General features: G+C 38.1%; 1 protein-coding gene and 1 long non-coding RNA gene across 4 annotated transcripts; both read left to right on the forward strand.

The window, feature by feature from the left end:
• The first annotated feature begins 1,889 nt into the window (after positions 1-1,889).
• On the forward strand, positions 1,890-6,968 carry LOC138434407 (uncharacterized). The gene is made up of 2 exons (XR_011254770.1): positions 1,890-2,469; positions 6,782-6,968. It is a non-coding gene; the product is annotated as an uncharacterized lncRNA (long non-coding RNA).
• A 3,584-nt stretch (positions 6,969-10,552) lies between these two features.
• HNRNPR (heterogeneous nuclear ribonucleoprotein R) lies at positions 10,553-44,163 on the forward strand. Of its 3 annotated transcripts, none has more exons than XM_069579064.1 (11): positions 10,553-10,992; positions 14,111-14,279; positions 16,520-16,638; positions 17,182-17,289; positions 18,962-19,075; positions 32,979-33,155; positions 34,708-34,843; positions 36,271-36,476; positions 40,312-40,461; positions 42,654-42,775; positions 42,886-44,163. In XM_069579064.1, the coding sequence occupies exons 2-11, from the start codon at positions 14,123-14,125 to the stop codon at positions 43,496-43,498; spliced, it is 1,902 nt and encodes a 633-aa protein (XP_069435165.1). In that variant the 5' UTR covers positions 10,553-10,992; positions 14,111-14,122; the 3' UTR covers positions 43,499-44,163. The 3 variants fall into 3 exon arrangements, with proteins under 3 accessions (XP_069435165.1, XP_069435164.1, XP_069435166.1); XM_069579063.1 differs by having other exon boundaries at positions 10,624-10,992; positions 14,114-14,279; XM_069579065.1 differs by lacking the exon at positions 14,111-14,279 and having other exon boundaries at positions 10,777-10,992.
• The last annotated feature ends 14,967 nt before the right edge of the window (positions 44,164-59,130 follow it).

The following is a 59,130-nucleotide window of genomic DNA, read 5'->3' on the forward strand; positions in this document are numbered from 1 at the left end:
ATGAGTCAACTCTTCGCATGAGGTGGCCAAAGTACTGGAGTTTCAGCTTCAGCATCATTCCTTCCAAAGAAATCCCAGGGTTGATCTTCAAAATGGACTGGTTGGATCTCCTTGCAGTCCAAGGGACTCTCAAGAGTCTTCTCCAACACCACAGTTCAAAAGCATCAATTCTTTGGCGCTCAGCCTTCTTCATAGTCCAACTCTCACATCCATACATGACCACAGGAAAAACCATAGCCTTGACTAGACGGACCTTAGTCGGCAGAGTAATGTCTCTGCTTTTGAATATGCTATCTAAGTTGGTCATAACTTTTCTTCCAAAGAGTAAGCGTCTTTTAATTTCATGGCTGCAATCACCATCTGCAGTGATTTTGGAGCCCCCAAAAATAAAGTCTGACACTGTTTCTACTGTTTCCCCATCTATTTCCCATGAAGTAATGGGACCGGATGCCATGATCTTAGTTTTCTGAATGTTGAGCTTTAAGCCAACTTTTTCACTCTCCTCTTTCACTTTCATCAAGAGGCTTTTTAGCGCCTCTTCACTTTCTGCCATAAGAGTGGTGACATCTGCATATCTGAGGTTATTGATATTTCTCCTGGCAATCTTGATTCCAGCTTGTGTTTCTTCCAGTCCAGCATTTCTCATGATGTACTCTGCATAAAAGTTAAATAAGCAGTGTGACAATATACAGCCTTGACGTACTCCTTTTCCTATTTGGAACCAGTCTGTTCCAGAAAAACGTCTATTTCTGCTTTATTGACTATGCCAAAGCCTTTGACTGTGTGGATCACAATAAACTGTGGAAAATTCTGAAAGAGATGGGAATACCAGACCACCTAACCTGCCTCTTGAGAAACCTGTATGCAGGTCAGGAAGCAACAGTTAGAACTGGACATGGAACAACAGACTGGTTCCAAATAGGAAAAGGAGTACATCAAGGCTGTATATTGTCACCCTGCTTATTCACTACGCAAGCCACTCATAAAAGAAAGTCTGTAGAAACGGGAGGTATTCTGTCATTGCATGTCTGGTGGGGCCTCATGCAAGAGGAAAAAAGGCTCCCAGAGGCTATGTGGTCCTCCCAAGATAAAATGAGGATAAAATCACCTACTCTTGAAGCGTCAGTATTTGATGAATCATTGTCATCTTTGGAGGGTTATCTAGGATTAGACATTATGGCAACTTTGGTAAAATGTTGCAAGGCAAGCTCTCAATACAGGGAGCTTGGGCAGGATTCTAAACTCCCAACTGTAGATTTGGCTATTGGTCAACCTCTGAATTCTCCAAGCTGATAATTCTCCAAATTGAGCATTATAAACCAATAGTTGTTGATATTTTGAGAAGGATCCAGATTCCTTTAAGAATCTAATGAAAGTTTGACTCTTTTTTTTTTTTTTTTTGAGTTCTTTATATATTTTGGATACAGGACTTCCCTGGTGGCTCAGGCAGTAAAGCGTCTGTCTACAATACGGGAGACCTGGGTTTGATCCCTGGGTCGGGAAGATCCCCTGGAGAAGGAAATGGCAATCCACTCCAGTACTATTACCTGCAAAATTCCATGGACAGAGGAGCTTGGTAGGCTACAGTCCATGGGGTCGCAAAGAGTCGGACACGACTGAGCGACTTCACTTTCCTTTATCAAATACATGATTTGCAAATATTTCTCCTAGTCTTTGACTTTTCATTACCTTAACAACGTCTTTCAAAGAACCAACGCTTCACATTTTGATGAAGTCCTGTGTTCTAATAGGATTTTTACCCACGATTTCCTTTTCTAAGTCTCTGTATTGATAGTTCTCAAGTTACAAGACTCAATCTTTGTTTTTTAGATGAGGGAGGAAAGATGCATGCTTTCTAGATTTCACCTTCATTTGGTTATATCCACTCTATTGGAATTTGGGTTTTAGCCCAGGAGAAGGCAATGGCAACCCACTCCAGTACTCTTGCCTGGAAAATCCCATGGACGGAGGAGCCTGGTAGGCTGCAGTCCATGGGGTTTCGAAGAGTAGGACATGACTGAGCGACTTCACTTTCACTTTTCACTTTCATGGAGAAGGAAATGGCAACCCACTCCAGTGTTCTTGCCTGGAGAATCCCAGGGATGGGGGAGCCTGGTCGGCTGCTGTCTATAGAGTCGCACAGAGTCAGACGACTGAGGTGATTTAGCAGCAGCAGCAATACTGCCATTATACCAGAGCAACAGGGCCATCTTTCTGAGCCCTGTATGTTAAGGGGTCCTCCAGTTGTACCTTTCCCCGTGGGAGCAGAGGAACATGCCATCTAGAGCTTATACTCCTGCCTCCCCTTCTAGATCACCAACTTCAGTTATCTAGGACCTGGACTCCTTTGCCCTGACAGCTCACTTCAAGCCTCTTCCCTAGTCCTAGTCCCAACCTCCAGGCACACAATGAATCGTTTTCACCAGTGACTTATTAGGAGTCAGAACCTATGATATCCAGATTTCTGAGGTGAGTAATTTGTTGGATGGATGAGTATGCTGTGAGTGGAACCCAGGCACACAAAGAGGAGAAATCTGATCAGGGTACAAAGGATAGAAGTTAATTCATTTAATAAAAACTTGTTGAGCACCAACAGTATACTTGGTATAGGACTGAATAAGATAAAGGCTCTGCCCTTATTGAATTTGTATTCTGTAGGGGAGACGGACAAAGGCATACATAACATCAGGTGAGAACAAATGCAGTAAATAAAAATAAGGGAAGTGGTGTGAAGAGGGACTGCTATTTTAGAGAAGATAGTCAAGACTCTCTAAAGTGGTGACATTAGAGCAGAGTTCCGAAGGTGTCAGGATATCTGGAGGAAAGTGTTCTAAGTTCTTAATTTACTAAAGAGCAAATGTGAGGGGCTGAGGCAGCGGTTGGCATGCTGGAGGAATAACACCAGGTTGGGGTGGGTGGAGCTCAATGAGGAAGGGGGCAAATGATGGGAGATAAAAGCCATTTTTAGAGACTAGTTGTGGAGTTAAAAGAACCTCGTAACATCCAAACACACTCACATGCCCAGCAGGTAGTTGAGAATATGAGTTCAGGGCTTAGGACCCAAAAGGGGCAGGCAGGTAAGTAGGAATAGTGATGGGGTTTCCCTGGTGGTCCAGTGGTCAAGAATCCACCTTGCAATGCAGGGGACGCTGGTTCAATCTCTGGTCTGGGAAGATCCCACATTCCGTGGGGCAACTGAACCTGTGTACCACAACTACTGAGCTCCTGCTCTAGAGCCCATACTCTGCAACAAGAGAAGCCACCGCAATTAGAAACCCATGTACCAAAACTAGAGAGTAGCCCAAGCTCGTCACAGCTAGAGAAAGTCTGAGCGCAGCAACGAAGACTCAGCACAGCCAAAAATAAATAAATTTTTTAAAATAAAAAAAAAATGAGAATAGTGAGTATGGAAATGAATAGCGAAAACCATGCACGTGACTGGGGTGGCCCTGATAAGAGTGTGAGAACAGCATCGAAGATGGAATCCTGGGAGCACCCAAATGTAATGATGGGCAGAGGAGGGGACTATTACAGAACCCACAGAGAATCAGGAGAGGAGCGACCCAGGGCAAAGGCCATACATTTCAAGATGTTCAAATGTAGTAGATATCTAGTGAGATACTCTATTTGAAACTCTTTGTAAATGGAAAAACTTTATGCAAACATACCATGTCATATTATTGTTAGTATTAATGATAATTTCAGAGCACTTTCCCCCTTATTGTAATGGATATTTTTTCCTATTTTTCTTTTTAAATTTTTTGGCCATGCCATGTGGCCTGTAGGATCTTAGTTCCCTCAGCAGGGACTGAACCCAAGCCCCCCTCCACTGGGAGCTTGGAGGCTTAACCACTGGACCTCCAGAGAAGTCCCTCTAATGGATATTTTAACTTAAGGGTAATGAAACTTGAGCCATACACATATTGTCTATTTATAATCAATTCTTACTATTTTATTACACTCTTAAAAGTTATACCTAGGGAGCAGGACTCACAATCCCTGTTGAATTTGATTTGTGTAACAGTGTATTTAACTTGCATATTGGAATATGGGTAATAATACTTGGGATTCTACTGGATTTCAGTTAAAAGCTTATAGTAACACTTCCTAGAAGATTTGCCACATATAACTCTTCTGTCTGCTCATAGGGAAGCCTTAAAATAATCAGAAATCAATGGACCAAATGTTACGTTCAACAGTCTCCTAGAATTTGATTTCTTGAATTTAGGTGGAAGCTGCTACCACCGCCGGTGCCAGTCTCTTTACCAGTTGCAGAGTTCAGAGTCAGCGCAAAGATGCACCAAGGTCCTGGTGGTGACTCTCCAGGGAATTCTGCTGTGGCCAAGCAGAACAAATACGTTAAGTTCCTCCAAAGACTAAGTGTTCATCACTCTTAAATTGGACCCAGCAATCCTAATTGGCCTTGAAATTTGATTCTTGCTATCTTGAGTTTGATTGAGGGAATGTAAGGCTGGAAAGGAGAGCTCATTTTGCTATTTTTCCTTTTCACTTTTTCTATGTTCCCTCAACAAAACTCCAGGAAAGCAGATAAATCATGAGGAAAAAAAAGTACAAAAAAGAATTTAAAAATCAGAGACTACCAGGAATTCCCAGGTGGTCCAATAGTATGGATTCCATGCTTTCACTGCCTCCGTGTTCAATCCTTGGTCTGGGAACTAAGATCCCACAAGCCATGAAATATCACCAAAAGAAAAAAAAAAAATCACAGACTACCAACAACAAGTTTGGAAATATGAAGTCTTAGAAAGGTGAAGGTTTAACTTTATTGGTTGTGATTCAATGAATCAGACCAATTATGCTGTAGCTGTGTAGCATGATTACAAGACTGTAATTTGGACTTACATCATAGTTTGAGCCTCAGCTCTCACCTGGGAATTAGTTTCTTCATTTGCAAAAGGGAAATGATACCTTTTGCTATTTGCCTCATATATTGTTGTGAGCGTTAACTAGTGTTGTGAAGTCTATATAGGTATAACCTCTATGGGAAATTTTCTAACAAAGCTACTCAAACGACTGTTGCTCTTCAATGTTGACATTTTGTGAGGCCACAATTTTGTTCTTTAATACTGTTGCTTCTCAGAACGTGTTCATATTGCATTGAGAAGCCAATCTGCAAAGGACATAGGAAAATGTTCTCATTATCTTATATCTTTTGGCTCTAAATAGTATTTTCTAACTTATTCATCATATTGGAGCTTCCCTGATGACTCCCAGTGGTAAAGAATCTATCTACAATGCAAGAGATGTGGGTTCGACCCCTGGGTTGGGAAGATCACTTAGAGAAGGAAATGGCAACCTAACATTCTTGCCTGAGAAGTCCTATGGACAGAGGATCCTGTCAGGCTACAGTCCATGGGGTCACAAAAGAGTCGGATATGACTTAGCTGCTAAATAACAACAACAAATTCATCATGTTGACAATGATGGTTCTTTTGTTTTGGTTGTGTGAGTGAGAACCAGGAGTGGGCTTTCTCTGGTTGCAGCGAGCAGGGGTTGCTTAGTTGCAGTGCTCAGGCTTCACATTGCAGTGGCTTCTCCTGTTGCAGAGCACAGGCTCTAGAGCATGGGCTAAGTAGTTGTGGTACATGGGCGTTAGCCACTCTGTGGCATGTGGAATCTTCCCAGGCCAGGTATTGAACCTGTGTCCCTTGCAGTGACAGGTGGATTCTTAACTGCTGAACCACCAAGGAAGCCAAATGTGTGTATGTTTGACTGGTAAAATATCCATCTCTACAAATGACGAGTCTGCCAACACTAGGACTTCAACCAAAAAGGAGCTTGATGAAGTAGCTCACACCTGGGTTTGAGTCTTAGTTCACCTGTGTGGCTTTGAGCAAATGTTTTAACCTCTCTGAGCTTTGTTTCCTCAATAAAATGGAATGTTACCAGTCTTTAAGTTTTCATGTGAGGATCAGCCACAGCATATATAAAGCACTCAACACACAGTAGTCATTCAGTCGTGTCTGACTCTTCAATCCCATGGGCTGTAGCCTGCCAGGCTTCTCTGTCCATGGAGTTCTCCAGGCAACCATACTGGAGTGGGTAGCCATTTCCTTCTCCAGGGGACCTTCCTGACTCAGGGATTGAACAAGTTCTCCTGCGTTGCAGGCAGATTCTTTACTGTCTGAGCCACCGGGGAAGCCCCAATACATAGTAAGAGCTCCATAAATGGTAGTGATTGCTGTTTAAAACACTGTTGCCACTAAGATGGAGAAACACTCTTCCTGTTTTAAAACAGTTGGATGAATTTGAGAATTGAAGGGAAGTAGATGGACCAGCTAGGATAATCTTCAAGAGAACAATGTTGCAAAAATGATACAGCAGGCATGCAGTAAGATCTTGGAGTAAGTTGATTATAAGCTATTGAATGTCAGCCAGATGGCACTTTATTTTTTAAAAGAAGGGTAATTCTAGGAGGTATAAATGAGACACAGTCTTTAGCTCTGGTCAGTCTTGATTGGAGCACTACCATTTTGGAAAGTGGCTTAAAATGATAATTATTGAAGTCTGATGGAGGAAATAAACAGTTCTATTTGACAGTGGGAGAATTCCAAGTAGAACTGAAGTTTTCTAACTAGTATTTTCTAACTTATTCATCATATTGGGGCTTCCCTGAGTAGACACCTCTTGGCACCTAAATGTTAACAAGGGTTGGTTGTTGATATCCTTTCCACTAACATGCTATACATGGTATTTCTTCATTTTCCATTTTTCTCTCCTCATTCTTCTTTCTATATTATTTCTTTTTTCTTTCCCCTAGGTGTGACCTTGAACTGTGGCTGAGTTGGCTTCTCATTAGTAGCAAGTGAAGGCATTTTTGAAGAGGCTGAACTGATGTAATCTTGTTTGGAGTCTGAGGAATAGACTGTTTCCTTTAGAATCATGAAAGGGACAAGCAAGACAAAGATTAATCTAAGGATCCAATAAAAAGGTTTGATAATTTTAAACATTCTTTGTTACTTCAGGTTGTAAGTAGTAAAAGTCAAAGCTTCAATTTGAGTATTCTGGTGCTCTGTAATTGTTTAAAGAAGCAAAAGCATGTTGTTCATTGACATACCAGTTAGACCACAGATTTGTTCTGTGACAGGGAAGAGCTGTGGACTGGTCTAGCTGTGCTGTGTTACCCATCTTAAAAAGGTTAGATATATAGCTGGAGCGCTCCCTAGCAATTCATTTTATTATATTTATTTGTATACTTGTCTTGCCTTGTAAACTGGAATGTAAGCACTTAGAGGACAGCGATTATGGTTATATTTTGTACTTTTACACAGTGATTTATATGTAGAGGGCATATAACAAATATTTGTGTAATATCACATTCATGAATACACACACACATACAATTTTCTTTTGAAATGCAAAGCTCAGGTGCCCATATTTTCCAAATTTAAAAAAACCAGATACATGGTCTGAAAAGGTGGAGTGTACTTAGGACCATACAGGTGAGTATTTGACCTCAGAAAATATTGGATGATAGAATCACTTTACTTACAGTATCCAGTCCAGGAGTTTTCATTCTATATTAAATGGAGAAGGGTCTCTGACTGGAATTCACTGGTCCTTCAACTTGAAAGAAAAAAAAAATAACTATTTTTGTTAATATACTGCTGAAATTAAGCATTTCCCCCCACTGTGAATACAGGAAACAAACCACAGTTAGCGGTAATTTTCATTCTGTCACCAATAGGAATAACAGATATTTTAATATCGCATTTCAGCTGTGGGATTTCTTGAAATACCTTTTTGCTTTAAAATTTCAGTAGTTTATCTTGCTGCAAGATCTTGATGTTTAAAGAAAAAGATTCAGTTCAGTTCAGTTGCTCAGTCATGTCTGACTCTTTGCGACCCTATGCATTGCAGCACACCAGGCCTCCCTGTCCATCACCAACTCCCAGAGTTTACCCAAACTCATGTCCATCGAGTCAGTGATACCATCCAGCCATCTCATCCTCTGTCGTCCCCTTCTCCTCCTGACCCCAATCCCTCCCAGCATCAGGGTGTCTTCCAATGAGTCAACTCTTCGCATCAGGTGACCAAAGTATTGGAGTTTCAGCTTCAGCATCAGTCCTTCCAATGAACACTCAGGACTGATCTCCTTTAGGATGGACTGGTTGGATCTCCTTGCAGTCCAAGGGACTCTCAAGAGTCTTCTCCAACACCACAGTTCAAAAGCATCAATTCTTCAGCGCTCAGCTTTCTTCACAGTCCAACTCTCACATCCATACATGACCACTGGAAAAACCATAGCCTTGACTAGACGGACTTTGTTGGCAAAGTAATGTCTCTGCTTTTTAATATGGTATCTAGGTTGGTCATAACATTCCTTCCGAGGAGTAAGCTTCTTTTAATTTCATGGCTGCAATCACCATCTACAGTGATTTTGGAGCCCCCCAAAATAAAGTCTGACACTGTTTCCACTGTTTCCCCATCTATTTGCCATGAAGAGATGGGACCAGATGCCATTGTCTTAGTTTTCTGAATGTTGAGCTTTAAGCCAACTTTTTCACTCTCCTCTTTCACTTTCATCAAGAGGCTTTTTACTATATCATAAATGTCTTAAATATGTATTTCCTGATTGTATTTCAACATAAAATTTCTTTTATAATGCAATCTATTTTACTTTGCTCTTTTAAAAACACAAAAGATCCATAGTTTTACCAGACTCTCATATGTCACAAAATAGGTTAAGAACCCTCGAGCTAGATGCAGATTTATGTGAAGCTAATAAAGTTTAAACTTCAAAGTCCCTTTACCATGCCCTTCTAGACTCTGTTCCTAAATTTGTATTCATCATTTTATATTATTTTTCTTAAGGATCCTAGCATATACATTTTAATTTGCATTATAAAATTATTTATAATTTATATATATAATCATAAAATTACATGATTATATTAATCATTTCAAATTATAAAATTAGCATTTTAATTTACATTATAATTTGCATGAAATGGGCTTGCTTCCCTGGTAGCTTAGCTGGTTAAAGAGTCTGCCTGCAATGCAGGAGACCCTGGTTCGATTCCTGGGTTGGGAAGATCCCCTGGAGGAGGGCATGGCAATCCACTCCAGTATTCTTGCCTGGAGAATCCCCATGGACTGCAGCCTGCCAGGCTCCTCTGTCCATGGGGTTGCAAAGAGTCGGACACAACTGAGCAACTAAGCACAAAAGATGCTTGCTCTTTAGAAGCAAAGCTATGACAAACCTAGACAGTGTATTATAAAGCCGAGACATCACTTTGCTGACAAAGATGTCTACAGTCAAAGCTATGGTTTTTCCAGTAGTCAGGTAGGGATGTGAGAGTTGAGCCATAAAGAAGGCTGAGCACTGAAGAACTCACACTTTTGAAACGTGGTGCTGGAGAAGACTCTTGAGAGTCCCTTGGACAGCAAGAGCAAACCAGTCAATCCTAAAGGAAATCAACCCTGAATATTCATCAGAAGGAATGATGCTGAAGCTCCAACACTTTGGCCACCTGATGCAAAGAACCCATTCTTTGGAAAAGACCCTGATGTTGAGTAACAGTGAAGGCAGGAGAAGGGAGCAACAGAGGATCAGATGGTTGGATGGCCCCACGGACTCAATGTATACGAGTCTGAGCAAACTCGGGGAGATGGTGGAGAGGGAAGCCTGGCTGTGTTGTAGTCCACGGGGTACACAAACAGTTGGACATGGCTTAGCTACTAAACAGTAAAATCATTTGCATAAATTTCACACCCCACGCTGCAGAAGTTGGGTTGTCCATGACGTTCAGCCCAGTACCGAATGCATAGGTTTTCAACAGCTAATTTTTGGCTGATAGTTTCCGGGAAATTTAAATTATCCTTGAAGTGTATCTGGAAATCTTTCAGGCCACTGCTTGGCTTCCTTCTCGCCTGGAGAGGGACAGGGCATTGGAGATGGGGAAAGAAGGGCCGTGGGATGAGTGAGGTTCGGACTAAAGCGAGGAACAGGGGACAAACCAGTAGGGGTGGAGGGTGAGAAATGTTTAAGAAAAAAGGGATTTAGCCTCCTTTGGGAATTAGCTCTTTTCCTTGCACGGTTCCTTTGGCTTCGTAGATGCATACACCTGCCCAATGTTCTTTTGTGAATATGAATTAGCTCCAAACCCCACGCAGAAAGGTCTCAGCTCTGTCATTTGTAGCTAACATGACTCTTAAGTAAATGCCCACTTGAGCGATTTCCCTCACATCCTGAGCTGCTCCCAACCATGTGTGGAAGGGAGCCAAGGAGGGAGTTTTCTGAGTGCTCCAAGGGATGATTTTTCTCCGCGAAGAAATTCTCCAGCAAAACAGACGAGCCAAACCCCTACAGCGTGCTCTAACTGGAGCCCAGAAAACGACCTAGAAGAGGCCCGGCCGCGTGGCGGTGGGCGTGTCCGGGGTGAACGCGGCGGCGGCGGCTGCCCCTGGGAGGCGGATTACCGGCGTTAACACGCCGGTGAAGGGGCGGGAAGGCCCGAGGGCCCGCGGCCGATGGAGCCGATGCGAGCCGTAGGGGGCGGGGTTCCGGGGGCGGCCTCGCGCGGGCGGCAGACGAGAAGAGACGGGAGAGGGGGCGGGCCTCGGCCACTCTGGGCCTGCGGCCCCACAGCCTCGCCTACCACTCGCGGCTTCGCCACAGACCCCTTTGTGTTCCTGCCCCCGCCCCGGAGGCGCCCCAGCCGGCGGCGCTGAGTTCCCTCATTGGCTCAGCCGACGGCTTCCGCGATTGGCTTCTGAGCCGTCCGGCGTGGGGCGCCTCTTCTCTCTGCTATTGGTTGTCTGGGCTGTTCGTCAGGCCGCCGCGCGAGGTGATTGCCCGGCAGCTCAGAGTCCCTGGAAGCAGTTCCGGGAAACCCCGCGTGCTGCCGGGATCGCGTCTCGGTCCGTGACGGGGGGGGGAGGGGGTGGTGCGCGCGCCATTTCTAGTCGTTTTCAAAGCGCCTCGCGCTGGTTCTCACGGGCCCGGCCACCGGCCCCAGCTCTGCCCTGGTGAGTCTCGCGCCGGCCCGCGGGGGGAGGGGCCGGGAGCCCCGATCCGACCCTACCGGGCCAGGCCGGGGCTCGGCGCCTGCTCCCCAGTTTCGTCTTCGCTCCGAGGCCCCCAGGGTGGGGGTGGGGATGGGCTGGGGGCGGCTTCGGCCTCGTCCGGCGGCTCAGCGGAGGGCCTAGCCGCCGCCGAGGCGCTTCCTCGCCCTCGCTCATCCTCCCCGCTCTCCCCGCCACCCGCCGCCTCCCCTCCAAGCCCAGGCCCGCGGTCCGGCCCGCCGGGCGCCCTCCGCGCGGCCTGCCGGGTCCGCCGCGCTTTTCCCGCCTCCGCCCGCCGCTCCACGCGGCCGAGTCGGCCGCTTTCAGTCCCCGCTTTAGATAGACCCCGTCGCCTCTCCCTGCCGGAGCCCCGCCTTGCTCCCCGTCTCAGCCGGCCTAGCCGGCCTAGCCGCCCGTGGGGTTTGTTGATGGTCAGGACCGGCATGGGCCGGGGTGGGCCGAGGGCGGGATGCCAACCCGGGTGAGCCGAGCCGGGAGAAAACTTTTGTGTGAAGCAGAGGCCGAGAGGCCAGTGTGTGTAGGAAAAGGCCTCCGTTTCCCCTCCCCAGCCGCCCCCCTCCCCCAGTTCTGCATGCTGCAAGTCGAGATTTGAAGGAAAAAATGACTACTAGAGGCCATGAAACTTAGGCTTCGAGCGGCGCCTGAGATACCGAAGTCTAAATGCCATAGGCGCACTCTTGGAAAGGCGATTCTCTTTTCCTTCTGCGATAGAAACCGTATTGCCAAAATTTTAAGACTCGAAGAAGCCACGGGGATCGTGAAGGGTTCAGCCCCTTCCACACTACCTGTTTCAGATTTTTTGCTGTCCTCCGGAGTCTAAGTTTATGTCTCATGAGTCAGTCGTAGGATAAGGGCTTGACACTCCTAAGCCATGAGAGAACCGTTAGTTTTCATTTCATTGGATCCTTAAAAGCCGGTCTCTTAAAATGAGAATTATTTTCACGAGATGTTCAGAAAAAAAAAAAAAGGAAGGGGCTAGTGCCAGATTTCCCAAATTTCCCAGCGACCCTGATTTTAATTTCTCCTTTTTGCAAAAAAAAGTTTAGATCAAATAACATCAATCATATTAATATATTTGCTGCATCCAGAAATATGGTTTGGCTGTGTGGCATTGAATTGACACAAGAGTTTTAAATGGTCATATGACATGAAAGTCTTTTTTTAATATGAGCACATTATATTTGGTTTGAAGAGAGCTTTTTCCTTGATCTGGAAGGTGTTATTTTCTGGACTCTCTTAATAGTTGTACTTTTTTGTTAAAGTTTACAGACATTTTTTGAAAATTTCAACCAATTTAAAAATCAACTTGTAGAGAGCCTTTGCAGTGAATGATAGTCATAAATATTTGTCTTGTGCTTAATACACAACTTGTCTTTTTGCTTTACACATAACTTTAAAAATACCACCTTAACAGATTTTCATTGAACTTTTCTGTTAAAAATTTGCTTTCTTTCCGTGATTGATAGTATTCCCAGGTGCAATACCGCAAGGGTCTTGTGATACTGAGAACTTTTGAGTTCTAATGATCTATCTTATGGTCGTATTTGAGGGTGGGTGAGCATGGAAAACAGCTATACGTTCCCAAAAATATTTTGGACTTGAAGGCTTCTTTATAGAAGTAGGTTGTACTAATCAGTAAACTATTCATCTTACACTATAAGTAGTTTCTTTATCAAAAGTGTCAGTTTTGAATGTTTTTGTTTTTGCCAGTTCATCAGAATTTGAGTTTTGCCTTGAGAAACATTTATCCACCCAGAGATTAACCACGGAGTCTGCCTCTATATAGACATTAGTGGGTTACTAAGTCTTAATGTTTTGTAATCATAAGAAGTTATAATACTGTTTATCTCATTTTCAGAGTAACAGTTTGTGCATTTTCCTCTCTTCCTGCTTTCTGTTACCTCCTCAGTCTTCCTTTTTCATTAACTTCAACGAAATATCAGTGGACTTTGAAGTTGTTTTAAGTCAGAAAAACTGCACCTGGTGCATTTGCACAGGGTTTTGATAAGCAGTCTGGAAGTGTGGTTATCTTATGTATGGATTTTAGTGCTTTTTAGGAAACTTGTATTTTCTTTATAGCTGTCTAGGTATCTTCAGTTTCATCAGGAAAAGTAGGCTTTTCCTTGAAATCCACCTTCATGTCTTTTATTTCAGTATTTGTTGCAATGTCTTTATTCTGCTGCTTATTATCTTCATCACATTATAATTTCACCACAGACAAATGCACTTTAATTCCCTATCTTTTGCGGAGCTAGTATAGAGACTGGCCTTGTATGGTTTTATTATTTAATCTCTCTTCAGGGAGTTGATCCATTTCAGCATTACATAAAAGTTGAACACCCAAAATGATTTGGGTAGGTAAATCTGAGACATCTGACCTAAGTTTAAAAAGAAGCAACCTTAACTACAGCTCACTTTTTATTTTATGTGGACTTAAAACAATCATTTAGCTTTTAAACCTGGTCATTTTTTCTTTTAAATCTGTGAATGGGAATAGCAAATTAATTTTAGAACAAAAATTAATGTCAAGCTGTGTTTTTTAAGTTAGGTGGAGAAAACCCAAACCAGCAGCATGTTGAACTAGAGACAACAGGGCATTTATTTCACACCTATGTTGTTTTGAAGCAGAGCTAGTAAAGTTTGAAAGTCCTTGAACCTTAAGTTGTCTGTGGGTGTTCATTCTGTTTTTAAACCAGACTTTTTAAAACTGTTTAAGAATTGAGAGCTGAGGGGCTTTTTAGGATTTTGTGATGATCTGTTGATAAGCTCATCAGGACACAACTGCTGCTTTTGTTAATTAGTGATTCTACCTTAAATAAATTCAAGCTTTTCTCTAACCTGGTGTACATGAAGTTCCTTAAAAATTCAACACTTCCATGTACATTTCCCATGGTTTTACAGAATTATCGCAAATTTAGGTCAGATACATCAGAAAAGCCATCAGAAATAATATTTCGATAGAGGTTATTAGCAGCATGTATACAAATTAGATAAATCATGCATTGTCCTACAAACTAGTTATTTCTGGCTTAATGTAATATAGCTCCTGAATTTTTTCCAGCAGCATAATAAAATGGCTAATCAGGTGAATGGTAATGCGGTACAGTTAAAAGAAGAGGAAGAACCAATGGATACTTCCAGTGTAAATCACACAGAACACTACAAGACACTGATAGAGGCAGGCCTCCCTCAGAAGGTGGCAGAAAGACTTGATGAAATATTTCAGACAGGTATAATATACATTTCTTGTTTCTGACTGGTTATGAAAGTGAGGGCAAACCACTTTGAATTTTATAGATTTTTAAAGGTTAAATATTACTTATTGTTTCTGATCTATGTAGAGCTGAATGTTACTTTCCCTTCATTGAGGGCATATTGGGTTTGACTTTGATATTCTTATTTCATTATTTTGAAGCCTTAGTGTTGAATATGCAGTCTGAGTTGTTTCAGAACAGTACATCAATTTGTCTTAGATTTACCATCAATAAAAATGTGTTTCAGCATATCAAATTTACATTTTTTTCTTAATCTAAATCAGTTGTCATTTTGCTTTTACTTTTCTACCTTTAGCTTCTTAAAGTGATTGTTAAAATAGCTTAGGTCTTATTTAGGTGGCATAATAAGAGGACTAGTTAGATGGTATTGTCTGAAATGATAATAAAATGTCAGACTCCTTGAGAGTTGGTGGCCTGTCCAGTTTGTGACAGACAGAAATCTACAACTCTCAGTAATTTGGACGTGTTTGGTTTGTAACAGCTGTGTTTTTTTTAAAATCTAGAATCCCATGGTTAAGTGCTTAAGCAAATTTGAACATTTTAATATGGTGGTTGTAAGTGGTTTGAAGTTCTAAAGAGGGAGAGAAATATATATACCATTAGAGAGCATTGTTCATAAATAAATATGTCCTCCCCCTTTGGGGCCATTAGATGGAAGCGTTCTTCCTCTGTGTTTTGTGTGCCTGTCCAGATTCTGGGAGAGAAAATGGAATTGTCTCACAGACTGTGTCTTAAGTACTGTAGTAACAAATAACTGTTTTTTTTTGTCCTTATTTATTTATTTATTTTTAAATCCGAGAAGCTCAAGCTAAAGCTCATTGAGACACTAAAATGACTTCTCAGACTGACTCCTGGGTGATGGTCCCTTTGAAAATCAGTGCTCAGAAGCTTTCTTTGATGTTCTGCCATAGAGAATTGGCAGTGATCTGCTTTGAGATGCTCTCTTGTAGAGTGTTTTGTTATTGATAAGAGGTTGATGGCTTGGGTGTAGGGTTGGATTGACAGAATGTGATTGATGGGTATCCTGAGTTGTGACTTTGGGTGGTGATATGGAATAGTCAAGTAAGGAAATGCCAGTTATTTTGGCATGCTCATTTTGAGCTCTTACATCATGGCATCTTTTTTTTTTTTTAAGTAACTTTGCAAGTGATATTATGGAATAAAGTTCTTTTTGGCTTTACCAAAATGGAGTCACTTTTGATGTTAGTTCATATGGACTTGGGGCTTTTAATCTGCCAAATATTTCCATTTTACTTTGGATCAATTCTGAAATATATTCAGAAATATAAAATTTAACAGACTTAAATTATATTTAAACATAGTAGATGTTCTTTGTGCAGTTAAATATACTATATGTATATATAGAATGCAGTGCATATATTTTTTATATACTTTGCTTTAAGTCCATAGTAAAGTCCTTTTAATGCCATTTGAAAAAAAATTGTCATTGTTGACAGTGTTGCTAATGCTACAGCATCTTTTAAAATCTCAGTGTGACACTTGTGAAGAACAAAAAATGCCTTAAAATATGACTTTTCAGAATTGATTAATCAAGCTGCACTTGCATTTATAGGAAAAATTTAATGTAAAATATGCCTTTCCACATTCTGACTGCAGCAAAGTAGATGCTCAAAACAAATGAAACTTCATTTTATCTTTGGTGCTAAGGAGGGAAAGCCTTTGACACTTGTTGGAGAGTGGGAAGAATTATTTAGCAAAAATAATTCATTTTTTCCCGCACTTCTTGGGTGGTTAGCAACAACTCCAGCAGTCCATATAATCTGAAGGTTGATTCTTGGGAAATACAGTGTTTTGTTTTTTTTTTTAAACCACGCTAACGTAATCAGAACTTACTATTTTAATGCTTAATCTGTAGTACAGTGTGTATGTACATCAGATTTAACTTCCAAGATTTAAACATTTTGGAGAGTGGGAAATGGGGTTAGAGTTTTTTTTTTGTGGGATGTGGGGATTGAAATTTGTTTGTAGATATTAACATTGTGTCTTTTGTTTTCATATTTGTACTCTTGATCTTTCTATATAGTATTTGTATAGCTGACCTATATGCGTATAGTTGAATGAAAATGTAGTTAGTGATAGTATTGAATATAGCAATTCTCGATGAACATTGATAGCTCAGTTTAGACTATCCACTTTGTTGCAATAATGTTACCTGTTTTCAATTTAATTTTTAGGATTGGTAGCTTATGTCGATCTTGATGAAAGAGCAATTGATGCTCTCAGGGAATTTAATGAAGAAGGAGCTCTGTCTGTACTACAGCAGTTCAAGGAAAGTGACTTATCACATGTTCAGGTAAGGACATTATCCAGAAAAGTCTTTGAACAACTAATGATCTGAAATTATTTTACTATTACTCTTTTTTTGTGGATAAGTGGTATTTTTTATTTGTGACTACTTCTGCTTCTTTAAAAAAAATAGCTTAAAAAAATCTACATGGCAAAAATTTTTCAGAAACGCAAGTATAAAGTAAAAGTCTCCCACTTGTGACATTTTTGGATTATGTGAAACTGTTTTGTTTTCTTGGCGGGAAATAGTGTAGACAGGAGGAATAGTTTCAGGACATCTGGCAAAAATAGCCCAGATGCATGTAAATATCAGCAAATGGAAGACTATTTTGCCATCGCTGAGGGTAAGCTCCCCAGAGGCCTTATATGTCTTAGGTGCTGTCAGTTCCAGTCTGGCACATAGCAGCTACTCAGCAAGTATTTGTTGAGTTAAGAAATGAGTGAATATTTTGTTTAAATTTTGTTCTTCTGAAATTTAAATTTAATTGTATATTTGACTCTTCAACAATTCCTGGTAATTATTTTTCATTGAATTACTTGGCTGTTCTAGAACAAAAGTGCATTTTTATGTGGAGTTATGAAGACCTACAGGCAAAGGGAGAAACAGGGGAGCAAGGTGCAAGAGTCCACGAAGGGACCTGATGAAGCAAAGATCAAGGTAAAACTTGAGTTGGGTAGTTGTAATGAAATTTAATCATGATATCAAATGCTCTAGAAATATTTCTTTCTTTGGATGGGTCAGGTTTTGGTGGTGGCACGAGGGATCTTCCTTGCAGGATGTGGGGTCTTGTGTTGCAGTGCAAGGGCTTCTCTGCAGTTGCAGCGCCCTGACATAGAGTACATAATGCCTGGACTATGGGGAGATCAGTATAACTGTGAGCCATTATTGTTACTGTTGTCATTTAGATAAACTGAAAGGAAAATACAGGGCTTTTAGTAAGACTAGTGAACCTCATACTTTAGTTAAATGGATATTGGTGTTTTGCTGTAGTGATAGACTTTTCCATTTGAAATAGTTAATGTTGAAGTTTGTACAGTTCCATCATGTTTTAGACAAGAAATACAACTTACAGTTTTTACTTCTTTGTACCTTTTTTTCCTCATGTGGAAAATGGCACACTCCCATTCTTATATATTAAATAATAGGAGCGACCTTTATTTGCATTAATGGTTATTTTTTTAAACTTACTGCTGTTCATAGAATAGGTCTGTGTTATTTCCTTAAAACTGGCTATCTGCTCTTGAGAAGGTGCATATTGTATGTGTGATATGTGTATACTGCATAGTGTGCAAGTAATGGATAATATGCGTGTTTTGTGTCAATGGTAGAAGAATGGAGGGTCTGAGATAACTGCTCTCCCAGGGTTATCCAGAGATGGTTTTTTAAACTGTTGAATTTGATGTCTAAAATTTCTTGTTGCTCCAACATTCTTTGATTTTTAAAAACCTGAAGTGTAAAATCCTCCCATTCCTAGATAGATTGCCTTTCTTTTTTTCCATTGTGTCTTTGTTCTGTAGGCCTTTCATATGAACACAAACCCTTAAGGGCAAGGACAGTATCTTCTTTTCTATGATTCCTCTTAATACCTCATACAATGTTGTGAGGAAGGTTGGAAATCAGGAAACAGTTTATTTTTTGAAACCTGAGAGTATATTCATTTGGTAATTGCCAAGTATTTTGAGTCTGTGCTATATGAGAAATGGTCTGGTTCTTACGAAGCTTATGGTATAGGAGTACAAAACAACAGGGTCAAACAAAAAGTTTAAATTATTTGAGTACAATAGAAAGTCAGAATAGGATGATGTGAGAAGCAGTAAATGAGAGTAGCTGCCTAAAAGAGCTAGGACGTCTGATTTCTTTTTGTTTTTAAGGATAAAGAACATTTTATTTGAAAAGAGTCACTTGTGGATATAAGTATGGTATGTAAAGGGAACAAATAAGGAAAAAATCTGATGTAGAGGGGATATAAAAGGAGGCATACTATGGTATGTAAAGTATGAACAGATAGCTTGGGGTCAGCTTACGTCGAAGTGTTAGTAATCCTTTCCTCTTTTTTCTTTTCTCATTAAAAATAGATGATGTGTGCTCAGAGGCTTAATTTGCCCACAACTCTTTCCATTAAATGTCTGGAAAGGAGAAGTAAAAGTCTATGCATGTGAGAAGAACTAGTGTGAACTCTGATTTTTTTTTTCTTTTCTTTTTTTCTCGCTCGACTAAAATACCTAGAATGTTAGGGTACCTTTTGGAAAAGATTTATATTTTTATTTGTGTGTGTGTTTGTATGATATTTAACATTCAGGTATTAACAGTTATGTTTATTTATCTTTAGGCCTTGCTTGAAAGGACCGGTTATACCTTGGATGTAACCACAGGACAGAGGAAGTATGGTGGTCCTCCCCCAGACAGTGTGTACTCTGGTGTGCAGCCTGGAATTGGAACAGAAGTAAGTGTTCCTCAGCCATTTGCTGAAATCTTTCCAGTTTGTAAATACTTCTGTCTATTGTATGATGGGAAAAATAACTTTTTTCGAAGAGTAGCCATAACTTTTGTTTTGCTATCCATCTGTATTTTGCTGCCATTGTAAGTAGGGATAATCCTGTGAATGGTAGATACCTAAACACTTTGTAAAGACATGTATAGAGTTCTTGGAACTGGTAGCTAGGACTATGCAGCTAGCAACATACCATTTTAGGTCCTTGGGATGAGGTTATTAAGAAGAAGCAATTCCTTTATTCTGTTTTTTATGTCAAAATGGTTCTTGTCATCTCTCCTTGACCCTCTCCTCCATCACATAGAAGATACTCAGTGTTTACAGAGAGATTTATTGAAGGGAATGGGTTGCACAAGGGAAGGATGTAGAATCAAATAAAAGGTTGAGCATGTTGGTCTATACTTGAAAGAAGAGAGAGTCCTTTCTCCATCTGTGTGTTGATGAGGGTTTCTTCATATGCCTTTATGTTAGACTGTTCTGATCCTTTAAATGGAGAACACTGAACGCCGAAAGATAAGTCCTGTCGTTGCAGGTCCCTTTTCTGATTTGATGTCTCCATTGTCTTTTTAGTGCCTAGCATGATGCCGGGAGTATTGTAGGACAGATAATTGGTGGTTATGGTTTTTTTTTTTCTTTGAATACTGTAATCATGACTTCATAACTTAAAATTAGATTAAATGATAATCTTACAGGATTTTCTTTAAAACAAAGTGAAAGGGGTAGATCCTTAAGTGATGGTGTCAGTTAAAATATTTAGGTGGTATTATTATGTATCTCCTACTTATTAGAATTTTAAGAAATTCTAAAACTTTACTCAAACATTATCAATGACACCCTTCTGAGTGCTGAAATTTAACTTTTGAGGTAGCCCAAAGCACAAATTTCTAATTTGTGAGTATGTAAATAAAGACATCACCATTTAATGTTACTTTTTAGATCTATATCAGAGCTAATTTTAATTTTGTTCTCTGTATGTAAATGTACATTTATTGGTGGTTGTTCCCTGAGCTGCTTTTATGCATTATTATAGTTAATTATTATAGTTATTCTGTTTCTTAATATTTAACATTATTAAAAGGACTCTAGGCCTTTTTATTTTTTGATACCTAAATCAGGTACATATGCTTGTTTTTGAATTTCAAGAAAACTACTGTAAATTACTTACTGCTATATAATTATTGATGGAATGGGGATTGGGACTCTAAGCCGCCTGCATTCCTTACAGGAGAAAATGTCATTGAAACATAACATACTCACTGTTGTCCTCTCATTAATTCCCTGATACCATACTTTAATGTTCTACTTATGTTGTGAACCCTTTCAAATCTACATTTATATTTCATTTTTAAAGAATATGGAGGGACTTCCCTGGTACTCCAGTGTAAGTTAAGGCTGTGCTCCCATTGCAGGGGGCACGGGTTCAATCCCTGGTTGGGGAACTGAGATCTTCATGCCACATGGTGTGGCCAGAAGAATAATAAACATGGAGATATAACTCAGCTTTCTTATAGGGACTCCTGGACTATATGTATTTGTTTTCTAATGGTTTTAAATTTGCACCTAAGCCCTCATGTAAAGTGAATGAAAAATGGAATTGTTCCTTTGCCTTTTTCTTGTTCCTGAGACAAGTTGAAACACCTCCAAGAGGGGAATACATTTTGAAAAAGTTATCAATAGTATACCATTCATCGTATGCTATCCTTATCAATTACTATTACAGTTTCTTAGTTTTGTTTGTTTGACTAATTATAAAATCCCTAGAAATAAAAGTTACATCATTCAGTTTTATTCTTCACAGTGCCCAATATAGCCTGCTGTAAAATTGGTTGTATCTATTTTGTAATTAATTGAATTTTTTTTTTTTAGCCCGTTAGGTAGGTTCATTAATGAGCTCTTTAATGGAGACTTGTTTTATCTTTGCTCTATGTAGATAAGGGACTGGTGTGCTACAGTCCATGGGTTTGCAAAGAGTCAGACACTACTGAGTGACTGAACTGAACTGATGTAGATAGGGAGGGATTTGCTAGTACTTTAAGATTTCACTGGAAGTTCTTCATTTAATAAACTGTTTTGAGTACCCAGTTAAAAACAAATCCTATGTTAAATGCAAAATTTGTTTCAGTTCAATTCAGTTCAGTCACTCGGTCATATCCGACTCTTTGCAACCCCGTGGACTTGCCCGTCCATCACCAACTTCCAGGAGCTTGCTCAGTCTCATGTTCATTGAGTCAGTGACGCCATCCAGCCATCTCATCATTTTATTATTTTGACAGTGTGTAAACTGAGTATGATGTTTCTAAGCATCACTTCAACCAAAATGTATTTGGCATACCTATATTCTGCCAGACCCTGCCTCAGTGCTGGGTATTTATTGCTAGATAATCAACAAAACATGGTCCTGCCTTTGAAGAGGAATCAGACACACACACTCAGTCAGTCAGTTCAGTCACTCAGTCGTGTCCGACTCTTTGCAACCCCATGAACTGCAGCACACCAGGTCTCTCTGTCCATCACCAACTCCCGGAGTTTTCCTCAAACTCATGTCCATTGAGTTGGTGATGCCATCCAACCATCTTATCTTTGGTCCTCCCCTTCTCTTCCTGCCTTCAATCTTTCCCAGCATCAGGGTCTTTTCCAGTGAGTCAGTTCTTCACATCAGGTGGCCGAAGTATTAGAGTTTCAGCTTCAGCGTCCGTCCTTCCAGTGAATATTCAGGACTTATTTCCTTTAGGATTGACTGGTTTGATCTCCTTGCAGATTTTATATTGCACTCCCTCTGTAGGAGAAACATGTGTTTTTCTATATGTTAGTTATCATTATGTGCAGCAGATATGGTTGTAGCAAAAATCCCTATATGAGATCACCAGCCTAAAGCACTCCTGTCAAGCAATTTGTTGCAACAAAATTGCAGTGTAAAATTTTGGATTCCTCCCTTAGGTCCATATTTCATGAGATATGGCCCATACTTGTTGAAGATTAAAGTTTTGAAAATTAGGAGGCTTTTAATATATTGGGTTGATGATAGATTTAGTAAAGTATTTGGTTTTAATTGATATCACTTTTGATGCTCCAAGGTTTGGAGTTTTGTTCTTTTATGGCTCACTGCAGTTACTAAAAATTACTACTAGCTCTTGATTGAGGAAGTTGAAATTAGGGTCAGTGCCTGATACTGATAGTATTGAAAGTAAGTTACCAGAAGACAGTGAAGTTTTATCTTTGGATAAAATCTACTGTGAATTAACCCTATGGTGAATACTCATTAATGGACCTTGTTGCTAAGCCTTGACTTTGAGATGAGAAATAAACAAGAATGTTAATACCAGTTTTGAAATGTATTTTTTTCAGTGTGCCTTGGCTCTCAGACCTAGTATGGCTGTAGTATTTTTGTATCCTTTTTTTCCCTTTTTATTCCAGTTTTATTGAGAAATACTTGACATACAGCACTGTATAAGTTTAAGGTGTACAGCATAATGGTTTGACTTAAATACATCATGAAATGACGACCACACTAAGTTTAGTAGGCATCCATCACCTCATAAAATTAAAGAAATAGAAAAAAATAATGATTTTTCCTTGTGATGAGAACTCAGGATTTACTGTTAGCAACTTTCTTATATAACATACAGCAGTGTTAATTGTATTTATCATGTTGTACTTTATATCCCTAGTTATAACTGGAAGTTTGTACCCTTCTTTAACTACTTTCATCCAGATCCTCTCCTCCCAACCCCACCTCCGGTAACCACAAATTGATCTCTTTTTGTGTGAGTTTGTTTCTCTCTTTGTTTTTGTAGTTCAGTTGACCTTCAACACTGTGTTAGTTCCAGGTACACGGCATAGTGATTTAATACTTCTCTAGTTTCAAAGTGATCTCCATAAGTGTAGTTACTGTGTGTCACAGCACCTTTCTGTTCTTCAGCTGGTTTTGTAAAACTCTATTGACATAAATGTAATCTCCATGCAGATCATCTCTATATATTGATAATAAACTCTGTATGTTGGACTTAACTCTTTATTAGCTAGTTGAAGTGTTAAAAAGAAACAGGGTATTTAACAGACCTATAAGTATATGACTTTGTAACATCTGATTTGCATTAAATATAAAGGAAAGCTGCTTTGTTTGCAAAAATGGCAAATAGAAGCTGGATATTGGAATAGCCGTTGTAGAAAATCGGAAGACAGTGTTGATCTGCCTGGTTACTTCTGTCGATTCCTTCCAGAGTCTTTGGGGCTTCCTCTGTTACTGTTGAAGGAATCAGTGGGTAAACAGCAGCCAAAATCTTGTTCAAAACCTTAAAGTCTAATGAGTAAAGGAAGAACAGCTGTTAGGGTATTCACTGGATTCTGTTGGTTCTGGTGGGGAGGGTTAACCTGCTCATGACTGAGTGTTTACTCTGGACAGCTCATGTGGAGCCAGAGTGGCTCAGGGATCAACACGGTAGTGAACGAAAAACATTCATACTACGTTTCAGTTCATTAAAAACTGAGCTTAAAAACTTTAAAGGGGGATGCTTAGTTAGTTTTTGAATACTATCTATTTCAGCCTTTTAAAGTTCTTTTAAAGTCCTAAGTTAAACTGATCTTGAAATGAGACCATCTTCTGTTTCTCAAGCAAATCAGTGTTTTTGGCCTGTTTCTTCATGGACCCCAGTGAATACAACATTGGGCATAGGTTTGTTGATGTTTCTTTTATTTTTGTTTATGTTTATTTTTGGCCACGCCATGTGCGACATACGGGATCTTAGTTCCCTGATCAAGGAACAAACCCTTACCCCTTGCAGTGGAAGCTCAGAATGCTAACCACTGGACTGCCAGGAAATTTCTTGATATTAAATAGAACAGTATTCTTACGGAAAAGCTGTAATGTCAGGTGCACTTCTAACATTCATATGATCATGTAGAGTACAAGGAGCTTACTGTTAGGAATTCTTTCTAATCAATCAATTGCTTTTCCTGAAAATACAAGATCTTTTCAGGTATGCTTAATGAAGTAAATCTGAATGGTTCTGAAAATACATACACGTGTTAAGAAAGTAGTATAATAATCTGACACTTAGATTCTTCATTTATCTGTGTTCAACTGTATATTTTTAAAAATATTTGTTTGTTTATTTTTGTCTGCACCGAGTCTTAGTTGCAGCACACAGGATCTTCCTTGTATTGTGTAGGCTTTTCTCCAGTTGTGCACAGGCTCCCTCCAGAGAGCTGACTCAGTAGTTGCTGCATGTGATCTTGGGGAGCTTAGTTCCGACCAGGGATCAAACCCATGTCCCCTGCATTAGAAGGCGGATTCTCAGCCACCAGTGAAGACCCTCATGGGTGTTCCCACAGTGCCACTGTGTGTGCTGTCTTTGCTTTTGCATGCATTTGCAATGGGTAGGGAGAGAATACGGAAGCTGAATGGTGTAATTATGAATCATCACTGCATTATAATAGAAACAATATAAAGCAGAATTTACTTCCCAGGACAGTTTAAAAATATTCAAATAACAAATATTCTCAAATATAAAGATTTTCTAACCAGGCTAGACTTAGGTGTGGCCAGAGCCTAGCAACACTAAAAAATATATTTCAGAATTAATACCAATTACTCTCGTGTTCACAACAAACTGTTTAAAATTCTTAAAGAGGTGGGAATACCAGACCACCTGACCTGCCTCCTGAGAAATCTGTATGCATGTCAAGAAGCAACAGTTAGAACTGGACATCAAACAACAGACTGGTTCCAAATCGGGAAAGGAGTACGTCAAGGCTGTGTATTGTCACCCTGCTTATTTAACTTACATGCAGAGTACATCATGAGAAATGCTGGACTGGATGAAGCACAAGCTAGAATCAAGATTGCCAGGAGAAAATCAGTAACCTCAGATATGCGGATGACACCACCTTTATGGCAGAAAGAGAAGAAAAACTAAAGACCCTCTTGAGGAAAGTGAAAGAGGAGAGTGAAAAACTTGGCTTAAAACTCAACATTCAGAAAGCTAAGATCATGGCGTCTGGTCCCATCATTTCATGGCAAATAGATGGGGAAACAGTGGAAACAGTGGCTGACTTTATTTTGGGGGGCTCCAAAATCAGTGCAGATGGTGACTGCAGCCATGAAATTAAAAGACGCTTGCTCCTTGGAAGAAAAGCTCTGACCAACCTAGACAGCATGTTAAAAAGCAGAGACATTACTTTGCCAACAAAAGTCTGTCTAGTCAAAGCTTTGATTTTTCCAGTAGTCATGTGTGGATGTGAGAGTTGGACTATAAAGAAAGCTGAGGGTTGAAGAATTGATGCTTTTGAACTATGGTGTTGGAGAAGACTCTTGCGAGGAGATCCAACCAGTCCATCCTCAAGGAAATCAGTTCTGAATATTCATTGGAAGGACAGATGCTAAAGCTCCAATAGTTTGGCCACCTGATGTGAAAAACTGACTCCTTGGAAAAGACCCTGATGCTGGGAAAGATTGAAGGCAGGAAAAGAAGGGGACAACAGAGGATGAGATGGTTGTACAGTATCACCGACTCAATAGACATGAGTTTGAGTAAGCTCCAGGAGTTGGTGTTGGACAAGGAGGCCTGGCATGCTGCATTCCATGGGATCTCAAAGAGTTGAACACAGCTGAGCAACTGAACTAAACTACTCCTGTGTGTTTTTTGTTTCAGGATGCCTTTTATCAGTAGTTTATTTTTTTATTTTTTTAAGTGCTGTGCCCTGTTAATCAGTGCTAATATATAGAGTTGGGAATGCTATAGGGTGATACAACTGAAACTAATGAGAAGTGGTCAGATTTTGGATAATTTGAGTGTATATCTTAACAAGATTTATCGATGAGTTGGATACGGAGACATGAGAGAAAGGAGCAGAGGATGGCTTTAAGTCTTAGGACCTGAGCAGTTAGAAGGATGTAGTTGCCACTTACTAAAATGAGGAAGGCTGTAAAGAAGAGCAGATTAGCAGGATTGAAAGGTAGTCGTTCAGTTTTGGACATGTATGAGTTAGAGGTCTCTTAGTCATCCAAATGGAGCTGTTGAGTGAGCCGTTGCTTGTGTGAGCTTGGAGTTCATAAGAGAGTTTTGACTGGTGATCATAAATGTGGGAGGCATAAGTATCTAAGATGATGGTGTTTTAAAACCATGTTTGGATGTGGTCACCATGGAAGTGTATATAGCTAGAGAAAAATTTTAAGATCTGATTCCTTCAGCACCTCAACGTTTAGAGAGATGGGGAGATGAGAAGGAACTAGCAAAGGAAACTAAGAAGAAGGAGCCAATGAAGGGGCTTCCCTGATGCTCCAGTGGTTAAGATGCTTCCAGTGCAGGGGATTGGGTGTGATGCCTAGTCTCAGAACTAAGATCCACACATGCTGAGGAGGGCTACTGAGTCTGTGCACTCTGGAGCCTGCGTGCCGAAACAAAGACTCAATGCAGCCAAATAAATAAATTTTTAAAAGAGAGCCAATGAGATAAGAAAAAACAGGAGTGTGGTGTCCCAGAGGTCAAGTGAAGTATTCACAGAAGGAAGGTCAGTTATATCAAACTTCCCAAGTAAGATGAGGACTAAGAATTGACATTTGATTGTGATAGCATAAATGTTGTTAGTGACTTTGACTGGAGTGGTGACAAAAGCCAGATTGGAAAAGATTCAAGAGACTAAGGAGATGAGCAGATTTGAGGCATTAAGAATATTATAGCTCTTCTGAGCAATTTTGCTACAAAGGGTAGCAGAGAAATAGGACAATAGTTAGAAGGTTTATAGTCAAGATATATTTTTATTTTAATTGAAATTTTAAAGAAAAGGGACTTCTCAGATGGTCCAGTGCCTAAGACTCTGCATTCCCAATGCTGGGGGCTTGGGTTCAGTCCCTGGTCAGGGAACTGTTAAATCCCACATGCTGCAACTGAGAGTCTGCCTGCTGTAACTAAAACCCTGCATAGCCAAATAAATAAATACTTAAAAAAAACACAAAATTTAAGGGAGAGATTGTAATATATTTTGTGCTGATGGGAATGATCCATGTATAAAGAAGGAAATTGATGATAAAATTGTCAGACCAAGAGTCCTTGAGTAGGACAGAAGGGAGGGAATCTAGCGTAAAAGTCAAAGTATGAGATAGATGTTCATACATGTATTTACTCAAAGATGAGCAGCTGTTATGAGCCTGGCGCTGCGTTTAATACTGGGAATAAAATGAGGAACAAGATGTGGGCTCTCTGCTTACATGGAAGCTGAATGCTCTTGCTGATGTTACTCCCAGATGAGAATCTTGAGACTTGCTGATTTAGAAACTTGTTCACAGTAACTGGAATATAGATTTGAATCCAACATAGCCTAAAACTCACTGTTCCTCACATTCTCCCTGCCTTTAAGCTTTCACCCTACTACACCAAGCCACCGTCATCTCTTGCCCTGTTAACCTGACTGGTCAGCCTGTTTTTCCTTACGATCCACTTTCTACCCTGCTGCTTCTACCCTGCTGCCAGTCTTATTTCTTTTAGGACATAAGTAATACTTGGTTATTTGTCTGCTCAAGAGTCCTCTTGACGTCTTCCTAACATGTTTGGAATAAAACTCTTAAACTGTGGTTTAACTTAATCTGGTCCTCATTTTCTCTTTCTCACTGTCTCCTGTGTGGACCTTTTATTTAGTCACTGCCTGTTTGCTGTTCTTCAGGTATATCAGTTGTACTCGATATCTTTTGGTACTTGTTCTATCCCCGTGGAATGCCCTTTCCTCATACTTTTAGAATTTTCTCTCTCAGGTCTCAGTTCAAATTTGTCTTCCCAGGGAGGCCCTCCTACTTAAAATATAACCTCTTCTTCATTTATCCCTTTTCTTTGCTTTTATCTTATGATTTCCTCCTGAAATTGTATTGTCTTTTAAATTGTCTTGTCTGTCTTTAAATTGTCAGTAGAATGTAAGCTTCATGAACATCTAGACCTGTCTGTGGTGTTCACTCATCTCTAGAATGCAGAAAAAAATACATGGCATATGAGTCCACGCCTCATGAAAGGTTTGGACAAGTTCTATGAATAGGGAGGGAGCTAGTTACCTGCACTGGAGCAACTTCGAGCTGGCATTTTATTTCTTCATGGATTTATGGCTGTGCTGGGTCTTGGTTGCTGTGTGTGGACTTCCTCTAGTTGCAGAGAGCGGCAGCTGCTCTGGAGTTGCCGTGCTTGGGCCCCTCGTTGTCGGGGCTTCTTCCTAGGTACACTGGCTTCTACCGTTGGAGCTTGTAGGCTCTGGAGCGTTGGCTGCAGTAGTTGCTGTACATGGGCTTAAGTGCTCCGTGGCACGTGGGGTCCTCCTGGACCACGGATAGAACCCGTTACCCTGCACTGCAAAGCAGACTCATGACCACTGGGCCATCAAGGAAGCCCTCAAGCTGATATTTTAAAAATTAATTGGATATGGATGGGAATTGGAGGGATTAAAAATATCTGAAGTTTTTTGTTTATGAGAGTATTTTTCCTCAGTCATTTGCTGGGGGTGGGGCTGGGGTGGAGTAGGGTGGTGGTTAGCAGAAATTATGTTCTCCTAAGAGAAATGTGGGAAAAAATTAGAGGAACTGATTGACAAGGGTCAGTTTTAGTTATTTTGATTTTTGGACAAAGGAAACTTTTGTTACATATACATTGTACCTTTATTTTAAATAAGGAATATGAAATTAGAATTTTTTCATGTATCGATAACCACGTTTAACATTCTGATACATAGTCATTCTTATCTGTACATATATTTATACTCAAAAAAATGAAAATTGGCATTGCTAAAGTTACTGACGATTTGAGGTAAAATCAGGACTACCAAGAGGAAGTGTTTAATAGGTAGTTGGAGATACAGAATTAGGTCTTGAGATATATAGGAGGTATTGGGAAATGACTGTAGCATTGTATGTAAATATGGATGTTAATATCCTTACAAGGGAAGGAAGTACAGTGAAATGTGGGAAATAGGGCCATAACTTTGGGAAACATGCAGCTTATATTATTAAATGGATTGAAGAATCACCATGGAAAGGATAGAGGAGTAGTTAAAGGTAAGACTAGGTTAGTGGAGTATTCTGAGGTTTTTCCAGTAGTCATGTATAGATGTGAGAGTTGGACTGTAAAGAAAGCTGAGTGCTGAAGAATTGATGCTTTGAACTGTGGTGTTGGAGAAGACTCTTGAGAGTCCCTTGGACTGCAAGGAGATCCAACCAGTCCATCCTAAAGGAGATCAGTCCTGAGTGTTCATTGGAAGGACTGATGTTGAAGCTGAAATTCCAATACTTTGGCCACTTGATGCGAAGAACTGAGTCATTGGAAAAGACCCTGATGCTGGGAAAGATTGAAGGCAGGAGGAGAAGGGGTTGACAGAGGATGAGATGATTGGATGGCATCACTGACTCAATGGACATGAGTTTGGGTAAACTCCAGGAGTTGGTGATGAACAGGGAGGCCAGGCGTGCTGTGGTCCGTGGGGTCGCAGAGTCGGACACAACTGAGAGACTGAACTGAAGACTTATGGGAAGAGAAGTTTCAGAAGGTAGCATCACTAGTGTTAATGCTTGTTGAGAAGGCAAGGATGATGAGATTGAGGAAGGAAAGACTTAACTAAGGTCCTTAACTATTAAGGACCAAAATTTGGTCCTTAAAAGTCTATTAGTGACATTTAGGTGTACAGTTTAGTGTTGGAAGAAGTCAGTTTTTGGAGAAGGCAATGGCACTCCACTCCAGTACTCTTGCCTGGAAAATCCCATGGATGGAGGAGCCTGGTGGGCTGCAGTCCATGGCGTTGCTGAGAGTTGGACATGACTCAGTGACTTCACTTTCACTTTTCACTTTCATGCATTGGAGAAGGAAATGGCAGCCCACTCCAGTGTTCCTGCCTGGAGAATCCCAGGGACGGGGGAGCCTGGTGGGCTGCCGTCTATGGGGTCACACACAGTCGGACACGACTGAAGTGACTTAGCAGCAGCAGAAGCCAGTTTTTGGAGAGTTTAGAAGCATATGGGAGGGAAGCCTCAAGAGAGAGGGTGTGTATGTGCACTTACAGCTGATGCACATTGCTGCATAGCAGAGACCAACACAACGTTGTAAAGCATTTATCCTCCAATTGAAAAAAAGGAAAGAAAATGATACCAAAAAAATGTAAGAAATAGAAATGGAACTTGATGGTGAATACATGATAGAACAATTTAAAAAAGCATAGATGCAAGTGCTTTTCAGAGCGAGCTTTCGTTAGAAAGGTGGTTCTGTAGGGATGTCACTGAGATGATTGCCTATCTGTTTATGCTTTTCTTAGCTGCCCAGTATTAAGCATACAGTAGATGTGCTGAATAACTGCATGAGTGAAAGCAAACAGGTAAGGGCCATGTGTGTAAAGCATTTAAAAATGAAAGGAACAATAACAGGCTAAAGAAGGGGTTTTTGTATTTTGTTATGGGAGATCTGGCATGTTTGAAGATGGAAGAACTGTGGGGAGGAAAGAATGTACTGAACAAGATAGGACAGTTGAAGAAATAAAGGTTTAAAATTATTTCCAGAAGAAGGTAGTAAGAAATGGGCTTATTTATTAGGGTTAAGGAGCTGCTCCTTTTGGAAGAGAGGTACATTTTTTTCTCTGAGGTATAAAGGAAGGAAGTGAAAAGAGATGTTGAGAAAAGTTTTTAAGGCCAAGAGGAAAGAATGTTAGGAAAACTAGTGACTTTTCAGGTGACCCTCTTAGAATGAGATTTCATGAACGAGCATTGGAGATTTTAAGGAAGTAACAAAATTAGAAGAGCTGTTGTGTAAGAATCTTGCTAGAGATTCAGAAGACCACCTCAGATTTTACCAGATAGCAGTGAAAGTGAACCTGATTATTTTGAAAAGGATTAAGATACCACAGCTCCTATAGAACTTAACACCAGAAGCTTAATCTCCAACAATTTGGCATCTTTTGGATTGCTGGTATTACTTCATTAGTGTTAGTATTAGTCGCTCAGCCATATCCAGCTCTTTGTGATCCCGTGGTCTTTAGCCTGGCAGGCTCCTCTGTCCGTAGAATTCTCCAGGCAAGAATACTGGAGTGAGTAACCGTTCCCTTCTCCAGGGGATCTTCCCGACCCAGGGATAGAACCCAGGTCTCCTGCATTGCAGGCAGATTCTTTACTGTCTGAGTTTCAAGGGAAGCCCATTGCTTCATTCATTTCAGTTCATTTCATTTCAGTTCAGTCACTCAGTTGTGTCCGACTCTTTGCGACCCCATGGCCTGCAGCACACCAGGCTTCCCTGTCCATCACCAACTCCTGAAGCTTGCTCAAACTCATGTCCATTGAGTCGGTGATGCCATCCAACCATCTCATCCTCTGTTGTCCCCTTCTCCTGCTTTCAGTGTTTTCTAGCATCAGGGCCTTTTCCAGTGAGTCAGTTCTTCGCATCAGGTGGCCAAAGTATTGGAATTTCAGCTTCAGTATCAGTCCTTCCAATGAATATTCAGGACTGATCTCCTTTAGGATGGACTGGTTGGATCTCCTTGCAGTCCAAGGGACTCTCAAGAGTCTTCTCCAACACCACAGTTCAAGGCCGTCAGCTTTCTCATAGTCCCAACTCTCACATCCAAACATGCCTACCGGAAAAACCATAGCTTTGACTAGATGGACCGTTAAAAAGCAATGTCTCTGCTTTTTAATAAATGCTGTCTAGGTTGGTCATAGCTTTTCTTCCAAGGAGCAAGGATCTTTTAATTTCATGGCTGCAGTCACCATCTGCAGTGATTTTGGAGCCCCCAAAAATAGTCTGTCTGGAAAAAAAATGTTTCCGTTGTTCCCCATCTGTTTGCCATGAGGTGATGGGACCGGATGCCACAATCTTAGTTTTCTGATTGTTGAGTTTTTACTTCATTACTTCATCAGTCGGATCAATTATCAGGATATGAAATGTTGATGTAGATGAGTTTCACTAGAAAATTCATCTCATGCAAGCAGTAATTTACTCTTCAAGACTGTGTGTGTGGATTGCGAGTGTTTTAACATAAAAGGTTATTTTCTGTATTGCTGACTTGGTAGAAATTTGAATTGTCATCTGATATTAAATACTGAGAAGCTTTATGATTGTTTCATTCTAATTTAGCATTCCTGTATATTATGACTTAATCCTACTTACTATGTAATTTTAACTAAGAATACAAAATCTTCAAATTATGATGAATTTTTTTCATATCTTAAAATGTAATATTCTGATAGAGAAAGGAATTCTGATGAAGAAAGATTAAAGCAGGGGAGTTTTAAGTAGTAAAGATTTTAGAGTTGAGAAATTTGAAAGAGACCTCATCGATCTTTTATTCAGTTTTTTTTAATTTAACTTTTATTGTAACTTTATTGAATTGGCATGTTTATCCTATAGTGAAAGTGGAAGTGTTACTCGCTTAGTCATGTCTCACTCTTTGTGACCCCATAGGCTGTAGCCCACCAGACTTCTCTGTCCATGGAGTTCCCCAGGCAAGAATACTGGAGTGGGTTGCCATTCCCTTCTCCATATTCAAGTATGGTTTTTCTAAAAAATGCAGATGTATTTCAGTGAAGATTTATATAGGCCTTTTATTCTATTTTTTGTGAGAAAAGGACAAATTTAAAAAGTTTAAAATTTAAGAGTTATTACTACAAATTGTGAGCACTTACTATTAATCAGTTTCCATTTTTCAGTATAGAATATTATTGTTCTGTGTTGATGCCCTGAAAGTCATTATAATGAAAAACTAGGATTAACTTCGTAAGATTCAACTTGCCCCAATTTTTCCTTAACCATCTTTGTGTCCCCACCCCCTAAAAAAGGCACCTAGGTTTTGTGGCTCTAAAATCAAATGCTTGTTACATTGGGATTCTAACATACAGGTTTTATTTCAGGTCTTTGTAGGTAAAATACCAAGAGATTTATACGAGGATGAATTGGTGCCCCTTTTTGAAAAGGCTGGTCCCATTTGGGATCTGCGTCTTATGATGGATCCACTGTCTGGTCAGAACAGAGGGTATGCATTTATCACCTTCTGTGGAAAGGAAGCTGCACAGGAAGCTGTTAAACTGGTATGTGATAAACAAAACAAATACCCATTGTCTAGCAAGTCATTGGAGAGAAACACTTGAATTAAAAACATTTGCAGTTAACATTGTTTCATTTACTTTAGTTTTTGTTTTGAGAGTTTTTATATTGACTGAGTTAGTATGTGTCTGGTGGCTATTTTTTCATATTATGAAAGTAAAAAATAAATGAAAATACCACAGAAGTAAGGTGATAGTCTCCCATAATTCTAAGAAGTTATTACAGCAGTTACTATCTAAAGTTTCATTTGAATATTTGGCTTTTGCAGTTCTCCCTTTTGATCTTAGACAGAAATGTCAATTCTTGCTGTTAAACTTTAGAGTAAGATTCTTATGGGTTCTGGGGAATATAACTGGGCTCCTTGACTTTTAGGACACAATTTGGGAAATGGTTGTGAATCTCTCTTGTTTTTATCATAACCTAATCATACAATTTATTTTCTAAGTATATTCTCGTTCTTTTCTTTTTGTTTCCAAACTCTCCAGTTCTCTTTGTTTTTAATCTTTCTCTTTTACTATTACTTGATAACCAGTCTTCTAGGAATCTCCTTTCTGTAGGGCCTTTTATCCTTTGTACTTATTTCAGAGTAGTACACAAATTAAGTATGGCTTCACTCCTACTGTGTTAAGATACAATCATCTCAGTAACTCAAAATAGCAGTGTTGTTGGTTTTTGGGGATACTCTTGGCAGACAGCTGAAGGCCTCAGTCTAGTTTTAGTTCTTTTAGAATGGTAACCTTTCACCAAAGCTTTTCATTTCGTTAGTTGCTTCTAAATTTGTTCTACTTCTAACTTGACCCAGATTTTTGTTTTTATTATGGACCTTTTTCCTTCCAGTTTGTTTATTTAGTACTGAGAAGTTTTTAAAGTTTTATTTCCTTGCTTCTGGCAACATATGGATGATTTTTTTTTAATTACATATTTGTTTTGTAAACTAATAGGTAAGTAATGTTAAGGCATAAAAAGCGCAAGTTTACCTAGGAAATCATCACCATAACCATTTAAATAAAACACTTTATTCCTATGATTTAATACAATTTTGAAAGTATTATGTTTAATATGAAGTTTAAATTTTTTAAATTCTGTTTTATGTAAAAGGTGAAATTCTTCTCCGTTTCTTTGCATTGATTAAACATAGTTGTTATTCTTTACATTTTGTTGTTTTCCTGAGACTTGTCTCTATCTCATTTCATCTCCAAGGGCTCTGAATTACCAGTTTCAGGTAGTTTTCCTAAAATTCTCTGGGAAGAAATCTTGAGATTGATAATATTGAAATAAATCAGATCTTTTCAAAGATAGAGTGAATAACTTTGATTCATTTAATTTGATAGAGCAGTGAAGGTTAATGAAACCAAACTAAAACAGAGGCTGTAAAAGTTTAAAATACACATTTTATATTATGGCAAGCATGAGGGGACTTGATGAATTCATGAAGCAGGGAGTGTTTGACCTTGAATTGTCCAGTTTTTTAGACTGAAATCAGTTGTTCTGAGTTTGGGGTGGTTGTGGGGTGTCTGGTTCTTTTCTTCCTTTCAGTGTGACAGCTATGAAATTCGCCCTGGTAAACACCTTGGAGTGTGCATTTCTGTGGCAAACAACAGGCTTTTTGTTGGATCAATTCCGAAGAATAAGACTAAAGAAAACATTCTGGAAGAATTCAGTAAAGTCACAGGTAAAACAAAAATGTATTTAGAAATTAGTTTTGGGAAATCTGTGGTATACTATAAGTACAAAAAAAGGAGGTGTATCTTAATCTAAGAATTCACGTATCTACTGAGTGTCTAAATTTCCTCCTGTTTTTTAGTGGCTTGGACTAAATAACTTCTCTTCTAGCCTCAAGTTCTTGGAGTGTCCTCTTCGCTTCTTTTCCTTAATTGAACCATAACTTTTGACACAACCTTTGCCCTGTAGCTCTCAAGTGAAGGCTTTCCCTGCCATCTGGTATTCAGTATACTCTAAGGCCAAGGGGATGAGAGTGCTTCTCCTCCTGTTCCTTCTTCCTCTTACCTTGTCTGTTTCAGATTTTTCCGCATTTCCAATCCGTGGAATTGATTTGAGAAGAAAATTTTAGATCGCAGATATATATATACACACACACACACTTATATGTAACAAAATTTAGCAGAATCACATTTTCACTTAGCAAATATGATTTAATCATACATTTCCTATTCCATTTCATTTTTTAAAATGCTGAGGGAGATCCACTAATGGTAGCTGCATTGTAAAAGACAACTTTTAGACCATTGCTTCTTCATCCCGTATAAAAACCACTATTTCTTTACGTTTTTGTTGTCCAAACATACTACAGATAAACAAACCTTTCCCCTTCCTTCAAGCTGTTATCTGTTACTCTTCTGGTTTCAGTCTTGTGTTAATTGAAGATTGCTTCTGGCTCATAGTGTTTCTCTTCTGTCCTGAATTAACTTACTGTTAGTACTTTAAACATCTATGTGGATGAATCATTCAATACCGTAATCTCCTAGTTTTAATGACTGCCACATCTCTGGTCCTTTACTTCCGCTCTACCACATCCAAATCACATTCTGGATATTGCTGCTAGAAGTAAAATCTAACTACTTTTAAGGATTTGGATAATATGTGGAAAGGTGAGGGTACAGGACTAAGATCAGAGGTACATTTTAACCAGTTACTTATTTATTACTTGGTAAAAATAGTAACTTTTTAAAACTTAGGATTCAAGGATGATTTTTGGTTATGATTAGTTGTTGAGTGTTCTCTTGGATTTATATTTGGTTTTTAAGTTCTTTGGTAGTATTTTCATAAGTTTTAGTAAGGTCATGTTATGTCAAACACTCTTTAAGAACATTGTAAAATAGAATGTTATATGTCAGAATACAGTAGTTGGACTTACTATGATTGTACTTTCAGGGCCCCTAAAATCAAAAGGAACATAACATATTGTCCATAGCTCCATATCTGATAATTCTGATTTAGTTGTCTAGCTAGATAATCAACAGATCATTATGAGGCTTCTGCAGTTACTTTTTGCTCTTTGGCAAGTGGGTTTAGGTCTGCCTAATCGCTCAATGTGTGGTGGATGCTTTTGGCTTATATATCTGGCTGTTGGTTTAACAGAGGGTTTGGTGGACGTTATTCTCTATCATCAACCCGATGACAAAAAGAAGAATCGGGGGTTCTGCTTCCTTGAGTATGAGGATCACAAGTCAGCAGCACAAGCCAGACGCCGGCTGATGAGTGGAAAAGTAAAAGTATGGGGAAATGTAGTTACAGTTGAATGGGCTGACCCTGTGGAGGAACCGGATCCAGAAGTCATGGCTAAGGTAAATGCAGTATCTTGTGTTGGGGGTGCGGTTCTCATTTACTTTCTGTACTTAGAATATAAGCTTGAATATCTCAGATTTTACAGTAAATACAAATTGTAGCTCTTGATCTTAACGGTTTAAGCAAAAACCTGCTTTAGCACCAATTTAACAGCCTATTTTGGTATCCAGGAATTTCCATTAATCGTTTCTTTTTCTGCAGATAAATGTGTAAAAAGAACTGAAATTAAATCCCTTCAATTAGGTGTTTCTATGCCTACTGAGAGTTTGATTAGTGCTTGGCACTATCAAAGATACAAAGATAGAAATGTTAAGAAAAGAAAAAAAGGTCTTATGGGATAAAGAGAAGTAATGTTTTGGAGATTATGAATTATAATTTTCACTGACCATACTATGACTTTTATTACATGGCCATGAATTATATTTTATTTAGATTGAGTTAGTGTCTTTTTCCTTTTTTAATGGATCAAGTTTCCTTATAGTATTATCTCCATGAAGAAAGGTGAAGGGTTATCATGTTTGCTCTTAGTGGCAAAATATGCATGGCAAGGCCTGTAGTGGACTTTCACTTTCTTCCTAAGCCCTATACTTTCATTGCCAGGATCTTGGCCTGGTAAAGGATGGTTCTGTGAGTCCTGGTTATTAGGCTTTCTTCTGGGTGACTCCTGGGGTTGCAGGGACATATCTGAGTTGTATTTCTGTTCGCTTTTAGTCAATTTTTGATTATTTTGGTATATGTCTCTTGACCTCTTGGGGGCAGCAACTCTGTGGATGGCCATAAATGAATGGTTCGGTTATTCTGGACTAAAAAGTCTTTTCTGCAAGCTTCTTCAGAATCTGAGGTGACAGTCCTCACTGTTGATTAATTTGGAGGAGGGACCTGGTTTATACTAACATGATAAAAGCTTTTGTAAGCAAAAACATTTTTGGATTATGCAAAGATCCACTGAGAATGAACCATAGAGACTCAGATGTGTTGCACACTTTTTCTATGTTCCTGGAGTAGATAGGAGTCAAGGGAAGGGGCTGGAAATCTAAAGAGCCCTGATTATTTTTGTTTATTACTAGCTTGATTTTAATTCCACTTGTTTCTTCTAATACAGTTGTGACTTTGAGCAAACTACTGAATTTGGATGTTGTCTGTTTTATTGGAGTTGGATAAATCTCTTTACAAGATCTCTTACAGCTTTGAATCTATCTTGTAGAAACTGACTATAGCCTGTATTGCATTTCTAAGATATTTTAAAAATAGTATTATAGATTGAGGGGGCAGTTTTTATTTTATATTAGATTGTAGTTGAGTTACAATGTTGTGTTAGTTTCAGCTGTACATACAGTTGTCTTTCTTTTTCCTATTGAGTCCTTTAAACATTATTTCAACTAGTAATTTTTATATAGGATACTTTGGTTTCATCTCAGAAAAGAAAAAAGATCTATGTTGAGTTTCAAAAAAGAAGGTAAATAAAGTAATGGAGGCCTGTCTGATGTAGAATTAGACGTCAGTATGACAACATTTAGAAAATTAAAGGGGTTAAAGATAGAGGTGGAAGATTCCCCCCCCCCTTGGGATTTGTGTCTTCCGCAAATCCTCTTTACTTAGCCCTTTATCTAAGGCAACAATTTGTTTGATAGATATGTTAATTTTTTTGTCTAAATAAGTGAGGTATTTCCTTAGTCCACAAGTCAAAATTATGTAGAAAAGTATAGCCAAGGAATTCCCATTCCTGCCTCTAGCTCTAGCTACTGTTTCCTCCTTGTCCCTTGTAGATATCCAGTGTTAGTGGTATCTGGTTTATCCTTGTAGTGCTTAGCAAGCAAATATAATTATATATTCTTTCCTTCCCTACTTCTTACACAAATGGTTACTGGGGCTATATTAATGAATTATGTTTGTTTTATTCACTGTCATATTTCATCTCATCTCGTATCTCAGCTCTAAGGAGTATGCCATTATTTTATGCATCGCTAAGAAATGGTAAAACGCTGCCAATCACACTATGACAAGTGCTTGTCGGTCACATATACATACATTGAACCTCTGTCTTGGAGGTATACAATGGGGGAAATCTTAACAGTGTATCCTCACATTTTGTTTTTTTAATATCAGCTCTTAATTTTTTATGACTGTGTACTTTTTCATTCTGTAGGTGTACCATAGTACATTCAACTAGCTGGACATTGGGTGTTTCTAATCTTTTGTTGTTATAATACTGTAATGAGTAAGCTTATATCATTTCAGTTAATATAAGTACAGACATATCTGTAGGATAGATTTGTGGGTCAAAGGGTAAATACATCTGTAATTATTAAGATACTGGCCATATTTTCTGTAGGAGGTGCATTTGTATCCTGCTCTCCACAGGCAGAATACAGCAGGATGTTCCTATCCTTGTTAAAAGAGGATAAGCTCAAACTTGGTTTTGCCAAATCTCGCAACAAGTGGTATCTCATAGCTGTTTTATGATTTGTTTCTTTTTACTGTACATGCTTGAATTTACATTTCTCATGCATTTAAGGACTATTTTATGTTTCTTTGTATGAACTGTATATTCATGAATTTTGCCTATCCATTCGTTTTTCTGTTGATCTTTTTCTTTTATTTTGTGGAGTTTTGATATAAAAAGACAGGCTGCTGTCTTTTTTGTGATGCTTTTTTTAAAAAAAATTATGGTATTTTCTACCATATGGAAATCTTTTTTTTCAGTAGTTGAATTTTTCAGTCCTTCATGTAGATTTTAAATTAACAAAGGCTTCTCCAGTGCAGTGTTACATAATTATTATCTTATTTTCTTCTAATACTTTAAACATCCCCCTCTTAAATTTTCTGTCTATTTGGACTTTATCCTAGTATATAGTGTGGGGTGTGAGTATACTTTTCATCGTTATTCAGATCAGCACTGCACTGATTAAATGATTTAAGCAACGAATTGAGAGTTTGTTTTATCTAGTAGGACTAGTCTCTAAATTTTGTTCTTATTTTTTCCCTGGCTACTACTGCTTGTTTATTTTTTCATATGAACTTTAGAATCATGAGCTCATCCAGTTCTTGGGTGGGGAAGGAGGGACAGAAAAACTTGTTTTGGGGGGGATTTATGAACTGTGTGGACTTCCCTGTTGGCTCAGATGGTAAAGCAAGTGTCTGTCTACAATGTGAGAGACCTGGGTTCGATCCCAAGGTCGGGAAGATTCCCTGGAGAAGGAAATGGCAACCCACTCCAGTACTCTTGCCTTGAAAATCCCATGGACTGAGGAACTTGGTACAGGCTACTATCCATGGGGTTGCAAAGAGGTGGGCACGACTGAGCGACTTCACTTCACTATGAACTATGTTGGGCTTGCCAGGTGGCTCAGAGGTAAAGAATCCACCTGCCAGTGCAGGAGACCTGGGTTCGATCCCTGGGTCAGGAGTATCCCTTGGAGAAGGAAATGGCAACCCGCTCCAGTCTTCTTGCCTGGGAAATCCCATGGACAGGGGAACTTGGTGGGCTTCAGTCCACAGGATCACAAGAGTTGGACAAGACTTAACAGCTAAACAACAACAAAGGGACCCTATTAAATCTGTAAAGTAACTTAGTAATAATTTTATTTTGGTCCCTTGAAGGTCCTGTTCACAGTATTAAGCACTGTAGTGACATGGCAGGAAAAGAAACCAATAATTTATATAAATTGGTAACAATTATTTTCTCAGTTTTCATACCTTCTGTTGTAGCACCTTTAGCACTTAATTGTTTTTGAGAAAAATGCCTATGCCATGAAAATAGGAAGAAATACTTTAATATAGGACTTCAGCTAAAATTAAGTAGCCAATGCCAGTTTTGTGTGTTTGTTATATTAGGTGAAAGTTTTATTTGTGAGAAACTTGGCCACTACAGTGACAGAAGAAATATTGGAAAAGTCATTTTCTGAATTTGGAAAACTTGAAAGAGTGAAGAAGTTGAAAGATTATGCATTTGTTCATTTCGAAGACAGAGGAGCAGCTGTTAAGGTAGAAATTTTGACATTTTGTTTCTTGATATGTGAATTTTGTTGTTGAAACTTGCTAAAACACATAAAGTGACTTTATAAACAAATGAAATTGGTTTTCAGCTTTTACCGAACTCTGGAGCTTTCTTTTAATAATCTCTGTGAAGTGGTAGTAATGTAACAGGTAAGACTCTGTATTTCAAAGCCTGATTATTACTAACTGAGTTTGTGACCTCAGGCAAGTTACTTTTAATCTCTGTATTATTTTGTAAGCCTAAGCTTTGATAGCATGATACCTTGAAAATGTTACAAGGAATAGTAATTAGCTTCCATAAATACCAAAATGATAGTGAATACATTGTAACTACTTTAGTTCCTTGTTTCAGAACCTATGAATGGAGCTAAGTACGTACATGGCTCCATATCCAGTACAGTGTAATTCAGTAGGTGTGTTCTGAGGGAATGGTTAGTTAGTTTTCCATAGTCTTGCCTTTCTTTGGTCATTTTAGAATTCTCACAGTATTTTTTTTTTTTTTGCCAGTTTCAGTAGTTATTAGAAATATTTCTTGCATATAATAATTTGCTGCTGATGATAGTATTTGAAAAGTATGAAAAACAATATTTTCATATAGCGTCTAGAACGTATAACCTGAGTACTCTGCTGCTTTCCGTTGATCAATACCATTTTTCCGTTGATCAATACCATTTTTAATGGCTGAAATGTTCAGTTTCTTCCTCTTGTCCCTCTCTCCCTTCTGAAGAAAAGGTTGGGGGAGGGGCTGACAAAAGAAAAGACAGGGCAAAATACAAGATTTTTTATATAATTGGGGAGATAGATCTAAAACCCTTGGTGACATCAGGCCTGGTTCTTTTTTTGCGTGTTTTGTCAGAAAAGTGGCCCCACCCTCTAATTAGGGCAGTTTTTGTTTCCTGACCAGGATACTGCTTTAAAATGTGCCTTATAGAATCTTTGACTAGTAGAATTTATTGGTTTGCTTTTTGATGGAAGCTAATTACTGAGATAGTATTGCTTATCAAATTCATAGCTTAGTACAGAACTTGTTTGGCTTCTGAATTGCGAGTGATAGGAAGGACAGATAACTAATAAATTTATACTTTTCTAAATATTTGTTTTGATTTACTTGGTATTAAATAAACTGATTGTTCATAATTGAAAATAATTTTCAGGGGTGGTTTGCCAAAGCAATTTCTGAAATTGTAAGATTTCAAGCTCAGAAGATGGCCAGAGGAAAGAGTATAGACAGATGCTCTGTTCTTTTGTTTATGCCAGGAAGCTTTTACAGATTCATTTAATTGCTTTAGTTGAAGCAGCCAAAAGCTTAGGTGGTAAAGGGGAAAAAAGTCGGTAAGAGGAAGATACGGATTTAATCTTTTGTCTGGATACTTGTAAACCACTAAAATGTTCTTTACGGTTAGAGCATTTCATTATGTATGTCCAGAGAGGGAAAGGTTGTATTGGGAAACAGAAAAACTGGTGAGGAGGTGATACTTGGTTACCGAGTTACCTGAACCTTGAAGTATGGCAGAAGTTATTAGGTGAAATGATATAAATAAAAAACTAGAGCCCAGAATACTTTTGATTACTGCTTTCCAGATGAGTACTTGAGTTTTAATTAGTTCAAGCCTTTGCTGGGTTCTGTGCTTTTAACCATTCAGGTAAAGTATATACCAGGTTAAACATTGTTGGGGTGGGGAAGATGCTTTTTTCCTTTTTTTGGTGAGTATCTTGTTGAATGTCACTGATAGTCTCATTTATATTTCAAATTCTTGACATTTTTATGAAAGAACAGTTTAAGACCTACAGCCTGAACGCCATGTTTGTTTAAAAATTTTAATCCTGAAAAGATTGTTAATACTGGCATGTCCTCCAAATGAGAATTTGCTGTTTGTTTTGGCCTTAGCTTGGAGGAATTAGTTACTTGCAATTAAGGAGCAGCAACAAGCAGCTCTCTGCTTTACCTTTTTAAATATAATAATAGGATATCAGTTTTATTCTCAGTGTAACTTGCACATAAAGTAAGGTTGAGGGGAATAAGTATTTTGTGTATTTTTAAAAATTTGGTGGCTATATTCTTCTTGGAAATTAAAACAGTTGTGAATTAAATTGTTTATCAGGTGTATTAAATGGTACAGACAATGTTATATTTAAGGTACTGTTACTTATAAAATAAATTTGTTTCTAATTTTGCATAGGCCATGGATGAAATGAATGGCAAAGAAATAGAAGGAGAAGAAATTGAAATAGTCCTAGCCAAGCCACCAGACAAGAAAAGGAAAGAGCGCCAAGCAGCTAGACAGGCCTCCAGGAGTACTGCGTGAGTCTGCATTTAGTAAATATATCAGAGATCCAGTAGTTTAAAAAGTTAGGAAGAATCTTGAAGCAAACTAACTTGTTTTTTCTTTTCTCCCTTCCCTCCATTGCTAGGTATGAAGATTATTACTATCACCCTCCTCCGCGCATGCCACCTCCAATTAGAGGTCGGGGTCGTGGTGGGGGGAGAGGTGGATATGGCTACCCTCCAGATTACTATGGCTATGAAGATTACTATGATGATTACTATGGTTATGATTATCACGACTATCGTGGAGGCTATGAAGATCCCTACTACGGCTATGATGATGGCTATGCAGTAAGAGGAAGAGGAGGAGGAAGGGGAGGGCGAGGTGCTCCACCACCACCAAGGGGGCGGGGAGCACCACCTCCAAGAGGTAGAGCTGGCTACTCACAGAGGGGGGCACCTTTGGGACCACCAAGAGGCTCTAGGGGTGGCAGAGGGGGTCCTGCACAACAGCAGAGAGGCCGTGGTTCCCGTGGATCTCGGGGCAACCGTGGGGGCAATGTAGGAGGCAAGAGAAAGGCAGACGGGTACAACCAACCTGACTCCAAGCGCCGTCAGACCAACAACCAACAGAACTGGGGTTCCCAACCCATCGCTCAACAGCCGCTTCAGCAAGGTGGTGACTATTCTGGTAACTATGGTTACAATAATGACAACCAGGAATTTTATCAGGATACTTATGGGCAACAGTGGAAATAGACAAGTGAGGGCTTGAAAATGATACTGACAAGATACGATTGGCTCTAGATCTACATCCTTCAAAAAAATTGGCTTATCTGTTTCATCTTTAAGTAGCAATTTGCTGCCATTTGTATTTGGCTGAAGAAATCACTATTCTGTATATACTCAAGTCTTTTTATTTTTTCCTCTTTTCATAAATGCTCTTGGACATTATTGGGCTTGCAGAGTTCCCTTATTCTGGGAGTTACAATGCTTTTATCGTTTCAGGCTTCATTTTAGCTTCAAAACAAGCTGAGCACACTGTTAAAATCATGATTTTGCAGAACCTTTGGTTTTGGACAGTTTCATTTTTTGGATTTGGGACAGCTTACATAGGGGTATGGAGTATGCTGTAAATAAAAATACAAGCTAGTGCTTTGTCTTAGTAGTTTGAAGAAATTAAAAGCAAACAAATTTAAGTTTTCTTGTATTAAAAATAACCTATGATTGTATGTTTTGCATTCCTAGAAGTAGGTCAACTGTGTTTTTAAATTGTTATAACTTCACACCTTTTTGAAACCTGCCCTACAAAATTTGTTTGGCTTAAACGTCAAAGCCGTGACAATTTGTTCTTTGATGTGATTGTATTTCCAATTTCTTGTTCATGTAAGATTTCAATAAAACTCAAAAATCTATTCAAAACATTACCTATTTCAAATTCAATTGTGTCCTAAAACATTATTTTATTCGTAATCCTTGCAAGGAATATTGTTTTCAAACTATAACTGCCTATGTGAGTGATCAAATTCATGCAAAATTTCTTGTCTATTCTAATATGTATCGTGGATACCAGACTGAGGATTAGTCTAAATTCTAATATTTATTCCAAATAGTACTTCATTGATTGATGTTCTTTCATAGTCATCTAATTTGGCAATTTTATCCTTTATTTTTATAAAAACAAGCTCAGGCTTTTGAACATTCTTGCAGGCATTGGATAATTTGCATTAAATAAAATGGGGTTGGGGAAGCAGACTGCAATTTATTTTGACCCACATTCTTTCTATAAAGGATAATTTGTTGTCTGAAGACCTTATTTGCTGGAGTGAATGTATGTAGCAGGAAAAAATGTTAGTACTGTGGCGTCAATTGCTCTGCGGACTAAACTTCATGTAAACTTTAAGTATACATGATTGTGACTACCACTTTAGTTACTAATTAGGAATATAATTTCCTATTACTATGTAAATTTGCTTTGAGAAACATTCAGGCCTTGTAAGAGAGGCTTACAAATATCCAGTAGTCCTACTTCTGACTTCCTGTTAATACCTCTTATTTTTATTTATTTATTTATTTATTTTACTACTAAAATGGCTAAAAATTTTGTTGGCCAAATCATAACATCTATTTCCATTTCCTTTAGAAATTCTCCCTTTATCGTAAGAACGTGTTTTTTTGTTTGTTTGTTTGAGAATAAGAGGAACAAAAGAATCTAAACAGCGCAGAAAAGTCTGGGATCACTTTCAAATAACCAATAAAAATTTTCCCTTCCATTTTATTCTTAGGCGGATCTAAAATGTTTTTAAACTATAAAAATAAGCCATTTGAAAAGAATTAAAATGGGCACACCTTTATTTTGTGTTTTGTTCCTGTTTGGTGTCTTTTAGGAGTGGTATTAGATTTCAAAATTATAAGCTATCTAATTCCTTGAGAGCTCAGTCAGAGCATATTTTGGTTTTCATGACTTCTCTTTTGACTTTGAGAAGAAAAAGGAGTATTTGCTGATGAAAGTCAGTATATCATTTCTTTTAAAAAATACACTTATTACATAGTTCAGTAAGTTAACAGGCCTCATTAATATTCCTTTTATGTTTTTGGAAACCAATAGAGGAATTATATATAATTCCTGTATATAACAGATTGACATTAACATGGGTATCTATTTGATAAAGCTTGGCTCCACTTGTTTTTCTTATGCCCATGTATGCAGGTATAGACACCAAACATTCTTTAAATGCTGTCTTTTCAACTTTGAAAATACAATTTGAAGCTCTAACTATAAATTAAAGTAAAACCCATGATTTTTCTTGGAAAGAAGAGAGGCTGTAGAAATAAAATTTGAATTATTTGTATTTCTTAGATGTTACCAGCGAACAAGTTCTTATGAACAAAATTAGGAATGGGAATAGAAGTAATTCTGAAAAAGTAATTTATGAGCTTCCCCCACCCATCCTAAAATGTAAATCTGGCAAAAACATATGGATCAAACCTAGGTTCCATGTCAAAATCTTTTTCTTTAATTGCAAATTATATTTTACTCTCACCAATTAAAAATATACCTATAAAGGTATCCCTCTAATAGCACTTTATAGGGTTTTTTGTGGCTATTTTACAGACAAACAAAATTTTATAAACATTCAGCCTACCCTGGAGCTTTTCCCCTACTGATGTAAGCTATTGTAAGCTATTGCTGTAAGCGGCATTCCAAGAAAATAGATTCAGAGCTTAACTACTCACAGAAGTAAATCTAACAGTCTAATAAACAAACCTGAAAAATGTCACCTGAAGAGGCTTTTATTCTAGATTGGCATTAGGTTTTTCTTAACTAGGCGCATATTATGAGTTCTAGGAAATCTGATTTCCTACTCTCCTGCCATCTTTTTTGTTCTCCCACCTAATTAATTTGTTTTTATTTCTGAGCCTGCTACGGTAACATGCGTGCTGGGAAATACTTTTACTTTATATTGAGGATGACCTCTTCTTTGTAGATACTCTCTGGAGAATGATATAAATATGCCCCCTCCCCATAGTGAAATCCTAATTTTTATTTGATCACTCATTTATAGCAGTTGCTTAAATGTACGTATTTATATGACGGTGTTTTGATTTTTTTAAAGCAAAAAAGTTTTAATTAGCCAGATTTCTAATAATTTCAAGTTTATTTGATCAATTGATGTGGAAATTGAGTTACTATGGTTCTGTAGCTAATTTTTTTTAAAGATTTCAGCATAATTGTTTTTCAGTTTTTCTAGTTACTGGGGTTATTCTGCATAAGAAAGCCCAATGCTTTCTGTTAGATCATTTTTCTCATTTGGCTTTGAAATCTGACTTAGGTGAACCCTCTTTTTAAAAAGGTCAGCATACATCAAAATATATTTATTAAATTCCAAAAGAGAAGGGACATTAAATTCCGTTCCTAGCATAAAGCCATATAATATTCTTGAAACTCATTGCATCATTTGCCTCCTGCCCATTTGGATAATCATACCTATGTTTTATTAATTGTGTATTATTTGTAAAACCAAACCCTTCCAGTAAATACTTGCTATAAGGCTATCAATTGTCAATTTAAAAGACTTCTAAATATGTTAGTTTACCATTTTGATTTTTCCAAAGAGATTTTATTATACTGAACTGTCCAGTATTCTTAAAACCAACCGGAGTATGTAGAAGAATTGTGAATGTTAGTGTTGTCCTTTATTATGTGAAGCCTCTTAAGTGAGCGTCTTAAGAAAAAGCCTTATAGAAAGAGTGCACTGGATTTATAAGTGTGTTTATGTTTTTCTAAGAATGGGAGCTTCTGTTAACTTAGTTGTTCTGAGTAAGACCATGGATTTGGGTGACTGACTAGAGAATCCAGAATGACAAGTTCATTGACCAGGCATTTTTACTTTTGCATTAGAAGTTTGTTGATTAGTTTTTATTTTTGAAATGCAAATACTGAGCTTTAAAAATATTGTTTATTTAATGTATTGGTCAGTAATTTAAATATTTAATTGGGAGTGATCATTATTAATCGTTTTAGAAAAGTTTTTTTTTCTTTTACACGAATATATATTTTTTAATTTAGAGGTTACCAGAAGCTCTGGGTTTTTTGTTTTGTTTTGTTTCTGTTTTTTAATCATTTTCAGATGTTATCCAGAAATCTGCAAGTGTACTTTTCCTGTTTTAACTCCTTCCTTTTATCACCTGACTATCAGGGAAGCGAGGTTGAGGCTGCCCTGACCTGACATGTCATGATGTCGACTTGCTAGGTGGGGTTCGCTGGGGACGATAACCAGTGGAATTGTTGGTAAGAACTTTTTTTTCCTATTTTTTTTTTTTTTTAAATCAGTAGTGGGGTATTAAGTGTGGGAGAATGCCCATGTTCTATAAGTGGGCATTTATGTCAGCCTTGTAGAAGAATAAGACTTTAACACAAGATAATTCTGTTCATAGTAGGAACATATAAACATACAAAAAGTATTTCATACCCTTTATTCTCAAATTCTTAGACTAGCAGGAAAGGCCTGCAAGTTTGAAGTAAGTAATGAAATACTCAGGGTATATTATAAGTGGTCAAGATAGACTAAATCTCTTGGAGAAACAGTAAATTTGCTTTATTTTATGTGATTTTTAGTCCCTCTAATATCTTTAGTATATTTACATTTTATTGGATAGATTAGCATATAATACATCTTAAAAGTTTTAGCAGTTTGACAAATAAGAGTGGGCTCAGTTTACAGATACATTTGATAGGATGACTTTAGGTCAAGAGGAAATTATGTAGCTGAAATATTAGGACCTTTTTATATAGGAGAAACAGAAATCTAAGTCTGTCAACTTGTATTTTGTCTAAACCCCAGGAGAGCTGATGAGATAAGTAGATATTGATAGAATTAGTCAATTTTTAGATCATTACTGAAGAGCAGAATCTCATACTCAGGGGATTCCATGATGGTACAGTATAAGTTGAGGGAATTAATAATTAGGCATTTCTGATTACCACATAAAAAATAATTGTAAGCACTGGTTAAAAGTAATTATGAATTTTTATATCTAGAACCTCCTCAGTATTCTTACGCCTTCCTTGTTGGTTGGGTATATCAGTCTAGAAAGACTCTCCTAGGTAATAAACATGGACTAGTCAGTGTCATGAATATTAACCTGTACCTGTGAGCTTGCTGTAGACCAGAGGTATATGACTACCATGAGATTATACTTTAAGATTGCATCATTGTATTAAATGTTTCTCTTCTGACACATTTTATGCATGTATCAGTGACAGAACAGATTGGAGTGTAGAACTTTTAGATTGTACTTAATAATGTATCATCCTAGGGAAGTTTTATAATTAGCAATAGGAACACTCTAGGAGTGCTGAAAGTTCATGTAAGTTAAGGAAAATGCAGTGCAAACTTGTTGGCTTTTATACACTAACAATAAAATACATTTCATGGGACTGAAAAGAAGGAGGCATTATGGGGGGAAACTTAAATTTCTCAAATATAAAAAAGGGCTTTCAGTTTCTGTAGTGACTTTGTCAGGATCCCATTGCTTATCTTGATGTCTCATTTTTGATGGCTGGACAAAGGCAACTTCTCTAGCCTGTTTAGTAACATAGATAGAAATGTACTTCAATGAGTTCTGTTATGATGTTTAGTATGTTATAAGGCTATTTCTATAATTGAGTTGAAAGCTCCTGCAAACATTACATTGCTGATAGCATACAGTAATATGAGAATATTGAAATAGGTACATTTGCAAGACCATTTAATCAATAGTTTAATAAAAATCATGCTTTTGGTACAGTGTTCAGGTACTATAACTGTGTTGGAATATTTGTACAATGTTAAATATTTTTAATAAAATCTAACATGTTCAAAGTGTTGTGTTGGTGATTTTGGGTGGGGTGTGGTGGGTTCAATTGTGCAACAAAGATTCAGTAGTACTGTAATGGAGACTTTTGTAGTCAAATGGAGTTCTTTTCCTCACATTTAGTACTAGATATTGGGCACCTGTCCACGTGAAGGTAGTGAAGGATTGGATAGTACAAATAAAAGTACTGAATTCCAGTGGCTTATTACAGTATCAGGAAGTAGCTTTACTTGGGTTAGAACTGGGTTTCCTGGTGTCAGATGGAATTGTTGTCTTTGGCATAACAGGCTACCTATAAAGCTTCTATGATGAAATTCTGGCATATTCACATTGGAAATGATCCTGGAAAACGTACAGAGGTGAGCAAAGGGAAACACTTGTACAGTGCTTTGAGTAAGCATTTTATTCTCCAGTGTCCTTGACCCCTTGACATGGCATGTCTGCAAGTGAAGGGAAGGTGAGGGGATATTTGAGGAAGGCTATGTTGGAGGGTTTAGGTGCACCACTGGGGAATGTCTCTAGTGTATATGAAACATATCAAGAGCTCTATTTCTTAAACTTGATAAGGGTTTCTATTGTACTTATCCCATTCTCTTGAAGATAGCCCCAATCTAGTCATTTTTCTTGTGACTTGTCTTCCTTGAAGGCATACTTAATTCTTTACTAGTCAAAAAGGTAGAAGTTCCGCAAGTAAGAGTGGAAATTTGCTTGAAATAAAAGTTCGTTCCTCTGAATACTGTACTGTTAATAACAGGGTTTAGAAGGGAAGTGACCTGATTTGTAAACAAATCAAGTAAGAAACCATTCAGAGGAGTAGTAATACATTCTACCCTCTTTTAATGAAGATTGTTAAATAAACATGAGCTACGGGCAAGAAGAAATGTACCCTGTTTCAAGAAAGACAGTTCTTTGGTCAGTATTTTCCAAGAAGATTTTACTGTCTTTGATTTCCCCCAAATCAAAAAATCACTGAGACAGTAAGGAATATTGTGACAGCAAAAGTATCTAAACTTGGGCACCTTTAAGTGTTGGCAGAGCTGGGGCTGGGGGGTGACTTGGGGTGGGGGTGATGCAGCTCACTGGTTTGTGGTGTATTTTTTCCAGGAATAAAAAGGTGGTTTGACTATCATTTTAAGCTTAGACTCTATTGGTGTCTTTTTTCTCTACCTAAAGCCCTGAATTTACTAGTTTATTTTTAGAAATAAGATTTTTATTAAGTATTTTCTTGTGGAGTATATTTTATTCACATAGGGGAATATCTTCCTATTGATGTGAAAGAAATCCCAGTTCTTTTTTGACTTGGAAATTATGACTGAAATCCCAATCCTGCATTGCAGGCGTATTCTTTACCAGCTAAGCCACAAGGGAAGCCCCCCCAAACACTTTAAATACACTGCTGCATGGATGCTAAGCAGGTTCAGTCATGTCCAGTTCTTCGCAACCCTATGAACCATAGCCCTCCAGGCTCCTCTGTCCACGGGGACTGTCCAGACTAGAATACTGGAGTGGGTTAGCCCTTTTCCAGGAGATCTTTCCGACCCAGGGATCCAACCTGAGTCTCTCAGGGCTCCTGCGTTGGCAAGGAGATTCTTTACCACTGGAGTCTGCCTAGAAAACTCCCATATTTTACTCACATAAGGGAATATCTTCCTATTGATGTGAAAGAAATCACAGTGCTATTTATTTAGACTTGGAATTTATGACTGAAATCACAATCATTTATAGACATTTCCTCAAAAAACTTACAAGCAGGACTACTGTTCTGTTCCGTTACTAAAATCCCCCAAGAGTAAATTTTAGGCCCAGCTGTCCATTTCTTAAGAGGACAAGAGGTTAAATTAGTCATAAAGTTGTACAACTTGGTTGTGCCTTTTAAAATAACGTGAGGTTTGATCACTTAAAATTTTTCTCTACAGGATTAAAGATGAGGATCAGTAGTTCAGTAACATTGGTAAAAGAGCTCTGCCTTAGTCAGACATGTAGAGAGAAAGATACTTCCTTCAGTAGGAAAATACTGCATTATTAAAGGTCTCATATACTGAGCAACTTTTAGTTGAATTGGCAACAGATATTCCTGTGTGCATGTTCTTGGGATATTAATTTCGTGCTTTGGCCAGGAATTCTTTAAATCTGCAAATTTCCGTTACCTGGGTTTTTAAGTAGGTTAAGCAGAGGTTAATATATTTTAAAAGGCCGTTACTGTTTACCGCCTAAATCACTATTTTGAAAATTTTGTGGGGGAAAATTTGTGGGTGAAAAACATTGTCCAGACAAATCTTGATAAGCGATGATAATCTCTTTATTATTTGAATGAATTATTCAAATAATGATTGATTGTAATGGTGTATGTTTGTATACCATCATTCAAGTACCTCAGTTCCACTGGTCATAATGACTTCGGCATACTTTTGGTTAGGTGGTACATGTTTCAGTTCAGTCGCTCAGTTGTGTCCAACTCTTTGCGACCCCATGAATTGCAGCACGCCAGGCCTCCCTGTCCATCACCAACTCCCGGAGTTCACCCAGACTCAGGTCCATCGAGTCAGTGATGCCATCCAGCCATCTCATCCTCTGTCGTCCCCTTCTCCTCCTGCCCCCCAATCCCTCCCAGCATCAGTCTTTTCCAAACTTCAGCATTTGCTTATAATATTGAAACTTTTCTTTCCATGCTTCCCATGAAGAAGTATAACCTTAATAGGTTAGTAATACTTAAGTATAATCTCTGTAGAGTTGGTGTGGAAAATAGTTTGGTCTATTTGAATTTAAATACAACCAGCAATATTGTTACTGAAATGTCTTTTTAAATCATGAAGATAAGTTTGCTTGTTAGTTGTAATATCATTTTTACTTGAGTTTTCAAATGTGGGGAAAATTATAAATGAGACCATTTGTTTCATTTATCAAAGTAATTTTGAAAGACCTTCTGGTGATGATTTTAACTTTTTAGTTAAACTGTTAAGGTCATAGTTTCACCATTCATCAGTGTTTCTCAAAATTTAATGTGGATAGGAATCCCTGGGGATTTTTAAAAAATACAGATTCTGACTCAGTAATTTGAGATGGAGCAAGAGACTTCTAACGTGCTTCTCATTGATGCCAGTGTCCCTAAATACACCCAAATACATAGCAAGGTCATAGGTCATTTTACATTTGGGTTGGGGGTGTTAGAGAGTAGACCTTATTAGGAAAAGATAGCAACATAAGATGTTTATAATGACTTACAAACTAGTTGGTCTCAGTGGATCTAGTTGGAGATTAAAAACGTTTAACAGTCAGCCACAAATGTTAATAGTGTTTAGGATCCCAAGGAAAGGTTAGTAGCTTAGTTTGCAAGAAAATGAAATGAGTTTAGGAAATCAGGCATTAATAGTTTTAGGGAATTGATGGACGATAATAAGGAAAAAGCAAAAAAAGGCTAAGTCTCTGAGGAAGTGTCATCGCATGTTTATTTAGGAATTAGATCAGAAAACAGTTACAAGTCATAAAAGATAAAAATAACTTCTGAAAGCTCAGAAAGGAAAGGCTAACAGGTCACAACACCCCTTTGGTGGTGGTATTTTTTTTTTAATTTCTGACTTTTAAAATTTAGCATTCATTAATCAGATCAAAGTAAACTTTTGATGATAAAAAATTAAAGCTGATTAAGGGAGAAAATCGTTACAGATGACTTGAAAAATAATTTATTTTTCAAATGGATTAAGATCAACAGATGGGAAATTCAAAGATAGAAATGACAGGTGTATCCTTTTTTAGATAGAGACTTGGAGGTAGTAGTCCTTGATAACTCATAACATACCTTTCTTTGAACTCCAGACCTTTGTTTTAAAAATGAAAAAAATATTATAGATGAAGTATGGAAAAGAATATTCTGTTTCTTTTTTGCCAAGCATGTCTTTATGGTAGGTTAATTATAAGCTACTAACATGGTATACCTTGTTACCAGGCATTGTGCTAATGAGTCACTTTGTGTATCATGTAATCAACAGCCCTAAAAGGTAGGTGATATTGTCCCTACTTTACCTATGAGGAACTCCGAGACTAAGTATATTTTATGGATAGCTAGTGGTCACTACCTGTAAAGTGGCAAAGCCAGGATTTAAACCCTGTTCTGCCTGAAATCCGAGTGTGCACTAGGTTAGGAATAGACCTAATAATGTCAGGTTAGACTTAAATGTTTAGTTCTGTGTTTACTTTAAAGGTCTTTAACCTGTGCCTAAAATGAAACCAACCTAATTTGAATTCAAAGTAGCATTGATACTTGAACAACACGGGTTAGGGCACCAACCCTCCTTGTAGTGGAAAATTCACTTATACATGGTTCCTCCATATATGCCCATTCCATGTTCTCGGATTCAACCAACCACAGGTCATATAGTACTGTCTAGTATTTACTATTGAAAAAAAATTAACGTGTAAGTACACCAGTGCAGTTCAAATGTGTGTGGGTTCAATGGTCAACTGTAATTTTATTCTAGATTGAAATAGATTACCAATATTTTGTGTGTGAGTGATATTGGTAGTTCAGTTGCCATTTGTTTTGTTTTTCTTCATCATTTATACTCAGGCCAAAATATACTGAATTTTGGTCTCCAGAAAAGCCATTTTTTATTAAGCAGACTTAAAACAGTTGATTTGAAAAGGAAATGCCACATTTGGATTGACTTCAGATTTTAAAATTTCACTTTTTTTATTCACAAAATTCAAATTAATCTTCATCACTAAGTTTGATCCATACTAGTATTTAAGTGTTTTTAAAGTGTTGTTAATATTAAGTCATCCCCATTTTTTAACATTTGATTTTTAGTCCTGTGTTTTTCAAGGACGTGGTGGAAAAGTTTGTTAAAGGCCTTCACTTTCCAAACCTCAGTGAGTGTTTATGTGTGAGTGCAGGCGTGTGTGCAAAATACAGACTTAACACATAAAAGAAGCCAGTATGCTCAGCTCCAAGATTGGTCATATGAAGATCCTATTTTCCTTATGCACTCTTGGATAAAATGTTATCTTCCCTGAATAAAAAAGAAAAATGGTAGATTATTCAGGTTTTTCTGCTGTTGTGTTTCATGAAAATCTGAGCCATATTAAAAAAAAAGTATATAGGTAAACAGATACCAGTATTTGTGTTAAAATCCTATTAAGGACTGCAGTGTCTTGCTTCTAGAATTCTGTATATCCTGCTTCTAGAATTCTCTGTAATTTGGTGCATTGCTTAAAAATAATGTGGTATTTCAGATTAGAATCAGGGATTCCCAGTACCTACCAGTCCTGAATTTAAGGTCACTGTGACAGTAACATGACGCTATATAGGAGACTAGCTGAAGGCTTTATATTTATCATCCTTGAGCTTATAACTGATCAGGTGATCTGGCTCTAAGATAACTAGCTGTCTTTAGCTGAATTTCACATGATTAGTTTTGCTTGGTGTAGACTATTCCCCAGAAGATTATTAATGATTTGAAATATTACCTCATTTTATATCAATTTTTGTGTTGCCTTACATTTAAATCTGCAAAGCAGATCAAAGCAATGATAGGGCTTCTATCTGCCCTAGAGATTCTGTCTAGGGCAGCGTATTTCAGTCTATAAATGTATAGTGTAGAAGCCTTGAAGAAAGAAGTTTGATGAACTATTCCAGCAGCTGAATGCTTGCATCAGTTCTCAGTATGTAATTTATGTGATCTTATTTACCAATAGGTATTTGGAAGAAATGTTTAATAATAGCAGACTCAAATTGAAACTTCATCATGACGTGGTATTGAAAATTAACTTTAGTCTTATCTTTATTAAAGTTATATGATTTTTTTTGTCTTAAAAAAACTACAGAATATACAATTGCTTTCTCTGTAGTATAGGCTTTCAGTATTACAGTAGGAATGACCAAAAATTCCCCATACTGGAATTTGTCTTTGGGAAGTATTTTAAAAGTAATTAACTTTTCTTTTTCTTTTCAGAAAGTACAGTAACATCTTGATCAACCTGTTAATAAGGAAGGGATATAATTAAATAGATTCATCTCATACATTATCAACCAAATCTAGGTAATTAGCTAGAAGTCAACTGTTTATTGAAAAGGTTAAGTCTAGTCTTGTCCCTAACGTTGATAATTGATGTTTTCCATTCATTTTACAACCGCTGAATGTTTTATGTTTCAGAAGTTAGAAATACAAAATATTAAGTCATCATTATCCTCAGAATTTAGAGAGGATTCCAAGAGGCAATAATAGATTGATAAATGGTGATGGTGGTGTTCAGTCGCCAAGTCATGTCCGACTCTTTGCGACCCCATGGACTGCAGCACACCAGGCTCTTCTGTCCTCTGCTATCTCCAGGAGTTTGCTCAAATTCATGTCTGTTGAGTCGGTGATGCTGTCTAACTACCTCATCCTCTGTCACCTCCTTCTGCTTTTGCCTTCAGTCTTTCCCACCATCAGGGTCCTTTCCAGTGAGTTGGCTGGTTTGCCTCAAGTCGCCAAAGTATTTGGAGCTTCAGCATCAGACCTTCCAGTGAATACTCAGGGTTGATTTTACTATTTATAAATAGTAATAATCAAACCAAATCTTCCAGAAAAAACACCTTTGAAAGTTTGAAAGGTATTCTTTCCTGGTTATGCAATGCTCAGCTTATAATTGGAATACATGAACAATGTATGATTTAGATTTCTCCTAGAGAGAAAAGCTTGTGAAATGTATATATCATGAATTTTTAAACTAAAGTTTAGTATCCACTGGATACGATCAGAGTAACTTGATTTTAAGAATTTTCATCATACAGTTCAAACTTTAAAACATAGAGATGGAGTGACCGTATGAATCTGACAGAACAAATGTGAAGGTAGGTCTCCTTACGTTTTTATCTCTTTTTCCCCTTACTGACAACTAAGCCTTTAGGTGAGAAATTCCTCGTCAGGACTGAAATAATGAGCAGTTCTTTGAAATATTTCTTACCTCCCTAAAGATAGACATACACATGTTGCTTTGTTCAAATGGAATGGATTTACTAAAAATAACTTTTCTCCATTGCCTGTAACTCATAAGACCCTTCATGAGGTCAGGCTTTTTCAAACTCCGTTATGTCTTAACAAAACTGCTTAATTTAGTCTCTGATAATACACTCTTATTCTTTTTCCCTTATGAACATTTTCTTTTTAAGTTGTAAGACCTACAATTGCTAGCCAGAACTTTTTAGTAAGAGAGAACTGAGGTTAACACATTGAACTGGTTGTAATTTCAGTCAGAGGCAAACCTGACAGAAGAGCTAACGTTGAATATTTCCAACTGGCTATCGTCATCTTAAATTTAAACTTATTAACCCTGTAAGGGGCTTCCCTAATGGCGCTGTGGTAAAGAATCCGCCTGACAATGCGGGAGAGGTGGTTTCGATTCCTGGATTGGAAAGATCTGGAGAAGGAAACGACAACCCTCTCCAGTATCTTTGCCTGGTGGGCTACAATCCTTGGGGTCACAGAAGAGCTGGACACAACTTAGTGACTAAACAGAAACAAATTAACCCTATAAAGTAAGTAAAAATGTGAAAACAGACATTTTGGTCCAAGGCCGCCACCTGACTAGAAGTGACCAGTCAAGTTGAACCCAGGTTGGTCTGGTACCAGAGCTCACATTTTAACCACCTCTGTGTGTATTGCTTCCTGGCTTTTACTATATGCAATCTTCATACAATTATGTACCCATTAATTGTTATTGGGCTTCTTTGAAATGTTGAATAATAGGGAGTGTTAGTTTTCCCAGCCCAGAACTATGGGTGGGGTTGAAGACTATTTTCATAGAAACAGCAGTGTAAGAATTATTTTGTGTTGTGATAGTAAGATTAATGATAGCCTTGGAATAACTGAGAAACTTCTCTTCTGTAAATATTGCTTAGTGTAGCCTTCATCAATTGAACCTTCTTAAACCTATTTACTGTTAACTTTTTTTTTGTACTTGTGGCGTTTGTCATAAGTTTACTAAACATTCTGTGATAGGAGATTTCTTTTTACCAGTTTTAGAACATTTTCTAGTGAATGTTTCAGGATTTAAGTTTCTTTGAATAAAATGGAGCCAGACTGTGGTATTTTATCTGTAATCACTGTGATTTTACATGGAACTCAATTTTATCATCTTAACTTTCTTTCCAGATTGGAGTTCTTACTCTTTGAAGGTAAAAGCCACTTTATTTTTGTGAACACTTCTTAACTGCCCTGTTTTGTACCTTCCCTGGCTTTCTTTTATGTCTTTGAAGTGGCTGCTGGAAGGTCATGAAGTATGCTGGGTGTATATATAACCATGGCTTTGTGTAATATTGATTATCCTTTTTTCCCTAACATCATTCTGATTACCTGCAGTTGTTATTTTTCTGTTTGTGTGTGTGTGTTTTAGACAAAAGTTGTTGTTTCCGTTTTACTTTGTAACTCATAATTTGCTCAGGCTAGGTGATTAAAGATAGAGGAGCCAGAATTTACTGCCTTATTGTTTTCCACGTACCTTGATTCCCAGAGAAAGAAGCTTGTGTGTAGTGTGCATAAGCAAAGTTGAATGGCATTCTGATTGCCTGTTGTCTCTGGGGAAATAGCTTCACTATTAGGAACAGCCCATGTATGTATATATGGCTGGTGAATAAACACTTCTGCAGTAGCAGAGCTGGTACTTACGGCGTGGAAGGTGTTAATCAAAGTCACTCTGGCTCTAGTTGTACTTAGCACCAGGACCAAGTTCAGAATTCCGAATGGACATCTGACAAGCCAAAGTGCCCACAGTTGCTTTGGGGTTTCATCCAGCTGTGTTCTGCCCACTAGATTCATAATTACAGATTATTTTAATTGCTGCTCAGTCAAAACCAGTGTTGCTAATGACAGCAGTGATCTAAAGGCCATTTCAGTTGCCCTTTTCTCCCCTTATCGTTATTCTTGATCATCTTGTTAATTTTGCTGCAGTTTGAGAAACTTTCAGAACTTTTCTGTCTTGTTGGCTCTGATCCACTATGCGTGTTATTTCCTTGTTCCTTGTAATGCCCTCTTCCTTTGTCTTTTGTCCCTTTTTAGGAACTTTAACCACTGTTAGGGCCACTGGATTTTATATCTCTTAATTTCACTCGCAGCCTGTAATCTCATATGTATCTCCAGATCACATGAAACTTGATAATGCTGAAAAACAGTTGCCAGTCACTTAACAAACATCTAGTGAGGACGTGGGTTCCTGGCACTCAGCTGGTACTGGGGATAACGAGAGGCAGCATCTGGCAAAGGGAACAAAACCTTTCATAGTGAGTGGGAGTTGCTCAGTCATGTCCAGCTCTTTGCGACCCCATGCACTGTAAAGCCTGCCAGGCTCCTCTGTCCATGGAATTCTCCAGACAAAAATACTGGAGTGGGTTGCCATTTCCTTCTTACATAACCATGAAAGAATTAACTTGTTTGGGGAGCACATTTTGATCTTCTGGGTTGCAGTCTTAATAGTTGTTCTGTTGGATTTTCTGTTGATTAAGTCATACTGATTCTTCTATGAGGTCTTCTGCTTACTTTCTCTATTATCCTAGGATTGTAGTTCTTACTCTTGCAGGATTAAATGTAGAAGACATTTATCAGACTAGCCATGGGAACTAATGATTGTACTTGACTACGTTAATTGATTGGAAATTTTGTGTTAAAAGATTGTGGGAATTCAGCAATACTTTTTAAGTGCATTATTTAATTACAATAGCATTTACACTCAGATTTAGACTATACTTTTAGAGAGCCACCTTTATGCTAAATAATGTTCTAAAGAATAAAAGTATACAGTGGGCACAAGGCAGTCTTCTCCCATTATGGAGCTAATCTCTTAACGGAGGAAATTCACATTTAGTTGGCTTGATGTTTCCCTAAATCTAAGACTCACAGGTTTGGAGGCATTGCTGTGTGTCTAAGAAGTCAGTTTCTAGTTTGTTACAACTCTCTTCCTAATTTTCTTCATGTCTCTCACTTCTGTGTCCTATACAATTGCCGTAATAATTACCACACAAATACCTACATTCCCATTACATCATGGTGTCAAGTCTAAATTCT

This window comes from Ovis canadensis, chromosome 2 (genome assembly GCF_042477335.2).
Source record: "Ovis canadensis isolate MfBH-ARS-UI-01 breed Bighorn chromosome 2, ARS-UI_OviCan_v2, whole genome shotgun sequence".
Classification (NCBI taxonomy): Eukaryota; Metazoa; Chordata; class Mammalia; order Artiodactyla; family Bovidae; genus Ovis; species Ovis canadensis.

What these genes read in the sequence shown, in the direction of transcription:
- HNRNPR (XM_069579064.1), top strand. Translation starts at nt 14,123, where the DNA reads ATGGCTAATCAGGTGAATGGTAATGCGGTACAGTTAAAAGAAGAGGAA. An exon ending in GTGACTTATCACATGTTCAG is followed by an intron (nt 16,639 to 17,181) that starts GTAAGGACATTA and finishes TGGCTGTTCTAG; the next exon opens with AACAAAAGTGCATTTTTATG. An exon ending in ATCCAGAAGTCATGGCTAAG is followed by an intron (nt 36,477 to 40,311) that starts GTAAATGCAGTA and finishes TTGTTATATTAG; the next exon opens with GTGAAAGTTTTATTTGTGAG.